This window comes from Schistocerca serialis, chromosome 3 (assembly GCF_023864345.2).
Source record: "Schistocerca serialis cubense isolate TAMUIC-IGC-003099 chromosome 3, iqSchSeri2.2, whole genome shotgun sequence".
Taxonomy (NCBI): Eukaryota; Metazoa; Arthropoda; class Insecta; order Orthoptera; family Acrididae; genus Schistocerca; species Schistocerca serialis.
This window is the reverse complement of record NC_064640.1, coordinates 990105853-990177941: the sequence shown is the minus strand read 5'-3', so window position 1 is coordinate 990177941 and position 72089 is coordinate 990105853.

The following is a 72089-nucleotide window of genomic DNA, read 5'->3' as shown; positions in this document are numbered from 1 at the left end:
TCTTTCTGCAGACGAGACTTTCAGCAGTAAAATTATTTTCCACACATCGCATTGACAGTTAAACCCATAAAGTTACCTATAGATCATCAAATACATAAGAGACTCACAAGGATACTGGAAGCCAGGAACATATTTAATAGTGTAACTACAATTAAATATTACAATTGCTGCTTCAATCTGACACCGATCATTGTACAGGTAATGTCTCCTCTCGACGGCTGTGCTTCTGGAACTAATCTCAGTATCTCTAGTACACATAATTTTCCACATAAAAAAATCTCGCGCAGTTACCGATGTGCTGAATATATACGGACCCTCACGATAGGACACACTGTCATAACATAAACCACAGTAACTTTAGAATGCAATATATACATATTTTACACAACATAAGCCACATGAACTTTACAATGCAATATATACACATTTTACACAAACAGTGCGGTTATCTTTTACATCTGTACAGCACCCGAAAACATTATCGTATGCCTACACTCACTCCGACTTCATGTCATGATGCTTCTCAGTCCTAGGGAAGCACCGTCCACCTTTTCTCTCTTTCTACAGGCGTGACATTCAGCGGCAATAAAATATTTTACACTGATTGCCATATTGAACCGACAACTAAACCTCGAAAAGTGCCATACTTATTGTCAAGTACGGAAAGACACACACCAAGTCCGCAACTCGTGGTCGTGCGGTAGCGTTCTCGCCTCCCACGCCCGGGTTCCCGGGTTCGATTCCCGGCGGGGTCAGGGATTTTCTCTGCCTCGTGATGACTGGGTGTTGTGTGATGTCCTTAGGTTAGTTAGGTTTAAGTAGTTTTAAGTTCTAGGGGACTGATGACCATAGATGTTAAGTCCCATAGTGCTCAGAGCCATTTGAACAATTTGAAAGACACCTACTCAATTACACTGTCCTCCCACTGGGGCCAGGAGCGTAAGAAGTTGCTGCAGGTCAATTTTTTTCCAGTGTTCTGTCTGTATGCATCAGTTGTGTGACATAGCCTGCATTCTACTCGTATACAGCCACGTGTTCTGGATGTGGTTTAAAGCACTGTCTACTTGCGATCGTTAATGGTAAACCAGTCGGACATCAGAGGACTTCCACCTCTTGTGTGATGAAACTTGACACATTCCTCTAAACAAACTTTGATTTATGCGATGTACTCGATCCCCCCTGTCGCATTTTGGGTATAAAATCGAGACTTCAGCCTCATAACTAAGTTAGCGATAGGAGCTTGTGAGGCGTTGCAATGACTGTGTATACATTTGCCTGACTGATGTGCTGTTTACAGAGTTAGTGACGGAATGACTTGTAATTTTCACGTGTCGGACGCTACTGCTATGTGTTTATCTGTTTCCTTGTAGGCTGTATCCTCTGCTACTAACGATCATTTTATATAGGCCTGATGCAGGCATCGTATAATTTCTGAATGGTGATAAGATATGAACAGTGGACACTATACATCTCCAGAAAGCTATATTGTGCTCGTATCACGCAGAGCAAGTGTTTTACGGAAGTAGTTTTTTCTTCTTTTTACGATTGTATAACATAGTTTATCGTAGAGAAACGGGGAAGAAGGCTGTATGTCCTGCGCTTGAAATATATTTCTTACATTGGAATATTAACAGTGCTACATTCCATACGACTGATAGGTTGGAAACGCAAGCGATCTAACATTACAGCCCGTTTTAAGTGCAGAGCGTTGTAGCCTTAGGAGTGCGTGTGTTTATGTTCTCTCTTACCAATACCTTCCAGATACCGATCCTAGACTCTAGAACAATACTTAGTAGTTGATAGCTTGGTTGATTTACATAAAAATGCGTCGAACTCCATCCATATGGAGATCCATCGCGTATAAAAGTCATCTATTTCTTGTTCTTCTTTACCGTCCGCTATTACATGACGACACTTTGAAATCTCTTGGTATACATCGATAAGGAGTGCTAACCTCATCGACATTGGCGCATCTTGAGAAATATTGTGCACTTGGATGGGTGAGGACTCAGAAAGCACTATTCATTCACGAAACGTGGTGTGTAGCAGTATACTTCTGATCGGTTGCAGATTGAATTGGTAACGGTGCTGCAGGACGGGTTGGTCAATGACATTGTGAGGAGGGTCTTCCACTCTCTAATTTCAACCTAAGAGAGCGAGAATGCTCTGTGACTCCCATACGCAGAGAGATAGATCGTAAATTAAACACTATGCTCGATGTGATAGAAATATGTGGAGCGCTGTCTGGTATACTTTGATGATTTATGCGTTTGAGAATTAACACTGAATAGACGTACTGCACAGTCATCTATTCATGTTCGCAATGATACTCGCAAAGTGGAGAGAGGGTGGTTTAGCTATGATACTGAAATTGCGGAAACATGTTGCCACATCATTGGCCGGTGTCGAAGTTAGTGGAAAATTGGTAAAATTGATCACTCTGTCAACTGTGATGCTTATTATTAGGGTACATTGATGGTGTCTTTTCCATCCCATCCGTGCACTGGAACGCTGTTGTTTACCATATAATGATTGACTGATATCGCTTGTTTCAGTTGGGGAGAGAGTTTAGGTGGATGGACAGCACCTTCTGTGGTGGATATCACCGAAACACTGATCGCGTACATGAGTGCAATATGAGGAATCAGTCGAAAGTGAAGGTAGAGCCATCAGCTATTCCATCAATGTGAGACACGATTCTAAAACGTAGAGCTCTGGAATCACCTTCGGACTTTAGTTTGGAAACCTACGCCAACGCCGTAAAAACTCTTCCAGTTTTCTTATTTTGTAGCGGTCTTTTATTTAAAACAAGCCGATGTGTGGTGTGTTATGCTATCTGCCGTAAGAATATGATTTACACAGTGCAAAGTGTAGTTTCCAGTGAAAGGCAGTGGATCAGAACTTCTTAATGTCAGTTTAGCACTTGGCACAGGCCTCGAAGTCGTGGTAGAAAAAGGATATGTTTGGTAATGTACAAAAACGTTTTAGAAACAGTGTTTCAAACAAAGTAAACAGGACCAGAGGGGGCGTCTCATGCGATTTAGTATAGTCTGTGGGATATGATCATTCGCTTAGAGCGTAGGTGATCAAACTTTAAAGTGGCCTCTGCAGTGCCTGTATATTTAATAGGATCGTGCAACACAGGCGGTAGTAGCAGCAGCAGTTTGAGGTGTGCATTCGGTGAGAGACTGGGTATAACATTAGGAATTATTTGAGGGCTGCATGCTTCGCTATTCTGGGGAAGCATTGCGAAATCACTTTCTCCACGCTGGACCATAACGCAGCTATGCGCAGGGAGCGCTGTGAAATATCTTTCTCCACAGTGAACCGCACCGCATCTATGCGTCATTGCGCCAGCATCGGTGCCTATTTGACTTCTAAATGGGATGAGCTTCTATAGTTCTTAATTTTTCTCTGTTTGGGGTAGAGAATAACGATTAAAGCATGTTAGGGGTGATAGATTTGAATGGACACAGATCTGGAGACATACCACATTGCGCGCATTTCCACCGAATGGTCAAACCACGGTCCTGTTGCACTAACTCAGGTCGTTCTATTTCTACACAGGTTGCAGGATGTGGTGGATATGTCTTTCTCTGACTTCTGCTCAGTTCCGACTTAAAATGGAACGATCACGTACGTGGAGCTGTAGAGATGGGCGCAGCTGCGGGATGTGTAGGGACTGGCTAATTTTACTATAGCAGCTAGGTTCAGGAAAGGTGACTTGTTTCGAGATATGAGAGTCCCAGAAATATTACTGAGTAGTGGTTCTAATCATTAAAGGAATTGTCAATAGGATCCAATGCATGTATGTGCTTGAATCGAAAGACTCGATTCCAAATCATGGACATCATTTCTAGTGGATGGAGTAACACTAGAGATCTGGGAATCTAGTGTACATTTTCTTACGAGCAGAATCGGTGCATCATCTACTATTCGTTGTTTGTGTTCCTTCTCAATCAGTCATCGCATATAACTCACTGGGTATATCGTGTAACCTCTGGTTGGTCTGATAATACACATTAATAAGATCACCACCTCGGTATTTGTCCAGAAAACCCTCTCATTGAGACGTAATATCGTACCTGGATTTATAAAGCCAGTATAGCTTTTAACATGAATACTTGTGAGCACCTGTAGAACCAAGACCGCTTGTGACAGTAGCATAAAGTAGTTGTTGCGATCGGGTTTTTTAACAGTTACTCAGTGGTTTACAGCACACCGCTCATTGCTAAAGTTTGGGGTTTGCTGAGGAATAATTTACTGTCTATATCTTCAGAATTATGTTGAGCGAGCATTAGGTAGAATACTGCTGTGTGCTTGATATCTAGAGGTACAGCAAAAATGGTACAATATCATGGCAAACGATGTGGAAATAGTGGTGTTCGTGAAATCCCAGAGCCTGGAGATGGGTGTGGAAATGCAAGCAAGCAGGCAGGTCTGGACCAGAAACAGTAGCGCGTTTGTACCAAGCAGGAAAGGAGCCTGTCTTTGCACATCAGTTCTGAGACTGACTTCGGTTCACACTGGGATTTCTGATGTAAAAGGGGTGATTTTATATGTCGTAGGATGCAAATTGTATGTTTACTACATCGACACGGTACGCGTTGATATATTGCTGAGCTCGAGATCGGTTTCACTCACTAATATTCAAGCTCCTGCCCCAGAGGTAGGACAGTGTAATTGAGTGGGTGTCCATCCGTATTTGACGACATGTATGGCACTTTTTCAGGTTTAGTTATCGGTTCAATATGGCAATCAGTGTAAGAGAGTTTATTGCCGCTGAATGTCACGACTGTAGAAAGAAAGAAAAGGTGGACTGTGCTTCCCTAGAACTGAGGAGCATCGTGACATAGGGTCAGAGTGAGTGTAGGCACATGATAATTTTTTTCAGGTGCTGTACAGCTATAAAAGATAACTGCACTGTTTGTGTAAAATGTGTATATATTGCATTGTAAAGTTACTGTGGTTTATGTTGTGGCATGACTAGAGAGGATGACTGTGTCCTATCGTGAGGGACACATACATTCAGCACATCGATAACTGGGAGATTTTTTTTATGTGGAAAATTACGTGTGCTATTGATTCTGAGATTAGTTCCAGAAGCACAGCTGTCAAGAGGAAACATTACCTGTATATCGATCAGTGTCAGAATGTAGCAACAATAGTAATATATAATTGTAGTTACAATGGTAAATACACTACTGGCCATTAAAATTGCTACACCAAGAAGAAATGCAGATGATAAACGGGTATTCGCTGGACAAATATATTATACTAGAGCTGACATGTGGTTACATTTTCAAGCAGTTTGGGTGCATAGACCCTGAGAAATCAACACCCAGAACAACCACCTCTGGCCAAAATAACGGCCTTGATACGCCTGGGCATTGAGTCAAACAGAGGTTGGATGGCGTGTACAAGTACAGCTGCCCATGCAGCTTCAACATGATATCTCAGTTCATCAAGAGTAGAGACTGGCGTATTGTGACGAGCCAGTTGCTCGGCCACCATTGACCAGACGTTTTCAATTGGTGAAGGATCTACCTGCAACATGCAATCATGCATTATCCTGCTGAAATGTAGAGTTTTGCAGGGATCGAATGAAGGGTAGAGCCACAGGTCATATTCATATCTGAAATGTAATGTCCACTGTTCAAAGTGACCGAGAGGTGTAACCAATGGCAACCAATAACATCACGCCGGGTGATACGCCAGTATGGCGATGACGAATATATGCTACCAATGTGCGTTCACCGCGATGTCGCCAAACATGGATGCGACCATCATGATGCAGTAAACAGAACCTGGATTCATCCGAAAAAATGACGTTTTGCCATTCGTGCACCCAGGTTCGTCGTTGAGTACACCATTGCAGGCGCTCCTGTCTGTGATGCAGCGTCAAGGGTAACCACAGCCATGGCCTCTGAGCTGATAGCCCATGCTGCTGCAAACGTCGTCGAACTGTTCGTGCAGATGGTTGTTGTCTTGCAAACGTCCCCATCTGTTGACTCAGGGATCGACACATGGCTGCACGATCCGTTACAGCCATGCTGATAAGATGCCTGTCATCTCGACTGCTAGTGATACGAGGCCATTGGGATCCAGCACGGCGTCCTGTATTACCCTCCTGAACCCATCGATTCCATATTCTGGTAACAGTCATTGGATCTCGACCAACGCAAGCAGTTATGTCATGATACGATAAGCCACAATCGCGATAGGCTACAATCCGACATTTATCAAAGTCGGAAACATGATGGTACGCATTTCTCCTCCTTACACGAGGTATCACAACAACGTTTCACCAGGCAACGCTGGTCAACTGCTGTTTGTGTATGAGAAATCAGTTGGAAACTTTCCTCATGTCAGCATGATGTAACTGTCGCCACCAGCGCCAACTTTATGTGAATGCTCTGAAAAGCTAATCATTTGCATATCACAGCATCTTCTTCCCATCAGTTAAAATACGCATCTGTAGCATATCATCTTAGTGGTGTAGCAATTTTAATGGCCAGTAGTGTATGTTCCTGGTTTCCAATATCCTTGTGAGTCTCGTATGTATTTGATGATCTATAGATAAGTATACGGGTTTAACTGTCAATTCGCTTTAGCGATCTGTGGAAAATAATTTTACTGCTGAAAGTCTCGTCTGGAGAAAGAAAGAAAATATGGATGGTGATTCGATGCCGGCGGCATCAGTAATTCGGCGGGTAAATTCGATAAGCGCCAATTATAATGCTCGATTCATTCACATCCTTTGTGCTGAAATATAGGAGCCTTTACATAGCGGTGAGAAGATTTGCTTACGTTGAGAGCAGGAAGGCTATCATGTTAGGAGCGCTGAGAAGAGTGCATTCGATGTTATTTTCGTAAAAATTCTGTTAGGGCAAGAATTTCCATGGATAGAAGTTGAGACATCAAGAATGCAAGCATTAACTATCTCTGGAACACTATACAATTTCCGCTTGGTCGACTGATTTCTTGTTTTTTATATAGTCAGGTGTATAGTATAAGATTGAGAACATTTTAGATGGCGAGTCACCATGTGGACATTTCGTGGCGAGGTGTCAGTCACTCAGTCACACTGAGCTGTTAAGCAGGGTTAAACGGGTGTGCCATTTCATGTTAGGAGCAATGCGCCCTGTGCTGGTCTGTTCAAATGGTTCAAATGTCTCTGAGCACTATGGGACTTAACATCTGTGGTCATCAGTCCCCTAGAACTCAGAACTACTTAAACCTAACTAACCTAAGGACATCACACACATCCATGCCCGAGGCAGGATTCGAACCTGCGACCGTAGAAGTCGCGCGTTTCCGGACTGAGCGCCTAGAACCGCTAGACCACCGCAGCCGGCTGTGCTGGTCTGTCATCAACGGTAAAGACAAGTGCTCTCCGGTGATGTCTTGCATATGTTGCCTGTGCTTTGGAGTTCCATGAAGTCAGTACAACAGTGGCTGTATACCTGAAAATAAATGCAACTTTCACATGCATCTGCAGCGGCTCGCGACTGACAGCGCACACATCCCTGGCTGGTCGCTCCAGCACCTGTGTCTAGGTGAACACGTATTTGGATAGGAATTTCTCTGGTGTCGAGTATGCCACCGCCTCATGTGTGCAGGACCTTAATGGGTGTCTGTGTGTGGTTTCACAGCTGATGGCCATGTCACTTGGCAGAAGTTGCCACTAACCTCCTGTGTGCTATAGTGGACAATGCATGGTAGAGAGTGCTTGTACTTGTTGACTGCATTATTTTGCGAGCGGGTCTGTAAGCTGTGCTATGCGTTATTTGGACAGTTTACAAGTACTGAGTTTGTCTACACATCACTGTGCTGCATTATTTAGGAGCAGTCAGCATGTCTGTACTGAAATTATTTCGGTACATTAGGAGTTGTTTGCGAGTCTGCAGACTGTGTATTGTGACCCCAAGCACATCAGGGCGAGTGTGTTGTGTCAGTGTAATAAATATACTCTATGCCTAAATAAAATTTTCGAAAATACACTCCTGGAAATGGAAAAAGGAACACATTGACACCGGTGTGTCAGACCCACCATACTTGCTCCGGACACTGCGAGAGGGCAGTACAAGCAATGATCACACGCACGGCACAGCCGACACACCAGGAACCGCGGTGTTGGCCGTCGAATGGCGCTAGCTGCGCAGCATTTGTGCACCGCCGCCGTCAGTGTCGGCCAGTTTGCCGTGGCATACGGAGCTCCATCGCAGTCTTTAACACTGGTAGCATGCCGCGACAGCGTGGACGTGAACCGTATGTGCAGTTGACGGACTTTGAGCGAGGGCGTATAGTGGGCATGCGGGAGGCCGGGTGGACGTACCGCCGAATTGCTCAACACGTGGGGCGTGAGGTCTCCACAGTACATCGATGTTGTCGCCAGTGGTCGGCGGAAGGTGCACGTGCCCGTCGACCTGGGACCGGACCGCAGCGACGCACGGATGCACGCCAAGACCGTAGGATCCTACGCAGTGCCGTAGGGGACCGCACCGCCACTTCCCAGCAAATTAGGGACACTGTTGCTCCTGGGGTATCGGCGAGGACCATTCGCAACCGTCTCCATGAAGCTGGGCTACAGTCCCGCACACCGTTAGGCCGTCTTCCGCTCACGCCCCAACATCGTACAGCCCGCCTCCAGTGGTGTCGCGACAGGCGTGAATGGAGGGACGAATGGAGACGTGTCGTCTTCAGCGATGAGAGTCGCTTCTGCCTTGGTGCCAATGATGGTCGTATGCGTGTTTGGCGCCGTGCAGGTGAGCGCCACAATCAGGACTGCATACGACCGAGGCACACAGGGCCAACACCCGGCATCGTGGTGTGGGGAGCGATCTCCTACACTGGCCATACACCACTGGTGATCGTCGAGGGGACACTGAATAGTGCACGGTACATCCAAACCGTCATCGAACCCATCGTTCTACCATTCCTAGACCGGCAAGGGAACTTGCTGTTCCAACAGGACAATGCACGTCCGCATGTATCCCGTGCCACCCAACGTGCTCTAGAAGGTGTAAGTCAACTACCCTGGCCAGCAAGATCTCCGGATCTGTCCCCCATTGAGCACGTTTGGGACTGGATGAAGCGTCGTCTCACGCGGTCTGCACGTCCAGCACGAACGCTGGTCCAACTGAGGCGCCAGATGGAAATGGCATGGCAAGCCGTTCCACAGGACTACATCCAGCATCTCTACGATCGTCTCCATGGGAGAATAGCAGCCTGAATTGATGCGAAAGGTGGATATACACTGTACTAGTGCCGACATTGTGCATGCTCTGTTGCCTGTGTCTATGTGCCTGTGGTTCTGTCAGTGTGATCATGTGATGTATCTGACCCCAGGAATGTGTCAATAAAGTTTCCCCTTCCTGGGACAATGAATTCACGGTGTTCTTATTTCAATTTCCAGGAGTGTAAATAGAGTTCACTCTTTCCTTACTCTTCCTAGCAGCCCAGCGCAGTCTGAGTCATTTTCCCCCTACAGACCACCGTCTGGGATTAGGTCACAGATGGGATGACAGTACCCTCTGTTGGCAGTAATGTGTACTAGGTCAGTTGGAGTCTAGATCTTGTGCTAGAGTCATTGCTTGCAAAATAAAACTTATGTCCATCATAGGCAGAGTCGTTTACCCACCATTTCCCCCAGAATCTTGGATTACGTCATGCACTGTGCATGTTAGTACACATTAGTACACGTTAGTGCACGGTAGCCAGACAACATGGGCTGGTAATGCGACGTGATGGTCAGTTGAGGATCGCGGTGGAGACTTTATTTCCTTTGAAATCCATGTGGACGTGGCTTTCGTGAAAATTCATTCCATGTCCATGGTAGTCCTCTCTGGTGGTGTATGTAGTAGGCCTCGTGGTGAACACAATGTATGCTGCCATCTTGGGTGATGGTAGTCATGTCATCAGATGATGTCACGGACGACATTGTCCTCTGCTACCGGTACTGTGTACTAAGTTACTTGGGGTCTGGAGCTCTTGGTAGGCACAATGTATGCCACTATCTTGGATTACATCACAGATGAGTGCACCCTCTGGTGGTGGCGCTGTGTACTAAGTCAGTTGGAGTCTGGAGCTCTTGGTGAACACATTGTATGCCGCCATCTTGGATAACAGTACTTGTGTCATCACATGACATCACGACAGCACCCTCTGGTGCCAGTACTGGGTACTAGATCCAGACCTCGTGGTGAACGCAATGTTTGCCGCCTGCATGAAAATGATTAAATAAAGCCTAATGTCCAAGTCCTTTTCCCACGAATCCTTAGGAGGAGTAGGTGATTGGGTGACTGAGGTTAGTACAAGTGTCCTTTTTTTTTGCACCATTTCTTTAGCTTAGTAGAGATATGCGAATTGACGTTTGTTTACCGCCAAAATTCAAACTTTTCGCCAGTTCATTGGAGTCGCGTGACTTAGGTTAGTGGAGGTAGCCCAAGTGGCCTATCTTCCCGCAATTTTCTTAGGTTAGTAGGGATAACCGCGGTGTGATGTTTTATCCTGTTGGATTTTTAACTTCCCACCATTTTTCTGGGTGAGGGGGGTTACGTTAGAGGAGGTAGCCCAGTTGACCTTCTTCCTGCCAAAATTCAAACTTCCTAACAAAATCAGCCATCTTGAATGACGTCATGGCCACCATCTTGGATGTCATGTGCTGTTGCTGAGTCCACAGGCCGCCATTTGGATACATCTGGCCACAATGGAATGTGGGGTGGCACCTCCCTTGCCCCCTACTATTAATTAGTGATCAAGTGAAAGAGAAATTGAGCTTATTGCAATGAATCAGGATATCGTCCACACAAGTTCACAGTAGATATAGATTGTGGCAGGTATATGGACCCTCGATCCTGAAGATGTTCCAAATATATTCGCTCTGATGCCTAGTGACCAGAACACAAAATTTCGGAACACTGGCCCACCTTTCGGATAGAGAGATTACTAGGAGATGGACCACAGCATATCGTTCTTAATGGAAAGACATCAGCCGACGTCCGCTTAGACTGACTGTGGATAGTGCTGTGGCACATAGGGAAGTCGCAGTACAAGAATATTTCAGTAAAATGTTGAAAGCTTTGTAGAGGATCAAGGTTTGGTGCAGGGACTGGCAGGTCAAGCTCAACATAATCAAATGTAACGTCCGACTCCAAAATTGATGTGATGGCCTATTATGGTTCGATTAGACTTATGACCATGAATCAGTGCAAACAACAACAAAGATAAAATATCAGGGAATATTCGCTCAGAGTGACCGAAAGGGTGACACATGACCTCTGCCGAACACTAAAAGGGGGTATCTGGAGTACAAATACAGACCTCAGTTGTCATTAAGGCGTGGTACAAGATCGTGGAGTTCTATTTTGAACAGTCTGAACCGTGTGATCAAGGCTAGTTTGAAGTGTTTGTTAATATTGAGTGTAAACTGCTATGTCGAGTAGCCAAGTGCTCGTGACATCCCTTCATGTACCCTACCATTAATGGTGGCACCCAACGCGACGGTAAAACATGTTAAAAGTTCAAAATCATGTGACTGTTTTGAAAAAAATTTTAAAAATTCTGTGAAAATAACCTTGATTTGAACGGAACGTCTTTTGGTTGCGATTAAACAACCCTGTTGTGCTCAGATTTCCACAGCTTCGACGATAGGGGCAGCAAGTGAGAGACGAGACAGGCGAATGCGTTTTCCGTGTACAGCAGCAGACTGGCAAAACCCATTCGCCAAAAAGGCTGCTGTCGTTGGACCAAAAAAAAAAAAAAAAAAAAAAAAAATGGCTCTGAGCACTATGCGACTTAACTTCTGAGGTCATCAGTCGCCTAGAACTTTGAACTAATTAAACCTAACTAACCTAAGGATATCACACACATCCATGCCCGAGGCAGGATTCGAACCTGCGACCGGAGCGGTCGCTCGGCTCCAGACTGTAGCGCCTAGAACCGCACGGCCACTCCGACCGGCGTCGTTGGACAGCTTAAGTGGAGTTTCTAGATGTTGCTGCAGGGGAATCACACAAGTCATGGTACTTCATTATACGTGCGACGAAGTACAAGGAAGAGTTACCCATTTATAAGAGCACACTGGTCTCTTTCGTGCACCGTAGATAGTTTACAACTGGTACCAGGTGATCATCAGATCCTCCACTGATGACGTAAGTGAACTGGAAGTAATTTAACACTGGTCGACACCGAGACGAGAAAAATTTACAGAAAAAAATCTATCGTGTTTTCAAACGTCGATGGCCACACCGTGAATGAAGCTGTCTAATTTGTTACTTTATTAACGGTGACTGTCCAGTGTATCTACAAATAACGGTTTCCCACTCGCATCCGTATAAGAAGGCGTAAGAACAGATGTCGTAAAAATATCCTATCAGAAAGGCTCCAGAGACGAGTTTCACGCCTTGTCAATGACAATCGGTCTCAAACCCGACATGAACTGGTGCTGTCAGTGAATAAAAACCCATCTCAACCAGTTTCCGAGAAAACAATGCGCTGGGAACTGCATGAAATGGACACTTGGAGTAGGGTGACTCGCTAAAGACCACTGCTAACAGAACCAAATACAGCTGCACGTCTTCTAGGAGCTATGCAACACAGGAAGCGGACAGTAGCTTCTATGAGGTTTCGGGATTGCAGCCGGATTATATTGACTTCTTGCCACAATATTTCAGCTGGATGCCGCTCAGCCATCTTCTGGTGTCCGCCACTAGAGGCTGTTAGTTTTTTTCCCTTTATTTTGATTTCATTCCCTGTCTCATATGGGCATGGGATTGCTCGCAGCAGCACAATCTGCCACTTTTCAGCCAAGTGATACATTTAATAAAAAAATGAAAACGATACATATCAAAGGCGATAAAAAGGGGGACATACGAACATACGAGGGCTATCCACAAAGTACATTACGTTTTAGAATTAAAAATAAATAAAGTATTGGAATTTTTTTTATTATGTACAGATGAAAGCCACACTTAAATACTACTTTTCTACATAGTTGCCATTTAAATTAAGGCACTTATCGTAGCGATGGACGAGCTTGGAAATTCCTACGTCGTAAAATTCGGCCGCCTGCGCCTTCAACCACGTGGTTACCTCTTCTTGAAGCTGTGCGTCGTTATCAAAACGCTGCATAGCCAACCACTTCTTCATTGCTGGGAATAAGTGGAAGTCGCTCGTTGCCAGGTCGGGACTGCACGGCGGATGAGGAAACAATTCCCACTTAAAAGATTCGAGAACTTCACGAGTGGCATTTGCCGTGTGGGGCCGGGCGTTGTCGTGAATCAGCAAGATCTTTGAGCCCAACTTTCCCCTGCGCTTGTTTTGTATTGCTCTTCTGAGGTTGTGCAGAGTTTGGCAATACCTTTGAGAGTTTATTGTAGTGCCTCGTTCCAGGAAATCCACAAAAATCACACCTTTTCTATCCCAAAAGACAGTCGCCACGTGGTTGAAGGCGCAGGCGGCCGAATTTTACGACGAAGGAATTTCCAAGCTCGTCCATCGCTACGATAAGTACCTTAATTTAAGTGGCAACTATGTAGAAAAGTAGTATTTAAGTGTGGCTTTCATCTGTATATAATAAAAAAAATCCAATGCTTTATTTGTTTTTAATTCCAAAACGTAATGTACTTTGTGGATAGCCCTCGTACTAAGGGGAGGCATTGGGGATTGAAATATACACATACACAGAAACGTTCATGTGGGACACTTAAGTGAAGTCCACATAAAGTTTAAAAAAAAAAACACAGTTGGCGATTCTTGCAGCACGTAAAATACACCGAAGTCACACTCACAAATTAAAAGTTGCCCACAGTATAAAAACACTCGAGAATGAAGACACTTAAAAAACCACTGTAAGGGAGGGAGCACACACAACAAAGAATAAAATCTGCTGAGAGGGACCTGCCGAGAGAAAGGAGCCCTGAGAGGAGGGAAAAAGAGGGGAGAGGAAGGTGCAGCGGAGGAGGAATGAAAAGAAAAATGGGATCAGGGGGCGCACGAAGGGGCAGGAGACGGGCTGGGTGGGAGATGGAGAGGGAAGGCAAGTCAGCAGGGAGCGCAGACACCCAGAAGTGGTGCATGGGAAAGAGAGAGGGGGTGGAGGAGGGAGGAAAACAGCTCAGGGTAAGAGTAAGGAGGGGAGAGGGAGCCCTGAGGAGTAGGAGGGGTCAAAGGTAGGGTTAGAGTTCGTAGGAAGGGTAGAGATCAGGGCAAAGCTCATCACCCAGGAGGAGTAGGTGCTGGAAGTTGTGTTGGGAAAGGAGGTGGAGAGTGAGGAGATGAGGAGAGGACAGGACACAAAAGTAAAGGTGTGGCAATGGTCTTAGGGTAGAGAGGATAGAAGACACCAAGGGGTGGGGGGGGGGAGGAGGATCAAGTATGTGGACGATGTACATGGTGCTGATGTGTTCGAGAAACAGGAGAAGATGTGGGAAGGGGATGAGGTTGTAGAGGATTCACATGGTGGATAGGATGTAGATACGGAAGGCGAGGCAGAATGCATGGCTTTCAAGGATTTGGAGGGCTTTATAGAATCTGGGAGGGGCAGAAATCCAGGCGATGCTGGCATTACCAAGGATGGGGCGGATCAAGGATTTGTAGGTGTGATAGATGGTGGAAAGATGCAGTTCCCATGTCTGGCAGGACAGGAGTTTCAGTAGGTGGAGTCTATTGTGGGCTTTGTGTTGGATAGTAAGGCAATGGGGAGTCCAGGGGAGGTGACAGTTGAGGGTGAGGCCAAGGTATTCCAGGGTACGAACGAGGTGGATAGGACGACCATAAATGATAAGATAAAAATCGTGGAGCCGGAAGGAGCAGGTGGTACGACCTATGCTGATTGCCTGGGTCTCGGAAGGGTTGATGCAAAGGAGTCACTGGTTGCATCAGGCGGTAAATTGGTCGAGGTGGGTTTGAAGAGTAGAGACTCCTAGTTCACGGTGTCAGCTTTATAGTAAAAATTGGCGTGTAGGTGCATGCGCATTGGCGGCCGTCACGGGAGCGTCCTCTATCGAAGTCCGCACCCTCTGGATTGGACAGTAGCTGGTTGGAGGCGCGTAACGTGGTTGAACGAGTCACGATGTTGCCTTTCAAGTGATGCGAAGCATCAAGTGCAACAACTGCCCAATTAGGCGTTTAACCTACAGACTGTGGAGGGTGTAGTTCAGCCCAGAGCTGGTTTTCTGATGTTTTGAGGGTGTTTTCCGTGACTTGGGGCTAATCGTTCAGGTTACCTCTAACATGAAGTCGAATGTTTTTTTTTTTAACACTCTCGGTGACCAAGTATTATTTTTTCCTCAACATTGTCATGATGTGTGTGTTCTGGACACTCCCATCTTCCAAGATGACAATAGATGCCCAAAGATATTAAAGAGGTAACTAATTTCCAAACATTTAAAAAGTCAGTTAAGCCATACTTCTTAAATAATTCAAACTAACAGCTCAAGAATTATTTAAATAACAGTGGTAAAAAGTTATTTGGTAATAAAAAACTGTCACTCTGCAACGAACTTTCATGGACGAATGACTCTTACTCTAAGATTTCAGGCCCAGAACTGCTCAAAAATGGTTCAAATGGCTCTGAGCACTATGGGACTTAACATCTGAGGTCATCAGTCCCCTAGAACTTAGAACTACTTAAACCTAACTAACCTACAGACATCACACACATCCACGCCCGAGGCAGGATTCGAACCTGCCACTGTAGCAGTCACGCGGTTCTGGACTGAAGCGCCTGGAACTTCACGGCCACAGCGGCCGGCCCAAGAACTGCGTTGGATACTTGTAACATCTTTCCAATCTCTTGAGCTCAACATCTTATTCGTTGTGGTGAAGTGCTGACTCAGCTTTTCCACGTGGTCGAAGGGGACAACACGAAGAATTAGAATGGCTGAAGTGTCGTCAAGGTACTGATTTCAGACGAAAGTGTGTGCATGTGGTGTGGGTGTGTGTGCGTGCGTGCGTGCGTGCGTGCGTGTGTGTGTGTGTGTGTGTGTGTAGCCAGCAAGAAATTATGAACAAAAGAATACACTGAGATGATAAAAATCGTGGGATGCCTCCCAGTACCTTTCGGACCTCCTTTTGCTCGGCGTAGTGCAGAAACTCAGCGTGGCATGGATTCAAGTCGTTAGAAGTAACATGCAGAGATACTGAGCCATACTGCCTATATAGCCGTCCACAACTGCGAAAGTGCAATCGGTGCAGGATTTTGTGCACGAACAGACCTCTCGGTTACGTCCAACAAATGCTCGATGGGTGGCCAAATCTTTCGCTTGAATTGTGCATAACGTTCTTCAAAGCAATCGCGAACAAGATTAAGCGCACAACGTGCTTGTCAACGAATGCATCAAAGCACATTTTCTGGGCGGCGGTGGGAGGCGTTTGCACTTATGTAGATCGATCTTTCAGCTGATTCACTTCCACATGTCGGAGCGTATTTGCTGATAAAGCGTGCCTCTTACGAAGCCCCTTCATGCCGCACTCCTGGTGTGTTGCGCGCTCATGGGGTCACGCGTTACGAGCATAGCGAAGAAATCAATATCTGCTCCCGGGCGACGCCGCTGCTGCTGCTGCGCATGTCTCTCTACTGCGCTACCTGTCCACCACGAAACGATAACCTGCACAGCCGTAGTTACGATTCAAGGAATAGTGCTAAGCGCATTGCCTCGAACCATACACGGAATTTTACTATTTCCAGTTATATTAGTCAGCTTACGTGGCACGTTGCCGCAAGCGACAGCGAAAACCAAAAATTATTTATTTGCAACGTTTAACTACATCTCCCACATTTTTCTAGATAGTAACCGCTCGGTCACAGTCAGCGGCTCGTGCGAGACAAGAGGTGAAAATAAGAGGGAGCCAAGTCCGGGCTGTACGGTGGGTAATCAAACACTTCCCATCGAAAAGGCTGCAGGAGGTCCTTCGTTGCATCTGCAGTGTACGGCCGAGAAATGTCACAAACAAGGAAACACCTGCCAGTTACGTTATGTAGTTGCATAAAATCAGCCGAAATCCCCCAGGAGCACTTCACACTTAGAGGGACATTTTTACGTCCTCACCGTGGGCTTAGAACTGAGAGGTGCGACGTGAACCGAAAAACGGGTGTAATACAGACACTACGCAACTACCATAGGCTACCGTAAGCAACCATAAGCGAGCGTAGGCTACGGTAGTTTTCCTAGTAGCGTTGCTCAGTGTAGGTCATACCGGAGTTACCTGTACCTTAAGTGTGTGGAGTATACCTGTCGGACGTTAGCTCATAAACAATCACTTTATTTACTTTTGCGATCAGTGTCTTACTAGATTCCCATAAAAACCGGAAGCTGCGAATCTTATAGATACTGAGTGAGGATATACAGGGTGGTCGGAAATTCCCGTTACAAACTTCTAGGACATGTAGTAGGTAGTGAGTACATAACATTTTGAATAGGAACCCATGTCCGGAATGGTATTGTTTCCGTTCTACGACAGTTTCGATTCACATGTATACCTCGTCAACGTCTGCTTAGGGTAAGAGAAACGTCTCAGAGATCCCTGTCCTAGTATGCAACAGGGTAGACACGATGACGTGTATTACGTCAAGCGATCCCCAGATGTCAATTATTGTTTGCTTTGCTGTGAGACCGAGTCATTACGTGTGCATCACCGACAGAGGAATCACGGTGCAGTACATGTTTGCGGAATACACAGACATGCTCCTTGAGTATGGCGAAGCTGGAGGTAACGGAAGAGCTGCTAGTCGGCTGTATCACGAACGTTTTCCACACCGCCACACTCCATCGCACAAACTGTTCACCCAAGTTACACAGCGGCTACGAGGAACGGGTACCTTCACCGTGAGCAGGCAGGACTGTGGTGCTCCGCGGCGACGCCGCACTCCCGAATTTGAAGAAGGTGTACGGCGTCGCACTGAAGGTAGTCCGTCAACAATTTCGCGAACAATTGCGCGTGCAATGGCTGTTAGTCACAGTATCGTCTTGAACGTCCTGCAGGAGCAACAATTACATCCGTACCATTTACAAAGGGTACACGTTCTGCACATGGTTCCTGCACCGTTGCATCGACGCGCCCCTGTTTCCACGTCGAGTTCTCTTCACAGATGAATGTAGATTCACAAGGGATTATGTTCTGAATGCTAGAAATAGCCATGTCTGGACGGACAAAAACACTGATGCCAAACATGTTCAGGGATTTCGAGACAGGTTTGGAATTAACATTTGGCCAGATATTCTGGACGGTCATGTGATTGGACCGTACCTCCTTCCACCCAAGCTTACAGGTCCCGCATACTTAATCTTTCTACGACACGTCATGGACCCGTTCTTGGAAGCTGTGGCATTGATTGTCCGTCAGGAAATGTGGTTTCAGCATGATGGAGCACCACCTAACGTTTCACTGGCTGTCCAGAGACATCTTAACAGACGGTGTGGTGAAAGATGTATAGGCCGTGGTGGTCCAATCGCGTGGCCGTCACGATCGCCGTATTTAAACCCTATGGACTACTTCTTGTGGGGTCGTATGAAGAGCCTAATTTATGAGACACCTGTAGAGACAGAGGAAGATCTGCTGGCACGAGTTCTGGCCGCTGCACAAGACACTGAAGAGACACCAGGTGGGATGGGGAGAGTGTACCACAACATGCTTCGGAGGTACAACGTGTGTAACAACGTTGGTGGTCGCCACATCGAGCCGCTGTTGTAATGCATCGGTACGTTGCGGCTGGTGCCGTAGATGCTGGGTTCTTGTTTTTGTCGACTTAAGTAAACCATAAGGCAGGCTGTTCCAACCGAGCTCCAGGGAGCCGGAGCGCTCCTAAGCGCTCACTGCGGCAGCTCGGAGCCCGCGTGGAGGGGGAAAGCGAACTCACTGCCCCCTGGCCGCATGCAGCCGTAATAATCCGTGCTCAATGACAGCTATGACTAGCCGCGGGAGCCCTGTACCTCTGTTGGAGGATACCTTTCTATTCATTGAGAGGCATGGTCGACCGCAGTGTTTTGTATGTCATAAAGTATTTACTTCTGCGAAGAGGTACAATATACAGAATTAAATACAGTCAGGTAGAAGGCGTTACACGCAGAGAACTGGTAGCCAGGCTTAAGAACGACATACCAGTAGACGTATGTTTAAAAACGGATTCGTAATACGGAGGGTATCAAAACATGCAACATAGTTCGTGTTCTGTAATGCACCAAGAGGCACTGTGTGCTGAAACAGTAGAGCTAGGTGGCGTAATGAAATATGTCGTGAAGTGTGTGAATTTTGTGCGTCGTCAAAGGATTCCTGAAAGATGTGGAAGCGGAGTATGGGGATATGTCTTACCACAGTACAGTTCGTTGGCTGAGTCGTGGAAAAGTTCTTGATGTTTTCTTTGCCATTAGTGAGGAAATACCCCTTTTCTAGAAATGAAAGGGGAAGAAATGCGTTGTCTGAAAGGTATAAAATGGATATCAGACCTGGCGTTCCTAGCTGACATAACTATGCATCTGAATAATTTAAATCTGTCATTGCAGGGCAAAGGGCAGCTAATCGTTGACATGCACGACCATATCAAAGTGTTCATGGAAAAGTTACGTTTATTTGAGAGGCAGATGAGTAATGGACATCTAACGTTCTTCAATCATCTTGCTTCTTTAAAACTACCTGAAGGTACTACTTTCGGCGATTACCAAGCAAACTTAAAGCAGCTCATCACGTCGTTTGAAACACGATTTCGAGACCTCACTAGTTTGGAAATGGAACTTAAGGTGTTCAGCACTCCTTTTTCAGTTTCCACCGATGACTTGTCATCGTCACTTCAATTGGAGATTATTGATTTGCAAAATTCAACTTTGTTGAAAGAGAGGTACTACAACACGTTGTATTTGTCACGATGGTAGTGTTCATTACAGAAAAAACATTTCCCAAACTTCACAACAATGCCGCTCAGATCATGTGCATGTTCGGATCTACGTTTTGATGTGGGCAGCTTTTCTGAGCAATGAAAACAGTTATAAAGTAAGGAACGATCGCTTCTTCAGGATGCAACAATGAAGGCCATCCTCCGCATTAACGCTGCGAACACTTTGACGCCTGATATTTCCGATATTGCAATGAAAAGAAAATTTCAAACTACAGAGGCCCAATAAATTTAGTATGCAATTTCTTGTAAAACATTTGTTTCTTATTTATTTCCTGAAGATCGTATTTCCTGGTGTAGCACGTCACCACGTCGTAGCAGCTAAGAGTGTGAGGTTGTCGATCTTGTAAGACGCAGCTGGCACATCAAAACGCTTGCCTTGCCGCCTGCCTCAGCCAGCCGTGCCACGTGCCGGCGTGCCGGCCCACTTGACTGGTCACAGCGAGCGACGCGGCTCCCTGGAGCAGGGAGCGCTCCGCGGCTCACAACGGAACCCACGAGCTGGAACAGCCTGCCATAAGGTGTACGTTGTAATGCAAATGCGTAAGTAATAACGGAACGAGTCAGTATTCTTTTCAAATGGATTACAACAATTGTACTGGGTTACGCCTAAGTACATTCCTCCCGTGGGTGTGGATGAGACAATCTTCTGCATTGAAACTGTAGTAAAATGGAAACGATACGTTTCCAGACATGGGTTCCTATGCAAAATGTTATGTACTCACTACCTTCTACATGTCCTAGAAGTTTGTAACGGGAATTTCCGACCACCCTGTATAAAGGGTTGGGTAACCTACAGAACATTTTTGTTGTACTTATCCTCCTGTCTGTTATTTAAAAAATAAAAAGTATTTATAGAAAAACTGAAATTATCAAAGTTTAATTCAGGTTTTATTCGAAAATTGTTGGTTTGTAACGTTAAACAGAGCTATTTTGAAGTAAACACGTGGAACACAATTCAGATTTACCGTTTAGCCCTAGGAAACGCGATTTCTTCAACAAAAAGGTAAAACAAAAAGAACCGCGATATATCGCTTCAACACTTCGTCGAGCTTTTGCGAAACATGTTTCTGTTATTCATAAACAACTTTTGCATTTATCAACAATTACAGGAATCTCTTGCCTTTGATCATAATAAAAAAACGTTTTACTGAGTACAAAATAACAGTAGTCACACGTACTTCTTTTTGTTTGTGCATGTAAACTGTACTTGTATCAAAAGTAATTGCTTTGATTGCATAAAAGCACAGACGTTAAGCTATAAACTAAGTAATAAGTTATGTTGTATAGCAGGGGCGGGCAAACGTTGCACGCGGCTCGTGAGCACACAGCGCTGCACGTGTGTTGCTCGCGTGCAATCGTCGAACGGGGCAGTGGCGACAGCCGGCAGGTTGCGGCAGTGTAGCACCAGGCTAGCTGCGGACGTTATAGCGAAGCGACCACTACGTAGTGAGCGTTGTATTTCAAGAACCGGAAAATGCAGAGTGAATCAAGGAAACGCAGAAGTGGAGATTTGCTATCTTTTAAAAAGGAATGGGAGAATCATTTTTTCTTTGTGCAAAAACGTGAAAATTCGAAATGTATATAATATGTGACAGTATTCTCGCTGGTCAGCGGAAGTTTAATATTGAACGCCATTATAATAAATTTCAATATGTTCCCGTACTTAGTGCAATAAAAGAGGAATTTCTCAAGCGATTTGGGGATATATTATACTTATCCCAAGGTTTTGAATAGTTTTCGAGACAATTTGCTGTTTCTGTAGTTGCAAATGGAGTTAATAGATCTACACTGTAGATTCTATAGCGTAGTTCTCGTATGAGAGACGAGTTCCTTTTGGCAAGACGTGTAATAGATTTTTATTACCACTTTCCACAGCAAGAGTTTCCTCGTCTCCATCGTGAAGCCGCGAAGATAATATGTTTGGCTCGACATACGTTTGTGACAGATTTTTTTCTGTTATGAAAATTAATAAGTCTCGGTTAAGAGCAAACATCAGTAATGAAAACTTACGTAACTCTTTGCGTTTGTCTGTATGTAGAAATTTTGTTCCAGACATTAAACGTATTGTAAACTCGACCTGTGATAATTAAATACAACGTGTCGTAGGTAATAGGTACTCTTTCAAACCATGATTTCTTTCAAGCACTCGTATTAACCTTATTCCTTCATTCAATAAAGCAGGCCAGGAAAAACAACACATTACAGGGGAAGTAGCGGAGAGACGATATGGTGGGGACGGGAGAGAAGCGAGTGGCCAGCTTGCCCCTGTGTGCACGCAGAACACCTGTTTACTGCACACGTGCAAGTGCGCCGCACACGTGCAGGATTCCTGCCCGCCCCTGTTGTATAGGCTACTGTGGGAGTCAGCACCGATACAAATAGGGTTGGGGATTTTCTCTGCCCGGGGACAGGGAGTTTGTTTTGTCCTCATCATTTCATCATCATCTTCATTATTCGTGACAGTGGCTCGATTGGACTGTGTAAAGAATTGGAATGTGTAATAAATGGGACTTTGTATGGGGGCTGATGACCGCGCAGTTGAGCGCCCCACAAACCACTCATCATCATCATCATCATCATCATCATCATCATCATCATGGACGCAAAGAAGGAAGAGAGAAGTTGCAATGGCCGGTGGCAGGAATCCAAAATGATCTGTGCATATCACAGGCTGATAAACATGACACTTTATTTCTACAAAGAAGAGAACTTGTTGTGCCTCCTAAGTGCAAGTACTTTTCACTATTACTACTCGCAGAATGCAGGCTAAGTAACGTCTTCCTATTACTGAGTACTGATGCTCTCGAAGTCTGCGACCAGCGATGGGTGGCTGGTTAAATCAACGTCGACAGGCCGTGTTGAACTCTGTCTTCCTGGAGACGAGGCGCTGCCCGCTTTTTCCGTGGCTGGTCGGGTCATCGGGCCAGCGCCTTCTCGATGCTGTTTCACGGCGCTCCTCCGGTCGGTGTGTAGTCGATGCTTTATATTCGTCGAACCCCGGCCGCGCCGCGACATCCGTCCTGCGCTCCTAGGGGAACGTCGGTTGGAAAACTCTCTTCCTGAGACAAAAAAAGGATAGGACGGCGGCGGCGACCGTGGCGATGGCGGGCGCCGGGAAGTTGAGCTGCTGCGTTGGCGATAGGGACGTGTCCGGCTCCATCGGTTCCGCAGGTGGTGGTGAAGAGGTACCAGGGGGCGGCTGCGACGGGCGCAAGATCCCGGTATGACCCGAATCTGGAGACAGAAAATCTTCGGAACAATCTCGCAAGCGACAAACCCGAATCTGGTTCCGACGGCGGCGCAGTAACCCAACAGGACCTCGAATTAAATACATATAAGCGCCCAAATTTCGAAGAATCGTTCCTCTCTCCCAACGCCTGGTGCGACCAAACACACTGAAAATAATAGAATAGAATAATTAGGCGTAAAGCGATACTTGTGGAGCGTGGAAGGCGCCGTGCGCTGTGGTGGGTGCAGCGTGCGCTGGCGCCGGCCGTGTAGAAGCTTCGCCGTCGTGGCGCTGGCAGCAGGAAGTTGAGAGGAAGAACAGCAACGCTTGCTCCCGTGTGTGGGAGGCACGTACTTTGTTTATCTGTTGCTTGAACGTACACGCAAATCTTTCAGCTTTTCTGTTCGACTGAGGATGGAACGCAGCACTGGTAAGGTGAGTGATACCCTTGGCTGTACAAAACTGTTCAAAGTCTTGAGCCGTAAACTATGATCCGTTGACTGTAACCAAACATTCCAAGCAAAAAAATAGATGAAGAAGCCTGAATGGTACGCGACGTAGTCGAGTTCGTAGGCACAGCAAAGGGATATTTGCTGAAAGAGTCCACAGCAATAAGCAAACGACTGTTCCAAAAGGGACCAGCAAAGTTAATATGCACTCGTTATCACGGCGATTGAGACTCTGGCCGAGCTGAAAACGTTTGCGGTGGGTAGATTCTCAGCAGAAGTGCAACACTGTGACGTCATTTGTTCAATGTGGGCGTCCATGTCCGGCCAAGTGCAGCGCCTATGTGTTAACTGTTCTGTGCGTACAATTCCTCAATGTCCTTGATGGAGCCATTGCAACACATCTTTTTGAAACACTTTAAGAATGGAAATGGAAGTGAGCGGATGGCGTCATTGGCCGGGAGGCTCCTTACGGGGCAGGTCCGGCGGCCTCGGTGCAGGTCTTATTACATTCGACGCCACATTGGGCGACATGCGCGCCGGATGGGGATGAAATGATGATGAAGACAACACAACACCCAGTCCCTGAGCGGAGAAAATCGCCGACCCAGCAGGCAATCGAACCCGGGCCCCTTAGGACCATTCAGCTTGTGAACGTGTCAAAACGCACGGGTTACGTTCGCCCTTACTGGTGCTGAGCGTCCCGCGTGATAAATCAATGATACCACCTGGTGGTCACGATAATATACGTGTATGATGTGGTAAAACCAAAATCAGATTGTGTTCTAGATGATATGAGAGCGTCTACGAAATAGCAGGTGGCGACCATGCGCGACTGCAGCGATATACCGTATCGCCCTCGCTGCGTCCAGAGATGCTGCCTGAGCGACATGCAGCAGCCGGCCGCTATTGCGAAGAATCGACAGCATCGATGATTATTACATTAATTGTTAAAAGTTGGAGTGGCGTTGCGTGTTTGTTCGTTTTAAATGGTTTCTATTGTACAACGAAAAGGGTTAGTTAGTTCCCGGATAGACCTCTCACCGACCAAGTGGTGGTAGTGGTGAATATCAGGTCTGATCTTATAGCGTTTCACTGCGTGGTGTAGTGAGGCTACTCAGTTGACACCTAAGTCTTGGGAGAGTGCACGGAATTTTGTCGATTATAGTCGTGGGAACAGTTTCGTTCGTAAAATTTGCTGGGGCGAGTCCTGCGTGAGCCTGATTTAGTTGAGAGATTGCTTTGTTAGGTGCTGAGTTTTGTGGAATCGGTGTGACCGATATCCCGTCTGCATTGTATGTTGAGTGGTCGCGACGCACCCAAAGGTAATTGAGTTGCTTGTCGTTTTTATTGAGGTGGTTTGGGTATTGTGCGTGTGTGTATCAAGAAGGGGAAGCCTCGAACACGTGTTGGTAGTTGTATTTTCAAGACCACTAGCTTGCAGCAGACAGCGAATTGGCTCATAGAACGACGAACTGTTTCACTATACGGTGATGGTGTGCACGTATCAGTTAATTGAAGGAACCATTTAACGAGCTACACGTAGCTAAACCAAAACTTGATTCATCAAGGTGACGAGTGGCCGATTTAAATGTTAGGGAACTTAGCGGGTCGCGTGTGGTCAACGCCTGAAGAGGTCAAGATTTGCTTTTAAATTGTAACTTAAGGTTAGTTGAAAAGTGGCGGTAACACTTAGGATTTTTATTTGATTTTTTTTATGACTTGTTTCCGTATTGTGGGGACTGATAATATACACTCCCGGAAATTGAAATAAGACCACCGTGAATTCATTGTCCCAGGAAGGGGAAACTTTATTGACACATTCCTGGGGTCAGATACATCACACCATCACACTGACAGAACCACAGGCACATAGACACAGGCAACAGAGCATGCACAATGTCGGCACTAGTACTGTGTATATCCACCTTTCGCAGCAATGCAGGCTGCTACTCTCCCATGGAGACGATCGTAGAGATGCTGGATGTAGTCCTGTGGAACGGCTTGCCATGCCATTTCCACCTGGCGCCTCAGTTGGACCAGCGTTCGTGCTGGACGTGCAGACCGCGTGAGACGACGCTTCATCCAGTCCCAAACATGCTCAATGGGGGACAGATCCGGAGATCTTGCTGGCCAGGGTAGTTGACTTACACCTTCTAGAGCACGTTGGGTGGCACGGGATACATGCGGACGTGCATTGTCCTGTTGGAACAGCAAGTTCCCTTGCCGGTCTAGGAATGGTAGAATGATGGGTTCGATGACGGTTTGGATGTACCGTGCACTATTCAGTGTCCCCTCGACGATCACCAGTGGTGTACGGCCAGTGTAGGAGATCGCTCCCCACACCATGATGCCGGGTGTTGGCCCTGTGTGCCTCGGTCGTATGCAGTCCTGATTGTGGCGCTCACCTGCACGGCGCCAAACACGCATACGACCATCATTGGCACCAAGGCAGAAGCGACTCCCATCGCTGAAGACGACACGTCTCCATTCGTCCCTCCATTCACGCCTGTCGCGACACCACTGGAGGCGGGCTGCACGATGTTGGGGCGTGAGCGGAAGACGGCCTAACGGTGTGCGGGACCGTAGCCCAGCTTCATGGAGACGGTTGCGAATGGTCCTCGCCGATACCCCAGGAGCAACAGTGTCCCTAATTTGCTGGGAAGTGGCGGTGCGGTCCCCTACGGCACTGCGTAGGATCCTACGGTCTTGGCGTGCATCCGTGCGTCGCTGCGGTCCGGTCCCAGGTCGACGGGCACGTGCACCTTCCGCCGACCACTGGCGACAACATCGATGTACTGTGGAGACCTCACGCCCCACGTGTTGAGCAATTCGGCGGTACGTCCACCCGGCCTCCCGCATGCCCACAATACGCCCTCGCTCAAAGTCCGTCAACTGCACATACGGTTCACGTCCACGCTGTCGCGGCATGCTACCAGTGTTAAAGACTGCGATGGAGCTCCGTATGCCACGGCCACGTGGCTGACACTGACGGCGGCGGTGCACAAATGCTGCGCAGCTAGCGCCATTCGACGGCCAACACCGCGGTTCCTGGTGTGTCCGCTGTGCCGTGCGTGTGATCATTGCTTGTACAGCCCTCTCGCAGTGTCCGGAGCAAGTATGGTGGGTCTGACACACCGGTGTCAATGTGTTCTTTTTTCCATTTCCAGGAGTGTATTTGCTGGCACTCGTTCACTGGTGATAACCAACGTGTATTTTCCTAGAAGGAAAATAAATCCAATTTTATTGGGGTTAAAGGAAACTTCCCAGTCTATTTAATTGGTATCTAGTGTGAATATATCTGTATCATTTTCGGAAGTATAAAAGAGTGTAATTCAGAGATATTGATACAGTGGAGTCGATATCACGTATAATTTGGTGTTTTTAAATGTGTTTGGTAAAAGGTTCTTGAACGAATGAAATTATAAATAAGCTACTGAAAGTAGATTTCTCAATATTAAAGAAAAGATTTCAATTAAGGAAAAAGTTTTCTAAATGATGAATAAGTTTAATTGAAGTAATTGAATTATTTACGGAAAGGCCAAAGATTTTGCTACTAACAAAGATTCGTTATTCTGTGACGCATGCGAAGTCTCATCACTTACATATTATCGCTGCGTCGAGTTGGAAAAATATTTAAGGGAGAATTAAAAATGTTTTAATTCCTAACAGTAGTGATGGAAGTGTCCATAAACAGAATAATCATTACGAGACGGTAGACAGATTGGTATTTTAGTACAAGTAATAATATAGTTCCGAGTTTATGTCAGAGAGTACGTACTGCGTTGTGAGCTTGTTGCGAAATATAACAATTGCTAGTTGGATGTCGCATTTATCATCACGCAATATAATCAGGTACTGAATTAAAGTAATTTGTTGCTCTGACGAGATCAGTATCGTAGACAACGAGAGTGGTTCAATAAATAGGCCCATTTATTCACTACCGCTTAACTTCAGTAATCATTGGCGTGTGAATATTGTTAAGTGATTATTCGCAGTTCTGTCGTGGCTTGGTACGATTTCGGCATCGTGTCTAGGCAGGGTGTTGTTCCCATTATTTGGCAGACAGGCTGTTTGCATGGTCAGCGGTTGAGGTGGCTGCAATATTAATTGTACTAAGGCTGATTTCGTGTCCGATTGGTTCATTGCCAGTGTGATTGCGGCGCGGGCTAGATTCTTGTCGTCATCAGAGGCTCCTCTCCAACTGGAATCTTCTGCAATTAGATAGCGTTCTGCAGTCTTAACAGCTAGTTAAAAATAAGAAACTGTACCTAATTAAAGTTGTGGTGGTTGACTGGTGGCCTAAGGATACTCTGCAGTAACGGCATAGAGACGTTGGTACAGTACGATCCCTTGTCGTTGTCAATCGATCTTGGGTACTGCCAGTCACGGACCAGTACATACTATCGGGGCGGACACTTTAGGAATAAGCACACGCGATTGTCTAGAGACACTTTATAATAAAATCACACCGTGCTGTATGGAAAGGCTATGCCGACGAGCAACATATCGGTGCACAAAAGAATTCTGAATATTTTTCACGGAACGAGGCCAAGCAGAACAGGTGTAGTGCAACAAAAGGTTGAAGTCAGGGTCTGCTTCCGTGGCCTGCGCACTTTTCTCTTAGTTCAGTGGAAAAGTCCGTAGGAGTTCAGTGTCCCGCACATCGATCTGACAACAAGATGCAGCAGTAACGTCGAATTCAGAATCAGGGCTAACAGGAAGGCGAGAAAGGACGTCAGCAATTACATGCTTCGAAGTGGGCCGGTATTATTTCGCAGTGATACTGTGACAGTAACAAAGCGCAATGTTGCAGCTTCTGAGCCTTGCGTGGCGAAACAGAGACTGAAGTGGCTTGTCGTGCTTCACTGGGTAAAACTTCTGACCAAACTTTGTCACGCTATAGATAATAGCGAGTGCTTCCTTCTCGATTTGGGAATAGTCTTGGTCAATAACTTGGAAGCGAAAGTAATCAGCCTGTCCTGTGAACAAAATCTGTGAGAGAACACAGCTCCGATTCCGTATGAAGAAGCGTCCACTGCCGAAACCACAGGCTTAGCGGGATCAAAATTAACAAGGCATCTGTCACTCAACAAGGGATTTTATGTTTCTTGAATGCATCCTGATCTTCTTTGGTCCAAACAAAAGGTACATTCTTCCAGTGCAAACGATGCAACAGAGCCGCAATCTGGGCTGCGTTGGGTATAAACCGGATATAACAACTCAACTTCCCGAGAACTGACTGCAATTTCGTCACGTTCCACGGGTCAGAGATGTCCCGGGTGGCCAAAAAATGTGAGTGAAGGGGATGAACACCTTGGCTATTAAAGAAAATGGTCTAAGTATTGAATTTCAGTGTGAAAAAATGCACATTTGTCCAGGCGACACTTCAGACCTGTAGCTGAAAGCACTTGGAAAAACGTACGAAGGTTTCTGATATGTTCCTCCGGTGTACGTTCTGACACCACATTGTCGTCCAAGTAATTTGAACAGAATAGAACTTTTACAGTAAGCTGTTCTAAGTAGCATTGGAAGCGCTGCCAAAGGGTGAGCGTAAAAATTTGAACAACCTTAAATGCGTGTTGACCACAAACAGTTTCTGAGACTCCTCATTTGCAAATACGCATCACGTGAGTCAATTTTTGAAAAACAGCGCCCTACATCAAACCTGTACATTAAATCCTTAGGCAAGGTAATAGTTATCAGTTATTGCTTGTGGATCCACATTAGATTTAAAGCCAACGCAAAGACGACGTCGTCCAGAAGGCTTAGATAAGATGGCTACGGGAGAAGCCCATTTACTAGCCTGGATAGGACCAACAAGACCACTGTCTTGCTATTCTTTAAGTTCACTTGCAACCTTGTCTCTAAGAGTATGAGGGACGGAGCGCGACCGAAAAAGCTTAGGTTGCGTATTGTCGTTCATTGTAATGTACGCAACAAAAATTATGTGCTCTGCCAAGTCCTTCAGAAACTCCTCAATCAGTTGGTTTTGGTTGAAAGCAGAAACAGAAAGTACATTGTCCTGAATACGAAGACCAAACAAAACAAATGACTAACTCAAAAATATTTTCACAGTCTCTCGAACGCAAAATTGTAAATGTCACTGTCCTGGTGTGAGATTGGAAGGTAGCAGGCAGCCTACATCTACGAAGCTCTGGAATGTTCTGTCCATTATTCGCAGTAAGTTATGTGCAAGATTTTGTCGACTGTGGTGAGCCGAACTGTTCGTATGTGGCAAGATGAAGCAATGTAACGGAAGCGCTAGTGTAACTGAAAACGCACACAGCGTCCAGCAATGACCACGTTCACAAACAGTTTGTTTGACTGTCACTGCGCAGCACTTGGGCGGGCTGAAGGTACATCCTGAATTTGGTCGTTACTAGTACCGGTAGCCAGGTTAGAAAAAACTGCATTCGCTGAGCGAGAAGTGCTCCGAGCTTACGAGAGCGAAATCGGGTAGAGTTCGTTTTATGTTGGAAGCACACAACCTGTGCATGACCTGGCTTCCCACAAGCAAAGCAAGCTGCGTACCGTGAAGGGCAATTTTGTCTTTGATGCGTGGAAAAGCAGCACACATTGTCACTTGTTTACTTTGCCCACGGATTTGTGGCCTGTTCGTGCGTAGTGGTCGCAATGCCGTACCTGTTTGCCACTTTGCGTAACACTGCAAGTGGGAGCTGCATTAAAGTTTTCCACGGTACTATCACACGAGTCCTGATGTAACACTTGTGTCAAAGTAGGATCACAATGTTTCACAATTTGTTCACGAATCCTACTGTCTGGCACAACGTACGAAATTACATTACGAATCATTGCGTCACTATAGTATTTGCTACAGCTACACTGAAAACGACGCTCTCGTATTAAACCCTGAAGTTCAGTGACCCACCGACAGTGTGTCTGTTCTTTATCCGCAGTCGAAAGAATCTGTAACGAGCTACAGCAATCTGTACCTAATCTTCGTAATAGCCGGCCGGTGTGGCCGAGCGATTCTAGGCGCTTCAGTCTGGAACCGCGCCACCGCTACGGTCGCAGGTTCGAATTCTGGCTCGGGCATGGATGTGTGTCAAGTCCTCAGGTTAGCTAGGTTTAAGTAGTTCTAAGTTCTAGGGGACTGATGACCTCAGATGTTAAGTCCCATAGTGCTCAGAGCCATTTGAACCATCTTTTCTTCGTAATACTTGATGAGGGCGGAAACTAGGAACTCCGGCCTACTGGTCGGCCATAACTTCTGAACGAGGCAGTAAACTCCTGTGCCGGCCGCTGACAAGAAATAAAGTTTCACTGTACCTCGCACTTGTGTAGCACAACGAGCGTTGAACTGAGCGTAGTATTCGTTCCATTCCCCTTGTTGTTCATTGAAAGCTCGAAACGGTGGAATGCACGGAGGCGGCGCCGTAGATGTGACTGGCGGTTGTGGTGGAGTTGATGGAGCAGCGGCTCGTGCATAAATGAGCTGCTGGACAGCCGTCAATAACTTTAACATTTGGTGGTTCTGAAAGTGAATAAACTGCATTAGATCAAAGCCAGCAGTAACCGGAGGCGTAGGCGTAGGCACAGGTGGTGTAGGAGGCGGCTTGGAGGCCATTTTACTGAGGGGAGCGCCATCGCAAGTTATAAGCAGCACAAATAGTTGCAATCCTCCTCTGAAAGAAAAGAGAGAAATATTAGTGAGGCGCTGGGACGGAGCTGCGTAGAGCGAAGGCAGCGTTGGCTGTGGAATCCTCGTCGCCAGATATTGTATCGACTGCTGTGGGAGTCGGCACCGACAGTAGCAGTAAGGAGGCAGGCTGCGACGGTCGGTAGTAGCCGTACTAACACAGAGATACGGGCAAGAAATGTCACTCAAATTGACAAAAGTAGCACCAATATTTCCATAGATTAGCAGCGATACTGGCAAACATAGCATCGGAATTTGTTAAAATAAAACCGAAATTGGTGAAGTTGTAAGTAGGCTGTTTATGTTTTCTTATTAGCAACGTTACGTAGCGCTCTGTATGAAAATCACTGGCTGTGCTGTGTGCAGTCTGTGACTAGTTTGCATTGTTGTCTGCCATTGTAGTGTTGGGCAGCTGGATGTGAACAGCGCGTAGCGTTGCGCAGTTGGAGGTGAGCCGCCAGCAGTGGTGGATGTGGGGAGAGAAATGGCGGAGTTTTGAAATTTGTAAGACTGGATGTCATGAACTGCTATGTATATTATGATTTTTCAACACTATTAAGGTAAATACATTGTCTGTTCTCTATCAAAATCTTTCATTTGCTAACTATGCCTATCAGTAGTTAGTGCCTTCAGTAGTTTGAATCTTTTATTTAGCTGGCAGTAGTGGCGCTCGCTGTATTGCAGTAGTTCGAGTAACGAAGATTTTTGTGAAGTAAGTGATTTGTGAAAGGTATAGGTTAATGTTAGTCAGGGCCATTCTTTTGTAGGGAATTTTGAAAGTCAGGTTGCGTTGCGCTAAAAAATATTGTGTGTCAGTTTAAACACAGTCATATATAATTGTTCTAAAGGGACGTTTCATATGTAGACCCTTAGCCGAGGACAGCTCACTGGAATCTTCTGATTTTTTCTTGTAGTTTGTGTAATTAGTGTAGATTTTGTTTACTGCTAGCGCGTAATTATAGAGAGAATTTCCTTTGTAGTTGTAGTTTTTCATTGGCGTACGCAGTTGTGGCATGCATGTAGATTTGTACCAAGTATTTCGCAGCTGCGCTTGCAATTAACTAGATATTATTTTCAATGCTATGTTAATGTGTTTTGTTATTTTGCTCTTCAAATTGTGCTTTTCTGTGTTGTCGTGTGAAATATTGTGACAATAATGGCGTGTGAAAAACGTAATACTAGGCTTCAAAGTAAACTGAGAAATGACAGTGAAGACGAAAGCAGTGTGTTAGCGCCGCAGAGTAATGAATTAACTAATGTTCAAAGTAGTAATTTGGTAATTCTGCATAGGGAAATGGAGCGGGCTGCAAACAATGGTGTAGGCAGTGAAACAATTAGTGAACAAGGAAGCATTATCGATCGATCGGTCGGCAACAGCTCGCCTCAGGAATCCGAAATGACAGAACACAATATTGCAAATACTGTAGACTCAGGTTTTGGGTCCTCACCGTTTTCTCAAATGAGTCAAGACACATTTTCTGCTTGTCAAAACCTGAATGTTGCCGGTGAAAATGCACTGCCAAAAAGCATAGAGAAACACATTCCAGACACTAATACATTATTATTGCAATTAATGCAACAAATGGAACTAAATCAGAGACAAACACAGCAAAAGCATCAAAAGTTAGACACAATGGAACAACACCAGAGACAAACACAGCAACAGTTAGACACAATGGAACAAAATCTTCAAAAGTTAGAGACAATGGAACAAAATCTTCGGAAGTTAGACACCACACTTGAACAAACACGTGAAGATTTAACTACTGAGTTACATAACATTGAATCGAAATGCCTAAAAGTCTGTAATGACGTAAAAACACAAATTTGTGAGCATTTCCAACCTATTTTTTCGCGTCATGAAAATGCATTACAGAATCACGAAGTAGTCATAAAAGAACTGCAAATTATTGTTCATGAAAATCATGACACAGGACACTTCGGAAATTATGAAAGAAATTGGGAAGGTCACCGAATTTTGAGATGGAACCGCCGAAACGAAGTAACAATGACCGAAATGCGACTTGCCAACATGATGATTTTGACTATAAGCTGTTTATTACTACACGTAAATTCACAACATTTAAGAATTCCGGCAACGACATTCATCCACAAGCGTGGCTTCATCAGTTCACTCATTGTTTTCCTCCCAACTGGTCATTAGAGCACAGATTAGAATTTATGTGTGGCTATTTAGAGAATGAACCAGCTGTAAGAATGCGACCGGTCATTCACGGTTGTCACAGTGAAGGAGAATTTTATCATGCCTTCCTCTCAGCATATTGGTCTCAAGCTACACAAGACCGAGTAAAACATAGCATCATAATGATGAAACATTTCGAACAGTCTGAATTTTCCAGTCTTGTGAAATATTTCGAAGACATGTTGCACAAGAATGAGTACCTGTCAAACCCATACAGCCCCTCAGAACTCATCCGCATTTGCTTAATCAAATTACCTGAACATTTACGACACATTATTTTGGCAGGACGTTGCAAAGACGACATTGAAGCTTTTCAGGGACTGTTACAAGAATTAGAAATTGACACTGACAATCGCGGGACGCGAAAACAGGAGCACAACAATTACAGGTCACATCCATCACAATTCCGCGATGAAAGAAATAATAACTGGACACGACAAGGCTATTCTCACAACACATATCGTGACCAAAACAGACACCACCCGTATGACAACCGTTGGCAGAGTAGTAATAATTACGGGGAAAGATCACCTCTCTGTGGTAGTGACTATCACAGAGACAATCAGAGAAACAGACAATTTGGGAACCAAAATAATTATTATCAAGGGAGACAGAATAACTTTAGGCGCAACGGTCCAGCGCGCAGTTACGATTCAGGGAGAAATTCTCCACCACGCGACTGACAAGAAAGAAACTATGGAATCTACCGACATGACGACAGACGATATCATCGTAACGACAGACCTGAATTGCATCAGAACTGGCGGGATTCAAACAGAGCAGGGCCCTCTCGACAAGGTGAATTTGTAGAAGTTAGGTGCCGGCCGTGGTGGCCAAGCGGTTAAAGGCGCTACAGTCTGGAACCGCGCGGCCGCTACGTCGCAGGTTCGAATCCTGCCTCGGGCATGGATGTGTGTGATGTCCTTAGGTTAGTTAGGTTTAAGTAGTTCTAAGTTCTAGGGGACTGATGACCTTAGAAGTTAAGTCCCATAATGCTCAGAGCCATTTGAACCATTTTTTGTAGAAGTTAGGTCTCCAAATCCGAATAACGACGCGCGCCAACAAAGAGACAATAGGCAATGACTCATACCGCTGGCAGCCACGAAACGTACGTATGAACCTGACGACGCAGCTGCTGTAGCTAGTAATTACGTAAAAATGGAAGACATTAGGGACATCTTACTCCAGGAACACGACGTAAAACAGAACAACATTGCATATCCTGTGATTCACAATACAGTAAATGACGTAAAATTTACGGCAGTACTTGACTCTGTCAGTCCCATTTCAGTAATTAGAGAAACAGCCTTTTGCAAATGTAACAAATCGAACGATTGCACCACACTTCCGTTACGTAAGATTAAATTACAAGGTGCAATCTTTGGAAAAAGTGTAGATGTACGCCAACAAACCAACTTAGAATTCTTTTGTCAAAGCCACAGCTTCTCTATGAACTTTCTTATTGTTCCATTATTGTCGACGGAAATTAAACTGGGAGTAGACTTTTTGAATGAATACAAAGCAATCTTAAACTTTCACGATGCTGAAATAAGTTTAGAGAAAGAAGGTAAGTCAATAGCTTTGAAATTTGAAGATTGGCTCTCAAACCATGACGAGGAAGTTAATCAGCTTTACCATCTGTTAGACAACAGTTCGGAATTTTCTACGGAACTTGACACTAACAATCATTCTGTAAGTACTGACAGGGATGATATGTACGGCACATTTGAAACTAATGAGTTAATTCAGAATAAAATTCAAACAATTGACAATTGTAATGACAGTGATAGGCAGGACCTTTTTGAGATTTTACAAGCACATTCCACAGTTTTTACTCACGAAACGGGAACAATCAAGGGATTTCAATACCAATTTCGTGTTCGTGTGCATACTAAATTTTGTGTTAGACCATACGTAATTCCAGCACATTATAGGGACCGTGTTAGAACAGAAATACAATCTATGCTTGACGAGGGCATTATTGAGCCTGCAGTAAGCTCATACAACAATCCATTACATGTTGTTGAGAAGAAAAATGGATCGATCAGGCTTGTCTTAGATTCGAGACAAATCAATACTATTCCTAAAACAGACAGGCCGCAAACGTTGGAAGAATTCTTCAAAATTTTAATGGTGTAAAAGTGTTGTCTTCCATTGATCTCAGATCCAGCTTTTATCAGATCGAACTTCATCCAGAATGTAGAAAATACACAGCTTTCCTTTGTTTCGGCGTTTGTTATCAGTTTCGGAAACTTCCTTTTGGTTTGAACATTTCTTCGGCAGCATTCATTCGCGGGCTAAATTCCATAGTACCTGAGTTCTTAAAACGTCACATCACCTTATATGTGGACGATATTCTAATAGCAGAAGCTTCATGGGAACAACATAATCGCATCCTCAACAGTTTGTTACGTATTTTTGCAGAATCTGGAATTACAGTTAACTTGGAAAAGTCTGAATTCGGTAGGTCAAAAGTGAGGTTTTTGGGACACATTATTTCTTCTGAAGGCATTCAGCCGGATCCTGAAAAGTTAGAAGCAATCAGAGCCATTCCAGTTCCATCCACAAAAAAGAAGTCCGCTGTTTTCTAGGTCTCGTAAATTTTTACCGTCGTTTTCTGAATATACAAATTCTTGTCACACCAAAACTTTGTTCTCTCACTGGAAAAAAATACTATTTGGAACTGGGACGAACAAGCACAGTTGGAATTCAATTCTTTGAAAGAATCGCTACTTAATGCGCCAATACTAGCTCATCTAGATCTGTCACAAGATTTCTGCCTTAGCATGGATTCTTCTAAAGTCGGTCTTGGTGCCCATTTATTTCAAGAAGCCATAGAAAATGACACTACTGTTCAGAAAACCATTGTTTTTGCTAGCCGAGTGCTAACAAAATCTGAAAAAAATTATTCCGTTACTGAATTAGAAGCTTTAGCTATCGTTTGGGCATTTAACAAATTCCGTTTCTTTCTTTCTGGTAAGCACGTAAAAATATACAGTGATCATCCACTATTTCCATTTCTTCAAAATTAAATCATGACAGGTTAAAACGTTGGGCATTGTTTCTGCAAGAATTCCACTTCACAATAGGAGAACATTGTTGCGGACGCACTGTCACGCGCACCGGCTGGGCTTGAGAAAAGTAACACAGAAGGCAACCCCGAGAAAAATTTCAGTATTCTTTACATTACAAAAGTCGCCTTTGAAAACTTCATCACCACATCTTTAAAGGACATTGCTCATGAACAAGAAAAAGATCCGATTTGGAAAGACGTCAAAAGTAAATGGCATGAAAAGACACACACTCAGATTCGGCATTATTACCTGGTTAGAAACAACATACTCTTCAAACGCTGCATTGTTGCTGACAAGCTATGGGTACTTTGCATTCCAGGCGATTTTGTTATTAAGCTCAATTGGTACATTCATTTCAGCTACGCACATTTTGGTCCACGAAAATGTTATCATATTCTTCGAACGACTTGTTATTTTAACAATATGGAAAAGAGAATTCGAAGAGTCTTGTCTATTTGTAAACTTTGTCAAAAGGCGAAACCATCTACTATCTCACATCGTACTCCGTGGTTTCCTATTACTCCCTCTAAATGGAAATCTACTACTTCCGTGTGCATTTTCTTTTACTGCTCAGACGTTGAGAAAAACACTGCAATTTTACTGTGATGAACGATCAGGACTGTCTTTATGGACTGTGAGAAAATTGTAGCATTTGACCAACATTCTATCAACAAGTGTGTGCATTTGATATCTTTGTTATTGTAATGCCGGCCGAAGTGGCCGTGCGGTTAAAGGCGCTGCAGTCTGGAACCGCAAGACCGCTACGGTCGCGGGTTCGAATCCTGCCTCGGGCATGGATGTTTGTGATGTCCTTAGGTTAGTTAAGTTTAACTAGTTCTAAGTTCTAGGGGACTAACGACCTCAGCAGTTGAGTCCCATAGTGCTCAGAGCCATTTGAACCATTTTGTTATTGTAATTATGAAAAATTTTATCAAATCATTATTGGCCACTGCCCAAAACAATTTGTAAAATTTTTTGTGGGGAGCATGGGGGCTATGTAAGTAGGCTGTTTATGTTTTCTTATTAGCAACGTTACGTAGCGCTCTGTATGAAAATCACTGGCTGTGCTGTGTGCAGTCTGTGGCTAGTTTGAATTGTTGTCTGCCATTGTAGTGTTGGGCAGCTGGATGTGAATAGCGCGTAGCGTTGCGCAGTTGGAGGTGAGCCGCCAGCAGTGGTGGATGTGGGGAGAGAAATGGCGGAGTTTTGAAATTTGTAAGACTGGATGTCATGAACTGCTATGTATACTATGATTTTTCAACACTATTAAGGTAAATACATTGTTTGTTCTCTATTAAAATCTTTCATTTGCTAACTATGCCTATTAGTAGTTAGTGCCTTCAGTAGTTTGAATCTTTTATTTAGCTGGCAGTAGTGGCGCTCGCTGAATTACAGTAGTTCGAGTAACGAAGATTTTTGTGAGGTAAGTGATTTGTGAAAGGTATAGGTTAATGTTAGTCAGGGCCATTCTTTTGTAGGGATTATTGAAAGTCAGGTTGCGCTAAAAATATTGTGTGTCAGTTTAAGCACAGTCATGTATAATTGTTCTAAGTAAGGGGGTGTTTCAAAGCATAACATTGAATATGACAAAAAATAACAATCAAACGATTTTTCTTGCCCTACCTATTCCCTCCTCTCGGACCTTCCTTAACACTCTGCGGTGGGGATCCGTACCAAACGCTCTCTGAAAAGTGGGTGTGGTGTCACCGCCAGACACTACACTTGCTAGGTGGTAGCCTTTAAATCGGCCGCGGTCCGTTAGTATACGTCGGACCCGCGTGTCGCCACTATCAGTGATTGCAGGCCGAGCGCCGCCACACGGCAGGTCTAATATAGAGAGACTCCATAGCACTCGCCCAGTTGGACAGCCGACTTTGCTAGCGATGGTTCACTGTCTGTATACGTTCCCATTTGCAGAGGCGACAGTTTAGCATAGCCTTCAGCTACGTCATTTACTACGACCTAGCAAGGCGCCATATTCAGTTACTATGAATGTATTCTGAACAGATAATATTGTGAATCATGTACTGTCAAGAGCGACGTTCATCATTAATGGATTAAAGTTAATTATCAAACTAATTACGTCCGCTTTCTGAATTCTAATTCCTCGTCATGTTCCAGACCTCACGTCAGTATAGTTCTTCCCTCCTCACGCCAGCCTGCGTGACCTACAACGCGTGCATTTCGGCCTCCACTGGTAACACGGTGTTGGCTCTTCTGCCTACACAATAGTGGGAATATGGAATCTGACTGTTGCACTTCATCCATGGTTCGCAGGATATCGTGCCATGAAACGGCAAGCTGAGTTTTGCACTAGCGATATTTTCTAAATCCGCTCTGATCTGTGTTCAGAAGCTTTTCTGTCTATATAGAAGTTATTATATTCGAACTTAGAATATGCTCAAGAAATCTGCAGCATACCTGTGCTACTTATATGGGTCTGTAATTATACAAATCCGTTCTTTTAGGGTTCTTATGTTCAGGAGGCACCTCCGCTTTTTTTTCCGATCGCTTGGAATCTTATGCTGAGCGAGAGATTCGCGATAAACGCAAGCTAAGTAAGGGGTCAATGCCGTCGAGTACTCTCTGGGATTCCATCCGGACCTGGTGACTTATTTGTTTTCAGAGCTTTCACTTGATTCTCAAGGCCAGGGATGCCTATTTCTACGTCCTCCATTCTGGAGTCTGTGCGACGGTCAAATGCGCGAATGATATCTTAAACGAGAGATTAAAAACTCTTTTGCTGTATTCTATTCACACACCAGACTTCTCGCCGAGTGACTGGATAGAAGTCTTTCACCCGCTTAGTGATTTTGAGTACGACCAAAATTTTCTCGGTTTCTCGACAAGATTCTTCGCCAAGTCGTGGCCGTGAAAGTTATTGTATGCTTCACACACCGTCCGTTTTGTAGACGCACAAATTTCTACTAACTTTTACCTGCCGACGTTTCCATGTTCTTCTTTGCCCCTTTAGTGCAACAATGCCACTTCCTGGACATTTTTTCGAATTGCGCTATTAACCCACGTTGGGTAAGCAATATTTACAATCAGTTTACACTTTCCCCATAATTCATAATTTTGGAACAGAATTACACCCATTCGTTGTCTAAGTGCGACGCAAACAACTCGATATGATGACATCATGATCAACAATCCCTATCTCTGTACAGACTCAGTCGATAAGTTCACGTCTGTTTGTAGTTAGAAGGTCTAAAAATTTCCTTTGCTTTTGGACTATCGAACTAGTTGCTCAAGACAGTTTTCGGAAAATGTCTTCAAAACTTATTCACAATACTGCTTACGTAGGCGGCGGCCCAGTCCGCATATGATCGATTGGGCCTTTTTGTTTCCACTAATACGATTTTTGTCAAATAATGTTACTACAGTAAAGAAATTATTCTAAAAAAACTCATTTATTTCAGATTCGTTAGACTCTCCATTTTTTTGTATTAGGTTATACGTTTCTGTACTTCCAGACAACAACATGGCCTTTTATGTTTCCGAGCCTTAAATTTGACAAGCTGGAAAGTATAACTGCAATCGTAGTTGTGCATTAAATGGTAAGCATTATTTGTGTTTATAACTACTGTTTGCAGCCGGTTGCTGCCAGTGCCTACCATAACCGCCAGCAGAGCATCCGGCCAAGCCTCCCAGCAAACATATCCAGTGCTCACTGGGATTCTTTACGAACTGTCTACTGTTTCTCCGGGGGGCCCCATTACCTACCTGACGCTGAAGCTTGCAGTGACCAACAATGCACTCTCTGCGATTGACGTGATTTAGCAGGAAAATCGCCCTCCTGACCCAAAAGACGAGGCATTCCGTAGTGGCTCCGATGTGTTGTCAACACTGGGCAGCACCTCATACCTGTTGCTAAGTCGTAAGGCCGGTCTGTTCCTACATTCGCATTCCGCCCAGAGATACTGGAAGCCACCACTCTCTTGCGCACACCCTCCAGTGGCAATCGACGGGTCAAATGTTGCGCATTTGAAGAGACAGTGATATTGTGGTTACAGGGGAGCCAGGCGGTACAAGAGCTTTCACAGCCTTCATCTCTGGTGCTCCAGTATATCTGCAGTTTAGATTAGCATCCAGAAGCATGACAATAGACCAACGCAGCATTTAGCTGTTTCCAGATAAAGACCAAATAACCTAGGGTCTGCACACAATAAGCACAGTCCCTACCCATTTATAAGTGCTAAACAAGAAAATAAAAACTAGCCTCGGTGTCTTTAATCATTGTCACAGAATGAAAACCATAAGCTGATACATAAACTCTAGCCAATTGCTGAACCCAGGTGCACAGCTCATAGACAGAAAATGACCTTTACTAATAAATCACAGTCAGGGTGTATACGTGGACAAGGAAAAAAAATTCCTGGATTTTTCCCGGATCTCCCGGTTGAAGATACACTTTCTCCCGGGTGAAAATACACTTTTTTCGTGTTAAGTGACAGTATACTTTCCCTCAGAACTGTAAAACGTATGAATCATTTGAATGGTTATGGTTCTATACAGCGGCTTAGGATTTCGCAGCACTTTAGAAAACGAAACTCACAGGAAAAAAACACGTTTTGGAAAGTTCTTTGATATGCAGCAACATGTACTCTGCAAATTTTCATGTTACGAAAGTATAAATTCGCATTCCACCAAACACCGCTTGTTACTCTCCGATGCATTGAAATCGAGATTGCGATGCGCTTTTGTAAGCCAGTCATAGCTCATGTCACGTGATCTCGCCAGCCGATGACAGCAGATATTCAGAGCATAGGACACGTGATGTAGTCAGCCAATAGCAACATCATTGTTAAGTAGCACGAACACACAAATAGGTTAAGTTAATATAAATAGTTCTGCTGCAAGAAAAGAAAAGCTTTCAGATGTGGTATTGGTCTCTACGATTTGTAAGCCGCAAGAGAAGCTAAGCTTCCACATATAATGTTGATCTTTTTTGGACGTTTTACACTTTAAGATACATCACACAAATGAGCCAGTAAAATGTTTAATGCCGTCATTAATCTCTGATCTTCTGGGCTGGAAATTCTTCCAAATGGATTGTCATCAAAGAGTTGATTTTTAAATGAGTGTCAAACGCTCTGTGATTTAAGAAATTCGTCGTACATTCTCGCACATAGTTCATCTTGCGTAACAGGAAATTTACTTTGAAAATAACGCTCTTCAAACCACAATTCGCAATATTTTCCCGCGATCTGTTAGAAATAGATTTGTTCCGGCAGATAAGAGGCGTCACTGCGCTTGCGCAGCTGCAATGACGTAGGAAGCCCGTATGTGTGAAACATTAAAAGATCTTACATTATGTCATAAAAGAAACAAGACATCAGAGGATACTCCAAGAGCGTCGGAATTTCGTGAACCATACTGCAACGAATAATTCGCCTTGCAGTGTACATTCATATGTCCAGATTGCCAACGAAGTAGGCCTCGACCTGATATTAAGCTCTTCAGTGTGGCGTTCAGGATGTCAGTTTTCTTGGAGTACGAGTACTGTATTATCTCATGTTGAGTTCTTTATTATGGCACAATGCTATACATGCTAGAAGATGAAAACGTGCATTTGAAATGCAGCGAACAGTTGAAACTAGCCAATAGTGTGGTAAACACTTCGTTTCAAATAAATTGGCTGTCTCAGCGGAAAAATAGATCAAAAGCCGGATTTCTGCAGCAAAGCGACAAAAGTAACTTCATTATTCTGCAAGGCAATTAATGCTTGACTGTCAGAAATGTGGAAATAAAATCTGAAACTATTAACACATTTTAGCCTTCCGTAATTACGTGAACGTATTTTAATTCACTTCATAGCTCCCAGCCACAGAAATCACTTTGTTTTTATTTGATGTGAGAGCAGTAAACGAAGAGCAAACAGCAAAATAACTAAATGTAAACAAGGATCACGTGGAGACTAGCACCCCGCACTACAACTTACGACACTCAGATTCCTCTGCGTATTAGCCCCTGATCTACGATATTTCAAACCGAGGCAATAGTAGACCCGGTTAGTTATCCAGCGATTATTCTCTGGTTAGACGTTAGTACAACACGTTTTCCGCGCTACTCCCACAATATAACCTAGCAGCTGCTAGTCGGGGAGTATACAACTTGCCCTTTCTAGATTAGCGATCTGACCAAAATTTTCTTTCAAAATTTCATTTTCTTGGATACACCGAGAAGATAATACGTAATCTTTCTTACCAGTTATTCCTGTTCGTCACTTATTTCCACTCTCGTAGTCTGAATCTATGGACTTCGCTAGTAATTTAAACAACACTGATCATTCGCATACCCAATCAATCACATAAGCAAACAGCAGTTGGCATTCACCCGTTCGGCTTTATCCCACTGAACTCGTATAGCCCCGCCCCCTTTTGTCCGCTGGAAAGTTTATTTCTAGATGCGACGAGGATTCCCCTGGGAGAGACATCACGTACACTATGCACGCATTCAAAAATCAACTCATGATTCATTCAGAAATCAACCTAGAATGTGTTAAAAAATTCTCAAAACCCAACAAGGATGCGCTTCAAAATCATTTGAACAATCGATAGACCAACGTGCGCTCGATGCTAGGCGCTAGGCGCTTTGTGACAAGGTTTTCTTCCTTTCTTTCCGCCCGGTTTATATACCACGGTTTGCTGCTTACACAGCCAGCAGCGACATTTCTGTAGACAGAAGCGGGAGAAGGTACGACTCATACGCGACGCAACTGCGCATGCGCATGAGCCCGCCCGTAACTGCTTCAATGGATCTAATGTAAACAGTTGTGACGTCACGAACATCGGAGGTAATTTTGTGTTACGATGCATTACACAGTCTTTCACACATTTTGCTGTTGGCAGACACTTGTACGAGATCTGTGTTTTTTTTTTTTTTTTATATGGCGCATTTCCTTCGCAATATTAGTTTTATTCTCTCGTTCATGTAATGTTGTTGCAGTATTATTCTGCAGTGGCGGGATACAGTTATATCCTTCGTTAGAGTATCGGTTCTTACCAGACAAAATTACAAAAAATTAACTGAAAACTAAAGCAATGAAAAATTCCTGGAATTCTAAAAAATTCCCGGGTTTTTCCCGGTTTTCTCCCGCATGAAAAAATTCCCGGGTCTTTCCCGGATCTCCCGGTTGTCCCGGGTCGTATACACCCTGACAGTGGTGTTCAAACCAATCTTCGGACTAATGACAGCTCTATTTTTATCAGAACTAGAGGCAGTGTTACACAGTATTGACGCGATATCTCTTGCGGCTGACTAACATTTCAGTTATCGAATTCAGACTGCAGGAAATGAATCAGGCGATTTAGACACACCAGTTCCCTTGTTACAATCTAACCCCCTTGCGTGCCTTTCCGTTTGGTTCCTAGTTTTCCGACTTATTGACAATAAAGAATTTAGGCAGTCGTCTAGATTAGTGAAATTTTCGTTCATCCTGTAGTGGTGTCACCTTCTCTGTGACGCCCCGCCAGTGGTTGAGATTGGTGGCTGAGGAGCAGGCGAAGATAGGCTCTGTTGAGTTATGCACGTAGCCTGACATATGAGCCTGAGCGCTGCTGTACGGGCGAATTGGTGGTAACCCCAGACAGACATTGCATCACTAGTTAGATGTAAACTGCCAACAATCTGTTCTTTCCCGCGCCGCCACACAGCGGTCGCCTCGAGAAAAGCGTGAATCGGATCCTCGTAAAACGAGCGAGAATGCGAGATGTGCAGATATCCACGGGAAGGCCGTCGAAACAGAACGCATCCTTACGGTTTCGGAATAATGACCCCCTTGAGTACGACTCGCGAGCCAGCCTTGACATTACAAAAGCGGACTACGCGTTACAGGATGTCCTCAGCACGCGTGCCGGATACCCTCACGTACTCCGCTTCCGCGAAAATCACTGAGCACCTGAGAAAGATAACACTAGAGCACATCGTGGAAATGAGTACCACCTGTGTCCAGAGCTTCACACCTTCCAACGAGAATAAGTAATACTGGCACTTACTCCCCCCCCCCCTTTCTATTTCTACCCTCAGAGATCAGATTCGATTTTACTATCCTCATTCCTAATGTAGACAAGGACGACGAAGGTTTAGCTATCCACAAACCACAACCGAAGAGTTCATCAGAGATGAAACACAAAATCGGATTCTACAAGGACGATGTAGAAGCCATGATCTGTATAAGAAACAATAACGCGATTCATCAAGAGCGATTAGGGGATGAGACGAAGATCACGGGCTTACTCCCGTTACGTACTTTAACAATATTTTATTTGCACATGAAACATCTTTTGTTGCAAAATACGTTTCAGATACGAAGAAAGCAAAGGAGAAGATAATCTCAAATTGAACTAAGCAGCTTTAAGAGAGAATGCGACAGTTTGAAACAAACAATAATAAGAATACTATAGAATTTGCTGAATCACACAAAACTATTTGTAAATGCCTTCGAGAGGATGTTAGAAGATAGGATGAAAATTTGGCAAGAGAAAGAACAGGAAAGAATAAGAGTAGGAAGAAAACAAGACCGAAATTAGGGCTGAGCACAGCTGGTACAGTAACCTATAATAGAGAAAAAATTCTACAACCATTACAAAATAACTTTCAATGTTTGTGTGATTAGAGAGCTCAATCAAAAACACGGACAGATAAAAATTAATACCGTGAGGTTCCGGCAGTGATGCCAATTGTGGTGTATAAAACTATTTGAAACATGTAGAAAGGGAAGACGTTTGTAAATGATGAATGTTTAATAAAAATGATTGAATCACAAGGAAAAGTTATGCAAGAGGGACAAATACAATTATTTACAGGATATTTTCGAAAGAAGGCAGTTCTCCACAAAATGGAACTACTTTAATTATTCTACTTTACAAGAAAAGGGCATACAAGACATGAAATACCACATGGTAAGACCATTATCACCATATCAGTAATGTACAGGATATTCGCTAAACTGAATCTGAATCGCGGAAAGAAACAAGATGGCTTTAAAAGTTCATGTAGCCCAATGGACCGTTCAGAAGTCAAGAGTGGAATTACGCGATGAGGGATTGAGCATGACTTACCGCTTTACTTGGGAGTCCGAAAGCTGTTCATCTAGACGACGGCGAATACGGAGAATACCATCCGCATCGTACACTCAAGTGACAAAAATCGCGGGATAGCGACATGCACATGTACACATGGCGCTAGTGTCGCGTACACAAGGTATAAAACGACAGTGCAGTGGTGGAGCTGCCATTTGTTGCCATCCCCCTTCCTCTTCCCTGTTTCATTCCACTCCCTGTTCCTCTTTTTCCTCTAACTCACTCTCCCTCGCACTACTATGAACTTATGTCCACTCATAAAAAAACACTCCATGACTATTCCTTAGATCACTACACATAAAATTAACTAAAAGAAATATACGTCACAGACAAACTTGTGGCAATGTTAAGCTGGCAACAGAACAAAACTCAATACACGCTTAGAAGTATAAAAATAAATAGTAAACAGTTGTGTACTAAAAAGTGTGTTGTGTAAAACGTAAGAAATGCGTATTTCTGCAGATAAGTGAAAAATCATACTGCAAGTATCAGTGACTAACTAACAAAGACACCAAAGAAGCAGAAGGCATTTCCTGATGTAGGCGAGAAAAGACGTAGAAATCACCGAACGTAAAAACGAAAAAATTGTTAACGAACTGTTTTTCGATGTTAAAAACAAATCAAATTGTATATTTCTTTAATTACAGTCCACTGATGATGACTTACCTCAATAAAGCGAAATACGTCTGGTGAGAAAAACACGCATTTCCTTTTAGTTATAACGACGGAACGAATATAACCTCAGGAACTGTAACCGAAATATAGATAGTATGACTACACAAACGAATAATTTAAATGTACTCAGATGATTCATGTGAAAAAGTTTCCAATCTGATTATGGCGGCACGACGGAAATTAACGGACTTCTAACGCGAAATGGTAGTTGTAACTAGACGCTTAGGACATTCCGTTTCGGAAATCGTTTGGGAATTCAATATTCCGAGATCCACAGTGCCGAGAACGTGCCGATAATACCAAATTCCAGGCATTATCTCTCACCGTGGACAGCTCAGTGGCCTTCTCTTAACGACCGAGAGCAGCGGCATTTGCGTGGTGTTTTCAGTATCAACAGACAAGCCACACTGCGCGAAATAACCGCAGAAATCAATGAGGGACGTACGACGAACTTATCGGTTAGGACAGTGCTGCGAACTTGGGCTTTAACGGGCTATGGCAGCAGACGACCGACGCGAGTACCTTTGCTAACAGCACGACATGGCCTGCAGCTGCTCTCCTGGACTGGTGACCATACTGTGGCCTGGTCAAATGAGTTCCATTTCCAGTTGGTACGAGCCGATGGTGGGTACCAGTGTGGCGCAGGCCCCACCAAGCCGCGGACCTAAGTTGTCAACAACGCACTATGCCAGCTGGTGGTGGCTTCATAGTGGTGTAGGCTGTGTACACATGAAATAAGACTGTTTCAGCTAGTCTAACTGAACCGATCAACGACTGGAAATGGTTATGTTCGGCTACTTGGAAACCATTTGCTGCCATTCGTGGTCTTCATGTTCCCAAAAAACTATGGAATTTTTATGGATAAAAATGCGCTATGTCACAGTACCTCTGTTGTTCGCGATTTGTTTGAAGAACATTTTGGATGGATCGCGCGAATGATTTGATGTCCCAGATCGCCCGACATGACTCCCATTGAACATTTGTGGGACGTGAACGAGAGATTAGTTCGTGCACAAAATCCTACACGGGCGACACTTTCGCAGTTATGGGCGGCTATAGCATGGCTCTGTAATCTGCAGGACGCTTCCAGCGACTTGTTCAGTCTATGCCACGTCGCGCCGCTGCACTACACCGGGCAAAAGGAAGCCCGACACGATATTGTGAGGTATCCCACGATTTTTATCTCCTCAGTCTATAACAAAAAGGATGATTCATCTGACCAGGAAATATGTTCCACTGATCTGTGACCCAGTCTCGATAACTTCGTGCCTATTGAACTCTTAACTGACGATGTGTCAGCATGAGAACTAGCAGATGTCGTCTGCTGCAGAGGCCAATTTTCGATAATAGGGTCTGAAACGTTTGTACACGTCCCAGCTTTGTACTCTCCCGTCAGGTCGATCACACATCGCCACCTCTCGTGATTTACAGTGCATGTCTCCAACCTCCACGTTCTCTTATGAGGCGAGGACGTACATCACATTGTTGCCCATTTTGTGGTTTTACCGACCTTCAACCACTTTCCACAGATGCTTGCAACAACTGCCAGCGAATAGCCGACCACTTTCACCTTTTCCAACATGCTCGTTCCCAGGCACTGGAACAGAAAAATCTGCTCATTTAGAAAGTCACTCATGTCAGTGGATTTCCGCATTTGCTGTCCGTATAGTCGCTAAAACGATTCCTCATTCGTCTCCGCTTCCTATCAGCGTCACTTTTCCGTAACGCCACCAGAGAAGGTTCAATCTTCAATCTCCCTGTGGGCAGTATTCATAATATTTCGGTGGGCAGTGCTGATAATACACTCATCAAAACAAGTTTTGCATCACCCCAATTCCCAGAACTCCTGAAGATAGACGTTGACTGTGGATATTGTATCACAGACACAGTCCCTTTGACTGTTCAGAGATGTCACTAAACCCGCCCAAAGATGTAAACAACCATGCAGCAGTAGCGCCTATTAGACGGAGGGGGTCCGACAGCCGATCAGTTCCAGTCATTCCACCAGGAAGGAGGTACACAGCTTGTGTAGTCTATAGTTAACCATGCCTAGACGGTCAATACCTCTGTTTGATCGCGTCCACATTGTTACTTTGTGCCTGGAAGAGCTCTCAACAAGGGAAGTGTCCACGCGTCTCGGAGTGAACCAAAGCGATGTTGTTCGGACATGGAGGAGATACAGAGAGACAGAACTGCCTCACTCAGGCCGCCCAAGTGCTATTATTGCAGTATACTACAGCTGCCTACGGATTATGGCTCGGAGGAACCCTTACAACAACGCCACCATGTTGAATGACGTTTCTCGTGCAGCCACAAGACGTCGTGTTACGACTCAAACTGTGCGCAATAGGCTGCATGATGCGCAGCTTCACTCCCGACGTCAGTGACGAGGTCCATCTTTGCAACCACACCATGCAGCGCGGTACAGATGGGCCCAACAACATGCGAATGTACCGCTCAGGACTGGCATCACGTTCTGTTCACCGACGAGTGTCGCATATGCCTTCAACCAGACAATCGTCGGAGACGTGTTTGGAGGCACCCGGTCAGGCTGAACGCCTTAGACACACTGTCCAGCGAGTGCAGCAAGGTGGACGTTTCCTGCTGTTTTGGGGTGGCATTATGTAATCGTAAAGCTGCAAAGCGACATTAAGTCGAATGAACACGTCAGGTTGGTAGTGGAGAAGGTCTATGCTCGACTTCGTTTTCTTAGGAGAATTTTTGAAAGTGTAGCTCGTCCATAAAGTAGACGACGTGCCCCACAACATCGGATTAAAGAAATACATCAAACCCATTTAGAGTAATGCTGTTAGACGTAGGTTCCAACAGCACGCAGGTATTACAAATATGCTTCCTGAACTTAAATGGGATTTCCTTGAGGGAAGACGATGTTATTTTCTCGAGAGACACTTGCAGAAATTTAGAGAACCGGCATTTGAGGCCGACGATTCTACTGCCGTCAACGTACATTTCGCGTAAGGACCACGAAGATAAGATCCTAGAAATTAGGGCACGTATGGGAGCTTTTGGACAGTCTTTTTTCCCTCGCTCTATTTGCGATTGGAACAGGAAAGGCAATGACTAGGACTGGTACATGGTACCCACAGCCATGTATCGTATGTTCACTTGCGGAGTATGTATGTAGAGGTAGATGTAGTTGAAATTAAAACCGTAAATACTTTTAAATACTTTACTGTATACAACTGGCGCGAATTACATCACATTGCTGAATTCGATTGAGTACCTGAGAAACCATTTATGTGCCGTGTGATGTATCTGTTCCTCTGAAAGGAACTTCTTGCCGTCTAATATCTCTTTGAGAGGTTCAAACATATGCAAATCATTCCGGAAAAGATTAAGTGAATATGATGGAAGACATTAAATCTCCAGGACTGTAAATTATCTAATTTTTGCGCGCGTTGTATAAGGGCTTGAATTTTCGTGAAACTGAACACATGGAGTCATCAATCAACTTCGTTTTGATCAGAAAGCAGTCTCGGAAGATGAATTTTTAAGAGGTCTGAGTATGAAGCACTAGCGATTGTAGTCCGTTAGAGTGTATAGTAGTCCATGTTGACGCCTTTATCGTCCTAAAAGAGTGTCACCACAACCTGTGCACTTTTTCTTAGGTGACGAAGACTAGAGCCAATCCTTACTCTCCGAGTTCATTACTTGTTGGTGGTAGCGGATGCAGGCTAATTCTTGCTAACAATTGTCCCCGGTAACTATTCCTGATAAGAAAGCAACACTTCCGTTTTCACCATACCGCAGACGTTAGACACGCTCATTAACACGTTGCTGTTTCTCCTCAAGAGTAATATTCTTTTGTAGGGCATAGATACTTTCTAAAATGGAAACAGATGGTGCGGCGCCGCCCGGCCTAGACAGCTTTGTCACGGTCCGCACGGCTCGCCCCGTCGGAGGTTCGAGTCCTCCCTCGCGCATGAGTGTATGTTGTCCTCAGAGTAAGTTAGTTTAAGTTAGATGAAGTAGTGTGTAAGCTTAGGGAGCGATGACCTCTGCAGTTTGGTCACGTAAGACCTCACCACAAATTTCCAATAAATTTTCAGATGGCGCGGCGTGGTGAAGCAGTATCATACAGCGTCACTCAAAGTTTTCCATTACGACGGCTCCAACTACTACAGTGTTTCCTGCTGTCATAGCGCGATTTGCGTGTTCAGGACATGAAACATCGACCGCGAACCTTATAAAATCTGCAAACCATCGATTCCATTCATAGACATGCTGTTGGACAAACAAGCATCGGAGTACTATATGTCCATTCTGTTATGAACTTCAGTACGTTTCACGATGACGGAGTGGATGTCGCTTAAGCGCATGCCTGTGCAATGGCACTCGGTGCGGAGGTGGCCGATTCTAATTCGGAGAAATTATCACTGCTAGTAATTGACAAGCGAAGGCACGAGAGGTGTTGGCGTAATTTTCCTGACCATCAGACTTTGTGCCAATCTCCTGGGTTACATTTCAAATTCCTCCGCAGTGTCTCATAAACTAAGGGCTCGTGACACTGTTGATGGTGATCTGTCTGTCGCATGGGGACGCTAAGTTCGGCAGCCACATTCGTGCTATTTGAGTAGAGAAGACTGTGTGTCAGCATTGGATTCCGTAATCACCCTTCTTTTACGATCGTAAGATACAAGCATGACTTCACACTACATACACATTCATTACAATCACCTACATTCAACACGTACACTTAAGACAACTCTTATACACCGCTATGGTAAGGGAGCATTGTACGCAGAGCGAGGAAACCCTTTCCGAATAGGCAGCTGGATCTACCCCTAGACATTAACGTAAAATGAGTTTTTCTTAATTATATTTCACACTCCAACTAAACGGAAATGGCATAAGAGAACACTATTTGGTCTTGCAAAAAATTGTTACAGGGATGGCCATCTTTACACAGGCCCCATGCCTGTGTTAGTGCATCTACATGATAATGCCACTAGTGAATATCCGACACACTGTTAGAATTACGCTCACCAACTTACAGCTAACTTAATTTCTGGTTATACTAACATAAATGCTACTGCCAAAATAACATAGAGGTTGCGTTTCCTTGCAGTTTTTGCTACAGTATTGGCTACAATCTAGGTAACGTCTCCTGCATGTATATCCTCAGGTTGATCTCGTGGGCAGACTTCCAGTTGTGAAGCGCGCAAATCGACAAAACATCTGAACTGTCTTCTCAAGCCCAGAGTGTTAAACAGACATTCTAGATAAATATGAACCTGGCCCTGTAATGGAGCAAATATTAGGTGCAATTAGAAATGCTGCTGTCACGTAAATAGAATGCATAAATTAATAACAGTGAAAGGTTCGGATCTATTCTAGAAAGACAAAACAGCTATTCCCCTTTTCATTCTACATATAATTTATCACTGTGCTTTCACAGGTCAAGTGATACACAACAAACCTGTTCAATTACTTTCAACACTCAATAACAAAATATTTAACTCTTTGACATATTTAATGGGCGATTATTAAATTCGTTATCTCTACATATGAACATTTTTATCACAGGCAAGAATGATTAAAAATCTTCATCCGCTGACTTATATCTACGCTAGTGTAGCTGGTCAATGCACTGAGTTGGTGGAGAATAATTTTTCTTTTTAAACCAATGAAAAACTCATGTACTCAATGTGATGGTAGGTTAGTATCCTAGCTTTTGATATTCAATGGTCAAAGCATACGCAATTTGGAGTGAGCAAAATCTCTACTCAACATTTACTGTGGCCTAATGCGTGATGTTACTTTACCCAGCGAGATCTGCAATGGCGTTGTCTCTGTGCTAAATCTGCAATGCTAATTCCCTACTCTGGCCTCGACTGAATTTGCTTAGTCTCAGCTTTCCTGTGTTCCGAAGAACGTTAATTCTTCCCTAGTCTAAATAATGGCAATCGCACACTTCCTAAAGGTTGGAGCAACGTGGACAATTTCTTTGCCTGCAAAAATTCCCGCAAGAATAATTAATTATCTCTTTGCTATCTGTCGCCACAATACATGAAGCATGTCGTCCACACTTCGTAGAGGCAAAGCTCTCAACACCCTCGCCATTTTCCACACATTTCCGCGGTCCGCCAAAAGACGAGAGAGAATTCTTTTTGAAATCTTAGTTCACAAAATGCTTTTATATATTGGGGTCTCCTCATCGTGTCACATTTGCGTCGCCAGGTATGGCTTCGGCCAATCGCCGTCTAGTTAGAGGGGAATTTTATTTTTCTTGCCGAGTCACCGCCTAGCCCTGTTAAAACCGTCCAGCCACTTACCCTTGGTGCCGCCCGTATTTAGGTTAAAAGGAATAGTGTACTGTTCTGGCCTTATTCCTTTCTGTGCTGAAGCTCGCTATTCTCTTGTTAAGTGGGGTTATCCAATGCCATTAACCAACTGCTCGGTTCGTGTCCAAAATGCATTTCACTTTAACTTACTTATGCATGCCCCTGCCCTTATGTTGGTAGATATTGTTTTGTTAGTTTTCGGTACATGAGATTATTGTAATTGATTTTTGTTTATGTAATATAATTATTGTTTTATGAGGATGTCATACTGTATCGTACTGTCATTACGGATCAAGCTGATGTAAGGTCCGTAAAACCTGGACGCCTTACACATGCCGTCCCTTCCCAATTAATTTTGTGCTGCTGTATTCAATGGTTGACGCATTGCTCATTGCAGTGCAAAATTTTAAATTCAGTCAATTTTAATCATTGTCCAGCTACTGGTCTAACTTATGCTAGATGTTTTTATCCTATTCTGATTTGAAATGTATTGCTTTACATGGCATTTTCTATTTAGATGATTATTATATGGCTTTACCGTCCTTTGTATCAGTTATTTGACTAATCTTACAACATTTTTCTCTCAAGTACTTGTGGTTAACTTCTACTAAAATGGTTCATTCTGCCTTTATATTCTCTCTTCACAATAACTTCAGGCATTCCGCAATTCTGAATATTCATGATATTGATGATTATGAAAGATGAGTGAAGTTAAGGAAGCGTTTGTTTCTTATATCTATTTTCCACACGTAAATACTATGTCAATATTGAATTGTCATATTTAAAATAGTCAATATTTTTGCATAACACAAACTTTATTCATTCACATTATTTCTCATTAAAAACACATGTTTCCAAAATATCTACAATATACAAATTCTTATTAACATATTTATATTGAATGGACATTTACAAATTTACACATGAAATACAAAATATAAAACATGGTACATTTATTAACATACTTTAACAATTTACAAGCTGAAATATGAAATACAGATGAAACACAAAGTACAAATTCTCAGTGGTACAGGTGCAACTGAATATTTATAGGCATCTCAGCTCCTTGCTGATGTGGTTATCTTTTGTGCCCTTTAAAATATTACAATGACTGTCACACGCATCACTTTCTTTCTTCACGCATTTTAAACTTTAAACTTTGGGCTCGGTTTACTTCCCGATGCTGCTGTCGATCAGTGGTGGTTGATGCTGCTAGTCAGTTGTAGACTCGACGCGATGTTGATAAAGATTATCGACATTCATAGTTCTAAGTGTTAGATCACGAATGCTATTACATGGTCAATTCCATGTTGCATTCAACATCTGAGGTCATCAGTCGCCTAGAACTTAGAACTGCTTAAACCTAAGTAACCTAAGGACATCACACACATCCATGCCCGAGGCAGGATTCGAACCTGCGACCGTAGCAGTCGCGCAGTTCCCAGCTCGTTAAAGGCAATGCCATGATGTGACAACATAAGTGGCCTTGTCCTTTGTTGGTGTAGTTGCCATCGAGGTTGATGAGTATAGCCCATCGACAACTACTGCAGTTTGATATCCCCATTATGCATACTCTGTCTGATGGTTTGAGCGCCTTTGGTTGGTTTGATAGTTAGGATAAAATAACTGTCACAGTTCTGTTGAATATTGCTTTCTGTTGATTCTGCCATACCTCATACTGGTTTAAGGTATAGGTTTTAGAAAGGAATCTTGCTGTCTTCTGCCCTCATCTTGGGACCTTTTCTCCTCTTCGTTTCTTGCTGTGTTTTCATGTCTTCTTTTTTGGAACTTGCAACTTATCGGGCATAGAGATAGGGTATGTTAATCAGTGAAAGTTATTCGGAAGGATTACCAGTAATGTTATGAGATATGGTCAAGTTTGAATAGATAATTTCGGAAGTGATATTTCCTTTCAGTTATTAGCCTCTCCATTGGGTACTGAGAGTAATATTCCGAGTTTATTCTTCCAGGCGATTGTACTATGTAGCTGTTACCGACAGTTTGCTATTGTTAGTTGTTTCTATAACGTCGCCGTTAATGAGGTCGCTTCGCCTTCCTCGCAGGTGTGCGTTCTTCTTCCCTCGCTGCTGCTGATTTTCCCCGTCCTCTCGCCATTGGGGTGAGGTGTGGGACAATATTCTTCAAAATACACCTAGCTCGGTCTCCGCACTAATGTGAAGTGTGAGTCAGTAAATTCCTTACTTCAGTCTCTGGTTTGTCGCCAATGTCCTATTGTGCAATCGTATAAGCTCACACTCAGACTGTAGCTTCCCGTCGACTTTCCGCACCTGTTGTTAGCTTATCTTCCTTCCCCAGACGATTGTAGTGACATGGCGTTGCGTGTGTTCTCTATTTCAACTCATTACCACTAGTTACAAGATCCTTTATCTTAATTTACAATGAACTTGACATTGAATATTTACATGAAGGATACAATGAATATTTAATTAGTTTTATTTCTAGTACTTTACAGAAATTTATGATTTACACCGTAAGTTATTTTATTTTGTAATGGTTCCTTTACTTTGTGAATGAGTATGGATTGATGATATGTAGGTTAGTTAGTACATCATGCCATTAGTTTTCTTTCATATTTTTGACCTACTTTAACGATTTACATGATTGGTATTATTGTACCTAAATTTGAATATTTACATGTTTGTGGCTCGTCGTGTCTGCCTCTTGAGATTTGCTACCACCTGAAACATATCTACATTCGTTTGCTGTATCATCTGTAATCCACTTATATTTTTGTTTTCATGCCTACTTGCCGTATGACCACAGCAAGAATTATAATTCATTATAAGCCTTAGGGTGGCTGACGTGATGTAGACCTATATTTTTTCCTGTTCTTGGATTCACCAATTCTGCCGCATTTGCATGAACCACTTTACTAATTAACAAGGATCCCTTATAAACAGGATAAAATTTATGACTCACCTGTTTTCCTTTATTAGATAATAAGTGAGTTCTAACAAGAACCAGCTGCCCCACAGTGGATTCCCATGTGGACACACCCTGTATGCTCTGAGCATCCCTTTTGCAACTGATCGTTTAATGTTTTCGAGTGATAATTTTATTGGTTGGTTCAAATGGCTCCGAGCATTATGGGACTCAACTGCTGAGGTCATTAGTCCCCTAGAACTTAGAACTAGTTAAACCTAACTAACCTAAGGACATCACAAACATCCATGCCCGAGGCAGGATTCGAACCTGCGACCGTAGCGGTCTTGCGGTTCCAGACTGCAGCGCCGTTAACCGCACGGGCTAATTTTATTATCTGCTGGTGTGATGGTCTTCTGGATGGGGGTACTATACAACTTCTCTTACCCTATCCACTGGTCTTTTATTTTTGAGCGCTGTGACTGGTGGTAAACGTGTAGTACTGTGCGGCATTTCGTTAATAATAGTCTGTAAATGATGTAAATTGGCATCCCATGTGGTATGTCGTGAACTACAGTACAGATGACACCATGTCCCAATATCCTTAATCGTTCGTTCCGCAGAACTGGCGCTTGGTTTGTAACTGGATACGAAGATCGGTTTAATTTTATTCTTCTTAAAGTTGCCAACCAAGGTGTAGACCTACATTGGGGCCCATTATCTGAAATCAACCTTTCTACATGCCCTACCTGCTTGAGAAAATCACGTTGTAGTGTCTTACTGATTGTAACACCCGTTGCAAGTTTCAAAGGGATCAAAGTGACAGACTTTGATGTTAACTCTAACACTACAAAGATAAACGTGTTCCCACTCCTTGTCCTTGGTAACGGTCCCATCAAATCTGTTGCTGCTTAGTTTTTTCAGTATTACGGGTGATAATGGTGGTCTAGTCTGAAAAGTAACGTGTTTGGCTCGTTGGCAATCCTTACGTTTTTTGAGTACTTGCCGAATACGTCTTTCCATGTTGGGGAACTGTGCGGGGTCTCTAATTTTCATAAAACACTTTTTCGCTCCAAAGTGCCCATTACCTAAGTGAGTGTACCATACATCCTTGTTTACGAGTTCAACAGAAACACATACTGTCCATAAATTTGTACTTGGGTCTCATCTGTAGAACAGCACGTCATTCTTCAGCAAATAATGCTGACGAATGTCAACCGAGTTCTTGTCTTTCCATTTATGTTTGACCATTAACACCTCTGGATCTTTGTTCTGTTCGTTTGAAAAGTTTGAGAAGGCTTTTATGTGGTTTTCAAAAGGAACTCCACTTATATAATAAATACCAATTTGGTCTTCATCTGCACCGAACTTCGTGTTACTTGGGATTGTACCATGTGGACACCTGGAAAGACAATCTGCTAAGGTGTTTGCCAGTCCTGGGCTATGTTTTACACAGAAATCATACTCTTGCAAGATTAAAATCCACCTTGCTAATCTACCATGTGTCAACTTCGCCGTGAATAAAAACTCACGAGCTTTATGATCTGTGTATACAATAATTTTCCTCCAGAATAGAAAATATCTAAACTTTTGGGAACCCCAGACTACCGCTGAAGCTTCCAGCTCTGTAATTGAATGATTCCTCTCGCTTTTTGATAAGACACGACTCGCAAATACAATGGTTTTATGTGTTATCTGTCCATCTTGTTCGTAGTGTTGAAATAATACTACGCCTAACCCAGTCTTGGCGCTGTCTGTTGTCATACAAAAATCTGACAGTATCGGTGCTTCCGCTAACGTCTTTTTCAACTTCTGAAATTCTTGTTCTGCAGTATCATCCCATATCCATTGAGTGTTTTTACCAGTTAAACTGCATAATCGGGGTGTAGCTAGAGTGTCTATACAGATGAACCTTTTAAAAAAGATTACCAGTCCCAGAAAGCCTCTGAGCGTCTTCCTGTTATATGGTGTTACAAAATGTCTTAATGCCTCTAGTGTTTCTGGGTTCGGTTTTATTCCCTGTGCAGATATGACATGTCAAGTCTATGTGTTGTGTTCCAAATTTGGATTTTTTCAAGTTTACCGTTACCCCATGTTCTTTAAGTGTTTTCAGTAAGGTATCTAAAATTTCATTATGTTTCTCCCACGATGACTCTGCTATGAGGATGTCATCCACATAAAATGTGAATCACTCAGGTAACTCCTTAGTTAAAATACTTCCTAGACCTCGAACAAAAGCTGCGGATAAAATGTTCAATCCGGAGGAGTGTCTTTTAAACCTATAACACCTTCCAAAAGCAGTAAATTTCCTGCATTCTGGAGCTAATTCAGTTTGCAAAAAGCTACCTCGTAAATCGATTGATGATAATACTTTTACATTATGAAATTTTTGGAGCAAATCATCTAGTCGCTCGGGTCGATTTGTTTCTGGAACTATTATTGTGTTTATTTGCCTGGAATCTAACACCAAACGAATCATTTCATCATCCTTTTCCACAACACGTAATGGCCTGTAATAAGTTGACGGTATCTGTTCAATAACACCATCTTGTTCCTTCTGATTTAACTCCAAGAATACAGCATGTCGGTAACTCAATGGGATGTTATATGGAGCTGTTCTAAAAGGCTTATGATCCTTAACCTCGAATCAGTATTGTAGATCTTTAATTGCTCCAGGTTTCGGTTCAAATACAATCGCTTGATTGAGTAAAATTCTATCTAATTCCAACCTTTGCTGATCTGTTAACCCCTCTATACTTCATTATTTTTTCGATATCTGGGTAAATGTCTTCTATTATTCCCAAATCCACAGGCACTAAATCGTTCATGCTTAGATATCGCGGATTATCCTGACAAGCAATATCTCCATCTAATTGCATTTGTAACTGTGTATAAATTCCACACATTTCTTCATGTCTCAGGTTTTCCTCAAATTTTAAGTTGATTTCGCCTCAATTGACACTTCCTCTGCCCATATCCAACACAGCTTTATGTTGGTTAAGAAAGTCAGCTCCGATAATCATATCGACTGACATCTTTGGTGGGCCGGCCGCGGTGGCCGAGCGGTTCTAGGCGCTACGGTCTGGAACCGCGCGACGGCTACGGTTGCAGGTTCGACTACTGCCTCAGGCATGGATGTGTGTGATGTCCATAGGTTAGTTAGGTTTAAGTAGTTCTAAGTTCTAGGGGATTGATGACCTCAGACGTTAAGTCCCATAGTGCTCAGAGCCATTTTTGAACATCTTTGGTGGTATGACAAAATTCGTTTCTGTTACATGACCCTGGCAGTCAAATGCAAGTCTTGTCCGCCTTGTGAAGTTCGACGAACGTCCCATAATTGGTCCGTTTACTTTGACCTTTCGTGCTTTTAACACTAATAAATCATTGTCACTATTGCAACGATTGAATAACGGCTCTGATATCGCTGTTAACTCACTCCCACTATTCACTATTGCGTTAACGACAATACCCTTGACTGTTACACGAAGTAACGGACTTATCTCCGAAGTACTCTCGTCTTCGACTTTCTCCATTAATATGTCCTCAGTTATTTCATAATTTAACCGATGTATGTGTGTTTGTTCTGTGACAACTGTATGTTTACGGGCATCCATAGTTACTTCATCTTCCATCAACATCTGATGACCCTCATCGAGAGTTTGGGGAGAAGTACTTCCCCTTTCTAAATTGTCCAATTCTATTCTCGCTGCTTCTAGATCAGCTTCTACAGTAACTAATCTAGATTTTAAATCCTCATTTTCACACCTTACTACTTCCTTCAAGTTTGTCTCCTCGTCACACATCCGGGTAATCGTGTTTAATTTGGATTTTCGAGGCTGGCAAGTATCCTTTAAGCGTGACAGTATTTCACACTTAAATTTTGGGGATTCGTCAGATTCTACATTAATTGTGTCTGTACTCGCACCCTGATTCAACTCGTTATCATATTTGTTATCTGCAGATTCAAATTTTCAGCTATGTCGTCATTTATTACGACGCTGTCTCCTTTCTCTGCTCTTAGGATTACATAGTCTCGGTAATACTGCCGTACTATGTCCTCACATGTATGAATGCAGTCTCGCGGCGAGAACATTGAATAAAATGTTCTTCGGTTTCCAAGCGCGTCAGTTGCTTAAAAGTACACCAGCTTTCGGCCAAGCACTCCTTGGCCATTGTCAAGTGGTATGACTGCCAGTGGGCTGTTGGTGCGCCCTTACATACGCTAGCTGCCGGCTGTGACGTCACTGGTGCCCGTGACGTTGCCATATATGGGTATGTTTTGAGTCGGCGTTCGATGTGCCCTCTTCAACCGCGTGATCGCTGATCCCACGCAGCGCTGAGCTGCAAGCCACCGCCTCAATTCAGGATTTTTGCGGTAATTTTTGTTTCAATAGCTTCCTTCATTAAACTGTCCCGGAAACCGTTAGTTCGAGCCACGACAGAAGTATCGTCAAATTTTATGTGGTGACCGTTTTCTAACGCATACTCAGCTAACGCAGATTTCCCTGGATAGCGTAGGCGATAATACCTCTCATGTTCTTTCCTGCGTTGTTCCACTGTTTGTCCGATGTACTTCTGCCACACTCACAAGATATTTCGCAGACTCCAGGTGTTCTGAGACCTACTGCGTCTATAATTGGTCTCAGTAATTGACGGATTTTCGTTGGAGGCCTGAATATTGATTTGATCTTGTGTCTTTTCAACAGGCGGCTTATCTTGCCCGACACAGAGCCACAGAATGGCAGCAAAGCAAGTTCTTTTCCTGCTCTTCGTCGGTAGTCTTCTGCTGATATTTCCCAGAAATCACTTCTTTCACTTGATGGGCACTGTAGCAGTTATTCCTGAAAACCTTGCGTAGGTGGCTCAGTTCATGGGGCAGGTAATCGTCGTCTGATATTACTCTTGCACGATGCAGCAATATTTGTAATACTGTGCGCTTCTGTGCTGGATGATGATGGCTGGTGGCGTGCAGGTACACGTCTGTGTGTGTGGGTTTTCTGTAGACGCTGTGGCCAAGGCACCCATTTCGTTTAAGGTGGACAAGGACGTCGAGGAAGTGCAATGCATTATCTTTTTTCACCTCCATGGTGAACTGGATATTACTGTTGATGCCATTGAGGTGTTCCGAAAACTCGTCGAGATTTCCCGATTGACCTGTTATTCTTTCTTGAACAAGGGGTCGCAATCCACACTGTTCCCTACAGTTACCGTGATGTTCTGGCATACGCTGGTTTGGACTAACTTCCCGTTCGCGGTTTGCGGGTTCGGACTGGCATCCACATGTGCCCTTCCGTCTTACGTCACACGTAATTTCGCGTACCCTTTCTGTCGGATTATCGGCAACTCTTGATTTTGCAGTTTTCACAGTAGTATCTACCGACACTAAAGTGGATTCTGTCGTCGTCTGCGACTCCTCACTAACGCTTTCTACGTCACCTCGACTTTCGATCGAAAGTAAAACTTCCGATTTCAGTCGTTGAAATTGGTGTTCGTTTTTCTCTCGTACTTTTAAAATACCAGTATGGAATTTGTTTAATGCTGCTTTTGTCGTTCTTTTGTGAGACATCGTCTCAGCAATAACTTGTTTCGCTTTCGTCGTCGCTTTGATGGCAAAAGCTTCGACTTGTTGTTTAACCCTTTTGAGACTTTGTTGCGTAACTTCACACAACGTAACCATGTCTATGTGAACAGTGTCAATGTCTGTTCTCAATTGTTTGTACCCTGTAACGAGCGTTTGAAGCGCGATTTGCTCTTCCTTAGCTTCAGTTCGCATTTGATCTAATTGGTCTTGAATATTATCACTCGTTTTTGGTATTTCCTTGTTAGTTTCTTTCAGTCCCAGTGTTATGAGCACATTTAATTCATTTTGACTTTGTGTTATGTGCCCTTCTATTCGCTTTTCTGATTCCTGAGATTGTTGTAATAAACGCTGCGATTCCTGAGACCGTTGTAATAAACGCTGCAACATTCCGAATATGTTTGCGTTTTCACCTACACAATTTTCGTCTGTTGCCGTCTGATGTAACCATTCCCTATCTCGTTTTTCGTGAACCGTTTCCTTCACTTCCAAACATAGTGTAGCAGCACTAACACTCGTTCTTTCACGCAATTGCAAACCTGCCCGATTAAACATATTACTTTTGGTTCAATATGCAGAAAATTACTATCTGCAGACTCAGCGTCTGATTCATTAGCGACGCCGTTCTCATGTCCATTGTATGGACCATATTGAACATCATGTGTTGCATTTTCTGCCTCATTCCGTATTTCTACGTGTCCTGTCTCGTGTTGTTCGCGCTGATGTACCTCTTGCATGCCCAACTCGATCCTATCAAGATCTTCGATGACTTTGATTTGTCTTAATCTATTATTGTCTGTCATTTTTGAGCGTTCCACTAAGCGAATTTTCCGATCCCGACTACGCGTTAACATCTGATCATATGACTTGATCCTGCCCCAAAATATCATCCATGGTCCTATATTCAATATCTGAACCCATTTCCTCGTTTTTTATATAGTCTTTGCTTACTGGAGTTAGGTCAGAACTCAACACAACCAAATTCAACGATGTGTTGCGCCTGAAAATAAGAAATACATGAATACAATTCTATCTACACTTACTACGCAATTGAGCTACATTTACATTTACATTTTTTTTCTACTTTGGACCAGATTATTGTTAGTGAGTATTGTGTGTTTTGTACCTATCAAAATCAAACCCTCAATCTATCAGATTGCTGTTATTTCGAATCGTGGCAGGGTCGCCATTTGTGAAGCACGCGAATCGACAAAACATCTGAACTGTCTTCTCAGGCCCAGGGTGTTAGACATTCTAGATAAATATGAAACTGGCCCTGTAATGCAGCAAATATTAGGTGCAATTAGAAATGCTGCTGTCACGTAACTAGAATGCATAAATTAATAAAAGTGAAAGGTTCGTTCTAAATGATAATTAATGACATGTCTTGATGGGGACAGCTGAAAATGTGTGCATCGACCGGGACTCGAACTCGGGATCTCCTGTTTACATGGCAGAGACTCTATCCACCTGAACCACAGAGGATATAGATGAATAGCGCGACTACAGGTACTTATCCCTTGCATGCTTCCTGGGAGACCCACATTCCCAGCTGTCCAGAATTTACATATGTCATGTTCCTAATAGATGCTTTGCCCATCCATTCGTTACTCGCGTCCACGTAAGTTGACGATTCCCGTAAGAGCTCTCAACTCCCTCGCTATTTTCCACACACTTTCGTGGTCCGCTGTGAGACAAGAGAGATTTCTATTTGAAATTTTAGTTCTCCGTCGCCCAGTATGGCTTCAGCCAATTACCGTCTAGTTAAAGGTGAATTTTATTTTTCTTGCCGGGTCGCCGCCTAGCCCTGTTAAAGCCATCCAGCCACTTACCCTCGGTCCCGTATTTACGTTAAAAGGGATAATGTATTGTTCTGGCCTTATCTCCTTCTGCTATGGATCTCGCCGTTCTCTTGTTAAATGGGGTTTTCCTATGCAATTAACCACCTGCTCGGTTCGGCCGGCCGTAGTAGCCGTGCGGTTCTAGGCGCTACAGTCTGGAACCGAGCGACCGCTACGGTCGCAGGTTCGAATCCTGCCTCGGGCATGGATGTATGTGATGTCCTTAGGTTAGTTAGGTTTAATTAGTTCTAAGGTCTAGGCGACTGATGACCTCAGAAGTTAAGTCGCATAGTGCTCAGAGTCATTTGAACCACCTGCTCGGTTCATCTCCAAAATACGTTTCACTTGAACTTACTTGTGCATGCCCCTGGCATGTTGGCTGATATTGTTTTGTTAGTTTTCGGTACATGAGATTACTGCAATTGTTTATATAATATAATTAGTGTTTGCTGATGATGTCATACTGTATCATACTGTCGTTATGGATCAAGCTCATGTAAGGTGAATAAAATCTGGACGCCTTACACAGTTATTACTTCGTCCCACATTTAACAGTATGTTTTTAGCACTTTCTTCCATCATATTTCACTTCACATTTATACGTAACCTTTACATAGCAGTAACAATTTAAAGTCTCACATCTTAGGGCATCCAGTAAGATGGACATGCAATAAACAGATGTGAAAAACTGACATACTAACAGTGTGGTAGGCTTCTGAACTGTGTAAAGGGTCTTTCAAACCTTCTGGAAAGACAATTTTTCTTGAAAAATGGTTTTTCAGACCTTTTTCGAGTAAAACGCGTTTTAGGTAGTCCGATAAAGAAGATTAGAGTGTTGGACCACATATTTCTTCGAAATAGCTGTAAAATCAAGGAAACAAACTCAGATACATAATTTAAAATAGGTTCATGTCAAAAATTACTGCAGTTGACAAGAGCTCTCGAAAGTTATTTTTTCATACAACGCTGTTTGATGATATAATCAAAAAACTTTACCTGGCAAGGGGCCACGCCATGCCATTCAAATAAACCAAAGCAGTTGGTCAGTGTTGATGCTAGATAGTGTAACTAGCTTTTCTTCTGTGCTTGTGCCATTACTCACACCTAACAAGAGGCTTCTGCAGAATTTTATCAAAAGTTGCTGTTGTGGTTTTTAGTTTATTTACATTACTCGTTTAGTACTGGCATATTCGAAAGAAGAGGAATTTGACATGCTTATGATACTCTAAGAATATCACCTGAAATATAATGAAGAACCAAAGAAACTGGTACACCTGCCTAATATCGTGATGTGCCCCCGAAGGCATGCGGAAGTGCCCCACCACGACGTGGCATGGACTCGACTAATGGCTGGAGGAGTGCTGGAGCAGTGCTGGAGGGAATTGACACCATGAATCTTGCAGGGCTGTCCATACATCCGTAAGAGTTCTAAGGGGTGGCGACCTTTTCTGAACAGTAAGTTGCAAGGCATCCCAGATACGCTCATTAATGTTCATGTCTGGGGAGTTTGGTTGCCAGCGGAAGAGTTTAAACTAAGAAGAGTATTCCTGGAGCCACTCTGCAGCAACTCTGGACGTGTGGGGTGTCGCATTGTCCTGCTGGAATTGCCCATTTCCGTCGGAATGCACAATGGACATGAATGGATGCAGGTGATCAGACAGGATTCTTACTTATATGTCACCTGTCAGAATAGTATCTAGACGTATCAGGGGTCCCACAGCACTTAAAACTGCACACGCTCCAACCCATTACAGACCCACTTGAACAGTCCCCTGGTGACATGCAGTGTGCAAGGGTGGTTGGTTTTGGTTGGTTTAAAAGATTGGGGAAGGGACTAAACTATGAGGCCATCGGTCCCTTGTTCCGGAGGAAAGAAGGCCACAAGGGTGAGAATAAGGCAATGAGACTTACAACACCAAACAGAAAAATGAAAAACCACAACAATGACTGAGGGGCAACAAACACTTAACTGGACAAAAGGGGACAAGAAAACCACAAAGACACAAGAAAGCAGTTTACCATGGCTGGCTGACCATGAGGGTAAAAGGGAAAAGCCAGCCACTCTCAACACATTGAAACCTCCACCCTGAGAGCACTAGGGTGGAGGACACAGGGACAAAGGACATGTGCTAAACCTTAGAGCAAATCATAAAACTCACCCTCACGAATAAAACATAAAAGGAAAGCTCCTGTTGAGGCACTGTCGCCCAACGCCGAAGGTAGGGTGCTGGGAAAGTTAAAAGTCCGCCAGAAAGCGACTAAAAGTGGGCAGTCCAGCAAGAGATGGACGACCGTCATTCGTGTGCCTCACCAACACCGAGGTGGGTCCTTGTGATGGAGAAGGTAACCATGCATCAGCCACGTATGGACAATGCGGAGCCGACAGAGAACAGCAGAGTCCCTGTGGGAGGCGCACATTCGGTCTTCCACACATTCGTAGTTTCCATAATGGCATGTAGCTTGTTGTGCATATTGATGTTATGCCATTCCATCTCCCAAAGCCACAAAACCTTTCAGCATAATAATGAACGCACGTCAGTTTCAGTGAAGCCGATCTCCATAAGTGGTTTCCGGGTAGCCTGCTTGGCCAGCCTGTTGGCAAGTTTGTTGCCTGGGATCCCGAAGTGACCTGGCGGTCCAGACAAACACCGCTGAACGACTAGACTGTTCCAGGGCATAGATGGACTCCTGGATGGTCGCTACCAAAGGATGACGAGGGTAGCACTTTTCAATAGCTTGTAGGCTGCTCAAGTAGTCAGTACACAGGAGAAATGACTCGCCTGGGCATGAGCGCATGTGTTCAAGAAAACGAGATATGGCTGCCAGCCCTGCAGTGAAAACACTGCACCCATCTGGTAAGGTGTGCGAACGTGACCATCAGCCATCGAGCCATCGGTGTAAACAACTTCATGGCCCCAGTCAGTGTTGAGAATCGAGAGGAAGTGACAGCAGAGAGTTGCAGGGTTAACTGAGTCCTGAGGGGCATGTGAAAGGTCCAGGCGAAGCCGTGCGCTAGGTGTACACCATGGAGGTGTCCACGAATGAAGCTCAAGTAAAGGTGGTAGAGGCAAGGACTCCAGTTCAGAGAGAAGGAATCACACGCAAATTGCAATTGTAAGCCTGGACCTGGGCCGCCGATGAGGGAGATGACAGCCGTAGGCGGGAAAAGGAGACAGTAATTCAGATGCACAGGAGAACTACAAACACGTGCAATGTAACTGGAGAGCAACTGATCACGCCTAATCTGCAATGGAGGGATTCTGGCCTCCACCAGGACGCTGGTCTCTGGACTCATAGTAAAAGCTCAAGTCGCTAGGCGAACACCACAGTGGTGCACTGGGTCGAGTAAACGCAATGCTGAGGGTGCCGCCCACCCATAAACCACGCTCCCATAGCCAAGGTGGGATTGAACAAGGGCTCTGTGGAGCTGCAGCAGCGCATAGCGATCTGCACCCCAGTTGGTGTTCCTCAGGCAACAGAGGGCATTGAGGTGCTGCCAGCACTTCCGCTTAAGCTGACGAAGGTGAGGAAGCCAAGTCAATCAGGCGTCGAAAACCAGTCCTAAGACTCGGTATGTCTCCAATACGGTGAGTGGATCATCATTAAGGTGCATCATGTAAGGCGCGGTTGCCCAATTCGCTTGCTCTTCAGGAAAATTTTGAAAAATGGAGATCAAACCTTACAGAGGACTATCACATAAAGGCCAAAACGTGTGAGACTCCTTTTAGTCGCCTCTTACGACAGGCAGGAATAGAAGAAGAGTGGCAGAGATGCCTTGGACGACTACATCAATGGAATTCGAGAAGGAGGTGTCAAAGCAGACAGCAGACAGGGCCCTGTGGAATTCCCAACATGGGGGCCTGTCTGCCTGGCGGCAGCAGGCGAACGATAATGTCACTGAAAACTGGTCACTGTCACAAAGGTCATCATGGGATGACTGATGTAGGGAAGCCACGATGGCAGAGGAGGAGATTCTGAAATCGAGAGCAGAGATGGTGTCATGAGTGACACTGAAGTGGGTAGGGGAACCATCGCTGAGGAGACACAAATCGAAGTCTGTGATAAGTTGATCGATTAGGATACCCTGACCCGTTGAAGTGACACTCCCCCAAAGTGGATGGCGGACATTGAAATCCCCAAGGAGGAGGAATGGGGGCGGGAGTTGCTGGATTAAGGTAGATAGTGCTAAATAAACAAGTGGCCTAGGTGGAGGGATGTAGACTTTGCAAATGGTGATTGCCAGAGTCGTCTGCACTCTAACCGCTGTCACTTCCAAGGTGGTACGTAGGGGGATCCAGTCACTAACGACATTGAGGTGAACCAAATTGCAGACGCCACCAGACGCTATCCCAGGACCAGTATGGTTCCAACAGAATGCTCGATAACCACGAAAAGTTGGAGAGTGGTGATCATGGAAATGCGTTTCTGGAAAAATGAGACAGAATGCAGAATAAGAGGAGACAAGACGTTGCATTTCCGATAGGTGACGATAGTATCTGTTGCAGTTTCACTGGATGATCATGCGGCGCGAGTCCAAGGTAGGCATGAAGGAGCTGAGGAGAAGGTCAGGTCACTTTGGCAGCAATTGTCACCGAAAAGGGTGGGGTATCATCCATAAATAAGATGTCAGACTCAGATTGCGAGGGAAGAGTTGGCACCTCCAGGGCCACTGGGGGCGCCTTGTCTTGGAATTTATGTTTCTTCTTCTTCTCTTTCTGAGGTGGAGGAGGGCAGGACACAGAGGAAGCACAGGTGTCTGCAAGATCGGGAACCGAAAGAGAGTGGGCGACCTTGGGGCACACAGATAGTGCGCCTCATGGCCGAGTGGTGGTGAGAGTCTTCTGGCCTGAGAGACGCCGGGGAGAGCATTCATGGGAGGGAGCCTGATCACCGGCAGATGCTGTAGAAGGGGGTCACTTCTTCAGCCGGGGAGGAGTAGCGACTCCATGATGGGAGGTCATGGGAACTGCAGGGGAAGTGGAGGGGAGATTTCTTTTTAAACGGGTCAAATGGCTCTGAGCACTATGGGACTTAACATCTATGGTCATCAGTCCCCTAGAACTTAGAACTACTTAAACCTAACTAACCTAAGGACGTCACACAACACCCAGTCATCACGAGGCAGAGAAAATCCATGACCCCGCCGGGAATCGAACCCGGGACCCCGTGCTCGGGAAGCGAGAACGCTACCGCGAGACCACGAGCTGCGGACGTGGAGGGCAGAGTGGGGTGGGGCTGGGGTAAGGATGAGGAAGGAGGAGGAGGAGGAGGAGGAAAGGAAGTAACAGTGGCAGAAGTTGAAAATAGTGACACTGGATGGAATGTCTCATACTTTTGGCGAGCCTCAGCTTAAGACAGGCGATCCAGGACTTGTATTCTTGTATCTTCTTTTCTCTCTTGTAAGTCGGGCAATCTGGCTAGCGAGGGTAGTGGCGGTCAGCCGAATTGACACACACAGGTGGCGGAACACAAGGTTCCTCATGGATTGGGTGGCCACAGCCATCACACAAAGGGCCCATCGTACAGCGGGAAGACATATGCCCAAAATGCAAGCACCAAAAGCACTGCATAGGTGGAGCGATGTACAGCTTCACGTCACATCTGTAGCACATATCCTTGACCTACTCTGGGAGGTTATCCCCGTCGAAAGCCAGAATGAAAGCGCCAGTATTGGTGTGGTTGTCTTTGCCACCCTTCCGTACACGTTGAACAAAATGAATGCCACGCCACTCCAGATCAGCCTGGAGTTCCTCATCAGTTTCCAGGATGAGGTCCCTATGAAAAATGACTCCCTGGACCATATTCAGAGATTAGTGAGGATTGACAGACACTGCGACGTTGCCAAGACGTCATGGCACGATGAGCTGCGGATTGGGTGGCAGAAGAAGCTTTGATCAACAGGGGTCCTGATCATATCTTATTAAGAGACTCCACTTCACCAAACTTGTCCTCGATATTTTCCAGAAAAAACAATGGTTTTGTGGCAGTGAAAGTGTCCCCATCCGTCCTAGTACTGACGAGGTAACGGGGAAAGGGTTTGAGCCCAAGACGGCGAGCCTGGCCCTCCTCCCATAATGATGCCGGCGAAGGGAACGGGCCCACGTCATACGAGGCTGCATTTTAGGATCCTTCACCATTCAAAGATACGGCCGTGTGAGAACGGCCAGATTTTTGCAGCTTGATACGCTTTATGCGCCAAGCACCCGCCCTGATACCACCCACTCTGACCAGTGGCTCTCCCCATGGCGCCACCCAGCCACAGCAAGGGCCATCTGGCACAGGGGCCGCTGACGGGAGCTCCGATGCTCCAAGAAGGCTAGCACCCACTCCTTGGCATACACAGGGAGGGAGCAGATCAGGTATCAATAGTGTGGTCCTTGTGTTGCCAGGGGGCTCAGCTATATGGGTACATAACAGCCCCCACCACACGGACTGGCTACACGTGCTGGTGACCTAGCAGGGTGGAAGGGGGCTACAGTGGGAAAGGGAGAGTGGAAGGGAGAAGGGAGAGGAATCCACACCATAGATGCTAAGGAGGGAGTTCTTCCCCATATGGCACACACTAAAAACAGGAAATTTTGAAGTGGAAGTCAAACCTCAAGTGGGGACCGAAACGCCATAAGAGTGAAAGAACAGGCAAAAGGAACAAAATTGCAAACAATGCAGGAAACCAAGGGAATAGCCATGTCGACATAAATCAAAACACCGTGAGAGGGAAAGGAGGTGGCAACGGGAAATGGAGCCTGGATTGGGAGGGAGGGGGAAGGGAGAAGGAAATGCAGCTAGGGAATTAAGAATGAGCTGCAATAACTCGGGGCCCCGTGTGCGCTACGCACGAACTCACGAAAGAACCGGGAGCCCACTGGGGGGTGGAGCTATGACACCATGTTCCCATTTTCACCGAGTAGTCAAAACGCGTTCCTGTTACATTATCTCAGCTCGTCCTGTTTCCTCACAGGATGCGGTCTTAGATATAGCGCCTTAAGACTTCCATACACGACAGACTTAAATTATGACGATCACCTACAGGGAGGCCAGGGCACAGACTTAGGACTGGTTACAAGATGCAGAGGGACTGTCTAAAAACAGCGCTGGAGTTCTTGGTGTATGGGATCCTTTGCAGATAGCTTCGAAAAAAGTTGACTGGTATCGAGATACGAGACTGGCTCGAATATGATTCACCAGAGGCTGTAATAATTAAAAGACGTCTCTACAGCATCCAACACAAATATGTGGCTGAATTCCAAATTGCAGACAGCACTTCAGACCGCATTTCTGCCTGAGAGTGTACCACTATCAGCGACCCTTGTGTGCCTGTAGACTCAAGACCGCTTTTTATGCAGGGTGATGGTAACATAGGCGTTATGATTGAGGTTTTAGTAGCGCAGTCCTTACGCAAAATGTATGTTGTGGGCTGTAGAATCCCTCTGTGATTAGCTTCAGATGTCATTTCTCAATAGTGTTCCTCGAAAAGAACAACGTGTTCCTTCCATGGATTCCCAGTTGTCCTATTTGGTGAGTGTAATCCGACTACTGAAAAAAAAATAATCGCCATTCAAAGTGACTTTCATGATCAATTTAATTAATTAGCGTATCAAATTGATATCAATAATGTGCCGCCTGGCAGGTGGAAGAGATGGCTAGGGCGCCACGGAATGATTTTTGACATGCGTTTCTTTTTTTTCATTGCGGCGATACTTTTTAACGAAATTTCAATCTCCCACCTACAGAGGGCGAGACAGACCCTCACGATTTGTTTCGTGAACGCTAATATGATATAGCATTGCAACTGTAAAAGGGGACCTGTCATAGTGTACAAAACAACTACGTTTTCTTGAATTATAGCTTCTTGTTGTCGAAATTAAAATGTTAGTGTTTCTTCCGACATGTGAGCCAATGACATGAAAGACTGTATTCTCTAATGTTATTCCACGTGCATGACAGTTTATTTACAGACACTGAATGCAGGAGACGCTCTCAGGTCGTGTAATCTGTTCAACAAGCTGGAAGAAATTTCTTAATATAGATTTTTTTTTCTTTGGCGTTTAAATTACTGCTTTTTCTTTACTCTCACGACGGTTTTGAAATAACCAGGACATTCTGCGGTGATCGGTAGTTTTCGTAGCAAAACAGTCTAAGTTGTTTATTCCGGATGTTACGCAGGGTGGACATGTCTCTGCTGACCATCTGTAATCGGCGGCAGTGCACTTCGCTGAATGTCGCAAAATAATGAGATGCGGATTGTATCATGCAGTTGACTGTAAAAGCTATACCGATTTTGCTCATAAAACTGAAAGTAAATGGACTGCGCCTATTTTCGTAGAAAGAGGACATTTATCAGAGTTGCAGCTGTGTTTTGCTGTTTTTTAATAGGAGCTTGATTACAGATGTGTTGACGTCAAATGCAATTTCTCTCCATCACTGAACAGCGGGCTGCTGCGGGCGAGCGGGAGTGGGGGCGTGTCTGCTGTAGTGGTCGCCAGACACAGCCGCTCTCTGGCCAGGGGGCTGTGTCGCTATATTTCAGAAGTACAAGTTGCACTTGAGGCGGCTGTACTTTTATATCCTATTGTTTACTTGACTACACACGCTATTGTGTTGGTGTAGGAGCGTCACCTTAAGGCAGAGGCCAGATGGTGGAAATCAGAGCGGTGGTGGTGGGGGGGGGGGGGGGGGGGAGATGGGGGGCGCGATACGCACTGTGGAACATTTGGCCATTTCAAGAAGCCTGTCCCCCCCCCCCCCCGCAGGTGGACGGTGAGGGGGGCGTGTAGGGAGGGTGGAAGAGGGCCTCGATTTTCGGCAGTTTGTGGATATCTATCGAGGAGAACGCACGGTCAACTACCGGCCCCTTTGCAGTCTTTTAGTTCGACGATTTTCCCCAGATAATGTGCTGCATTATGACCCATTCATTACGAGTGCTGGTTTTTTCACAGTAATTTTGAGGTGTAATTGAAACTGTCACGCATTTTTTCTATCAGTTGTGGTATTGTCTATTGGTATCGGTTACCTGGGCTGTAGGTGATTTTTGAGCACGTGTCTACAGCGATAGATACTGAATGTTTACAGGTAATGCACTTCTTAATCTCCTCTCCATCCAACACCAGCATCTCTTCAGTTGAACATTGTGCCTGCTAAAAAGAATAAACATAGTACCTTACACACGTGTCTTTTTCTCGCCTGCTTTTTGGTGTAGGGTGAAGTTTGAGAGT